Below are 72,089 nucleotides of genomic sequence, written 5' to 3' on the forward strand. Positions count from 1 at the left end.
TGAGGAGACCATGTCAACTGCCTAGGAACCACTACACGACACCATATCAGCTGCCAGAAATATCATAGCAGTCACCTTGCAACATCTAGCAACACCACAGTGACAACCTAGTAACTCAGCAACATCATAGCAACCACCTTGAATACCACAACAAACTGCAATAATAATACCAACACCAAAAGCACCCACCTGGGATATCATAGCCATCACCTAGCAACCACTTAGCAACACCATAGCAACTGTTCAGCAATCGATATGCAATGCTTCTGAGTTACACCGTTTTTGTCTGAATTTTATCCCATAGGAAAGAATGTGTGCAAAAGTGCAAAAGTTTGTATGCCTTTCCTTGGTCACAAATACACTAGTAATGCCCAAGTTACCGCATGGGGTACCACAGCAGCCACATGGCAACACTTAAACACCCACCTGAGACACCATAACAACCACCTAGAAACACAACGGCAACCATTCAGCAACCACTCAACAACACCCTTGCAACCATGTAGCACTTATTTAGCAAGCACCTAGAAACCACCTGGGATACCATAGCAACCCCCTAGCAACCACTTAGAAACACCACAGCAACTAGCTAGAAACACAACAGAAACCACCTAGAATACCATAACAACCACATAGCTACTCTCTGGTTGTGGAAACCACTGTTACACTAATCTGCATGTCCTTTTGGAAATTGCTCTTTTCCAGTGTATTTCTACTGTTACGTTACTCCTAAAGGTAAAGAGGTGGGTTGAACTGTAGAAATGAAAAGAGGCTGTCTTGCCAGAGGGAATTCCTCCCTGCTTCTCTTTATTCATTTCCTGTTTGGTTCGCGTTCCTATTTTTGATTCATAATGAAACCCCCATGTGTGTAGGAGGCTGGGAGAGCATCACCGGCCCACGTACAGAGAGGATGCTGCTAGGACAAAACGTATTGGCCGGACCTTTCCCCCTCATTCAGGATAGGATGCTGCTGCTGGGTTCACACACTAGAGTGTGCTAAACTGAGCTAAGCCTCTTGGTCATGAATATACATTTGGGATTATGTAATGAAAGGGTTATGCAATGACTGAGAGATTGAGAGAGAGAGAGAGAGAGAGAGAGAGAGAGTCTGCTGGGGATGAAATTGTGTTTCATGTGAGGATTAGGTGGCTTTTCCCTCTCTGGCATGTCTTCTCTCTCTCTCACTCCATCTCTCTCTCTTTCAGCAAGGGGAGAAGGCTACAGTTTAACCTTCATGAGGCAGAAAGCCGCACCAGCCTCACAAACACTCTCAGACATGCTGCTCTGTGCTCTATTCTTGCACGACACCCATTTGTGTGTATCTGTTTGTGGTCAGGGATACTTATGGCCCACTTAAACACGCTCACGGCCCAGCATCTTCAAACATAATCCCCCCTCCAAATTTAGATGGCTTCATTCTGCACCCAATATAAACACATCTGCTGATCCCAAAGTATGTCACATGGCTGAAATCAGCAGCAGGCAAGCAGCCATTTTGAAGCATCTGTCTGTATGTTTGTTTATGTTCATAGATAGATAACAGTATTCCATAGTGTCAGAAAGTTTATTTAAGATTTACACAATGCTAATTGGTGAAGCTATACAATAACACTGACAAATCCATAACAAATCTTAGACTGTGAGTAGACAGAGTCTGAATCAAGCCTAAACTAGTCTTTGACTGCTTTCAGTCCAGATTTTAAGGCCTTTCCACATTGTTGGGTGGAGTCACCTAAAGTGAACTATAGCTATATAGTTGAATATTGGACCTGATCAGAGACTAAATTTGACAGTTACTTTTAAGTACCTATGATTTAAAAAGGAACAATAAATGAGCATATATACAGTGGAGGAAATAAGTATTTGACCCCCCCCCCCCCCACTGACTTTAAAAGTTTTAATACAAAAAAAATTATGAAACGTCTCAATTTTATGCCAGCTTTATTTTAACAGTGACACATAGAATATCAAAAGAAAAACTAAGAAAATTACATGAAATGAGTAATAAAAATTAACTAGAATTTTATTGAAGGAAATAAGTATAGCAGTCATGTACAATATGTTTCTTGTAGTTTTTAAATATATATATATTTAATATTATTTATTATTAAAGCAAGACCAAGACAGGGCCAGAGGACATTTGAATCCAAAGTTGAATTATTTGGACACAGTAACAGAGCACATGTTTGCTATAAATGAAACAAAGGCCCACATTAACTGTGAAGCATGGAGGTGGAAGTGCCTTAGTTTGGGGCAGTTTTCTGCAATAGGGCCTGCAGAGCTCTTCAACGTAGAATCCACTAGGAATTATTTAGTGTATCAGAGAGCACTCGGAAAAAATGTGAGATCATCTGTCTAAAAACTACAGCTGAAACGTCACACAGCTGAAAGAATTTTGCATGGAGGAGTGGGAACAACCTTCTCCCAGTTGGTATCAGAGACTGGTAGATCATTGTAGGACATGTCTAACTGAAGTTATTTTAAGTAAAGGGGGAAATGCCAGCTATTAGGGGATGCCGCATGTTCATTTGCTTCACAAGAAAAGTGCATTTCTATTAATTACATATTATTTGTAATTTTATCAAGGTTTTTAAAATACATTTCTTTGGTTCTGTTGGTTTACTTATATTATCTTCATCTCTTAATGTTGTTTAAATGAAGAACAAATGTCCAGATGTTTAAAATATTGACAAATACAAAGATTTTCACATGACTAAATCTCACCATAAAACATCAGGTCAAAAAGCGAAAGGGAAAGACTTTTTAAGTGATACAATAACTATTGGCTGCAACACTGGACGTTTGACTCATGACTACTCTTTTAGTCCTGTTCAATGGTTGCATAAAACATGGACATGGGTTCCATTCCCTTCCATTTTACAGAAATGAAGCCAAACTCCAGAGATGAAGACCTGCCCCTTCTCCCAGACCAAACGTGTCTCAGACTGCTTTCATTGAGCTTCCAGCGCAGACGCAAAGTGGATTTTTCATCTAGAGACCCAATTTGTCCAGTATGTGTCATGTGTTAATGCAGGTCCTGTCCCAATGTAGCAGAATAACAAGTTAAAGCTGATTTCTGTGGGAGAAAATGTGCTAATATCAGCACAGGGAAAACTAACTGTCAGAACTACCACTGGAGGTGTTTGAAAGACAGATGCTGAAACACAGTTTAGAGGAGAAAAATATAATGGAAATTGGGCTGTTGAAAAGAATCGGCTAGGCGGAGCTACACACTATATTGCAATCAACCAGCAGAGGCACTAGACCCGTGGTTGCTTCACTTTTAAGAGACGTTGCGCTGTCAATGTTTTCTACACTCGTTGTCCCATTCATATCAATTTGCCACATTCAACAGCAACCCATTTCACTGTAATGACAAGTCTGAGTATAAATACTGTTGAACCCAAGAAAAGTCTGAGTTTAAATAAAATGGACACATTGTCACTGAAGTATCACTACCCCAATCATGCTTTGGACAGCTTATTTAGAGCTGTTCTCTGACTACTGTGCTTACTTTGTTCTCCAGCAAGTAAACAACAACAGCAAAAACAAGCAAACAAACAAACAAAACCCCTCAAAAATAAAACAGTTGGCTACAGTCAGATCCCAGTGTGTTTTGTCTGTGGAACATATGTATGAAGCTGCACTGAACTCCTCGGGTCTCCTAAGTGCACTGTTTGTGCTGCATGCTTTAGTGATTACTGCTTAAGTGGAAGCTCTTTGGAGGAAAGCTCAGAGAGCGATGACGCTTGCGAGAATATGGGAAAACAGCGCAGAGAGAGGGAGAAAGATCACATAGAGCCTGATCTGTACTCTGTATATCTCTCCTTTTACTATCGCTGTCTGCTCAACTGCTCAGACGCCTTATTGCTGTGACCATATTAAAAATGTAATCACATTAAAGCATTTCAATTTGTATATCAGACAAGCAGGCCACAAACATGATATACACACACAGAGGAAACCTGCACACATTTCTAAATATTTCATCAAACCCATTGCACATACATAAGGTTCTTAAGTATTTGGACAGTGATTTGTTTTGTAATATGCCACCACTCCAGTAGATCTGGAATGAAGCAATCGAGATGCTTACTTACTTTAATTCAAGGGGTCTAACCAAAATACTGTCTTAACCATTTAGAATCACATAATAAAAATATTCAGATCACTGATTGACAAGCAATTTCCCTTCCCTCATTACTCCATGACAGATTGAGGAGATAAAAGGTCTGGAGTTGGTAGCTCATGAGGTAATGGGAGCTCTAAACATGCGGTCTACGGTCTAAGTGAAGTAACCATCCTATCAGAGAGATACCAGAAACATTTGCAAAAGGAAGGGATGCACTGGTGAGCTCAGCAACACCCAGAGGCCTGAAGACCACAGGAGTCAGTGTAGGTGATCCCACAAACTCAATTAAGTCAAGAACACTCTTTTAGAACCCGTTTACACCTGGCATTAACATGCGTTTTTGCTGATCGGGTCACATTTGGATTTCACTTGTCCGCATGAAAAGCTAGGACGCTTGTGATTGGATTGTGATCATATCACTTAAGATGGATCTCATTCAAATTGAATACAAGTGTAAACAAAAACGTTTTCTGGGATCGGATTCAGTCAAGCAAGCCGGAACATGTCTGACGAAGATTAATAAATGGCTTCTCTCTCTCTCTCTCTCTCTCTCTTTTGCTCTCTCTACCTCTCTCTCTCTCTCTCTCTCTCTCTCTCTCTCGGGTGTATGTGTTTATGTGTGTGTTTGCGCTTGTGCTTACTTACTGGTAGATGACAGCAGTCAGCAGACACCAGTTCCTTCCCTTGGGGTTTAAATAGTCTGTAGCATTTTCTGATGGAGCTTTTTAGAACCCCCACCATTATTCTAGAACGTTCGCACCGTATCCTGGAGTAGAGAAACCATTGTTTACAGGAAGTAAAACAGACATATGTGTTGATGTGATTTTTATGTGGGAAAGTAAAATCGGATCTCATCTGTTCGCGCTGGGGACGAGTTTTAATGACAAGTGTAAACAAAATCCGGGCAAAGGAAATCCAGATACTAAATGCAGATTAATGCCAGGTGTAAACAGACCCTGAGAGGTAGAAGTAGCTTTGTCAAAGCCTACATTTAATAGACGCCTTCATGAATGTAAATACACAAGCTTTACGTCAAGCTGCAAACCACTGGTGACACTTGAGAACAAAAAGTCCAGATTAGACTTCTAGAAAACATTTTAAAAAAACAACACAGATTTGTCCAGACGAGATACTTCAAATAAATTCAAAGATTAACTTGGCACGGAAAAGGGAAAGGAAAGCTGAAGCAGTAAAAGCTGTCAAACATGGTGGAGGCACTGTTATTGCATGGACATGTATGGTTGCCGACTGGCTCACTAGTGTTTATTAATGATGGGACGGTTGGACTGGAGATAGCAGGATGAGGTTCAATGTGTATAGAGCCATCCTTATAAGGCTGTGAAAATGAAAGGACTATGTAAAAATGGAAAATCCTTTGGACAGTGACACAAAGATTTTGTCACTGTCTAAATACTTATGGGCCTTACTCTATGTTTGTTAAATTAAAAAAATATTGCAGACACTATTTTATCAATGTTAATAGCTATACAATTGTCCTAGATATACTCTCTCTCTTTCTCTCACCACTGCTCTCAGTCTGTGCGTCATAGGCCATTCTCAGGGGAGCCTCTGTACTGTATGCTTCTGGGTCAGCGTTTGTGCTTCTTCAGGTGAGTGCAGATCAGCAGAAGATTGAATAAGTGGATGATGGAGTATAAGATGGAACTGTTCAAGGCTTTTTCTCCATGCTTTTCACCAATTCTGTTACAGATCCTCCAGCTGCCTTGCTTCCAGGCCTATAGCATGCGTCTGGATCACTTGTTTAACCAGCTTTGGAGGTTCGTTTGCATTGCTTCTGTTGGGCAGTGTGAGTGAGGCCTGAGTGCTAGGGTTATGGGCAGTGTGAGCCGGAGTGAGGATCAGGGTTATGGACAGTGTAAGCAGGCCTGAGTGCTAGGGTTATGGGCAGTGTGTGCTGGGCTGAGGATCAAGGTTATGGGCAGTGTGTGCTGGGCTGAGGATCAGGGTTATGGGCAGTGTGAGCAGGCCTGAATGTTGGGGTTATGGGCAGTGTGTGCTGGGCTGAGCATCAAGGTTATGGGCAGTGTGAGCAGGCCTGAGTGCTAGGGTTGTGGGCAGTGTGTGCTGGGCTGAGGATCAAGGTTATGGGCAGTGTGTGCTGGGCTGAGGACCAAGGTCATGGGCAGTATAAGTGGTACTAATGTTCAGAGTTACAGGCAGTGTGAGCCAGACTGAGGCTCAGGGTATTGAGCATTGTGAGCTGGACTGAAGATTGGGGTTATGGGCAGTGTAAGTGGTACTGATGTTCAGGGTTGTAGGCCGTGTGAGCTGGACTGAAGCTCAGGATAGGGAACAGTGTGAGTTCTACAGAGGCTCAGGGTTATGGGCAGTGTGAGTTGGACTGAAGCTCAGGGTTATGGGCAATGTGAGCAATGTGAGCTGGCTCAGGGTTATGGCCAGTGTAAGTGGCACTGAGGGTCTGAGACTCTATCCTGCAGCCTGAGCACCCAACACTAATCTTTATTTAGCACATGCAGCCTGTAGGGGTTGCCTAGTAACAGTAGAAAAGCAGCTCCAGGAGGGGAGGAGGTGTGGACGACTCTGTCTCTCTTCTTTTTTTTGCTCTTCTCCCTTTCTTCTTCTTATCTGCCCCCTTCGCCTCTGCCCCCTATGCCCACTCCACAGTTCTTTCTCTCTCTCCACACTTCTATTTCGCTATGCCCCTCTATAGCCCTATATCTCTTTTTCTTTCTCCCTACATTTCTCTCTATACATCTCTCTCTCTCTGTCTCTCTCTCACTCTCTCTGTCTTTCTATGTCGATCTCTAAACCCCTTTCTCTTGTTCTATCTATGTCTGTCTCTATACCTCTTTCTCTCTTTCTCTCTCTCTATATCCATCTATATACCTCTTTCTCGCTAATTCTCTCTGTCTATGTTTGCCTCTATACCTCTCTCTATCTATTTCTCTCTCTCTATATCCGTCTCTATACCTCTCTCTTTCTCTCTCTCTATGTCCCATCTTAAATTCTCTTTTTGTTTTTTTTACCTCTTCCTGTGCTGTACATTTCCCTCTTTCTCTTTTCTATCTTTCCTTATGTCCTTTCCTATACCCCCCCCCCTCTCTCTCAACAACCCTATAGGAGTCTCCAGTCTCATTTGACCCAGAAAAAAAACGGCAGAGTAAGGAGTGAAAAACGTATTAATTGTCATTGATAATGAAGGCCATTATCTTAGGCAATAAAGAGGCCTCACCACAGGGTCCTTGTTCAATGACACACAGAGAGAGAGAGAGAGAGAGAGAGAGAGAGAGAGAGAGAGAGAGAGACGGATTCCTCCATTTTAAATAGAGCTAAGAGGCTGAGTGTTGCCATGGTGTTCTCTCTTACCTTCTGCTCTTCTCCTTGTACAAGTGAATGTGCTGGCATGTTGCCTCATGTGTGTTTATACATTAAAATACTGTTACAGAGAGGCAAGAAGGGTGTAGCACTTCACTTCACACACACTGTACGTGGAGTAAAGTTAAAGTTCTCTCTGTCTGTCTGTCTGTCTGTCTATCTATTTATTTGACGCTATCAGGGAACACATCTAAACTGCTACTATGGTCTAGGTTTAATCCTCGATATTCTGTAGCATCACAAAGACGTCCAGGCTTTTGTAGGAGACTCTCCATGGAAACTTGAGTGAGTGTGTATACAGTAGCTTTGCAGCTCACTGGTTAGTTCTATTAAAAATGTAACAGGTCACAGCTCAGGCGTAACTGAGACGTTCACTGTCCCAAAAAGACTGGAGCTAACCTTACCTACATGCTTATACATAAAGCTTTACAGAGATGCCATATTTGATCTACTGTGTCTTTTAATAGAGTATTCCTTGCGCATGTAAACAATGTTCTTAGCCTAAAGAACCATAATGTAAATGTTCTGTGCAAATGAATGGCTCCTCATAGAACCTAGAGCCAAGGGCCATTTTGGAGTGTTTATTTTTATAAGTGTATCGCCACTCTTACATGAGGGTAGATCTGACACTGCGCATCATGAATGGAGTCGGCCATGGTGTTGGCTGGTAGCATGTTCTGATTGACTTTGCTCACTTCTTTCCTTCAACAGCAAAAGTTTTTGGAAAATTCTATAAATATTCATGAGTCTTGTTGACTTCCAGACGTCCTCCTGACCCTGTTTTCCATGTTTTGGCTACCAGAACGAGCTCAGCATATGGAAACTGGCTCTGAATGTACTCGTAGTGACAAGAGCATGGCATATATACTCTCTCTCTCTCTCTCTCTCTCTCTCTCTTATTGTTTATTAGCACAAATGTTATTTTGCTTTTGAAATCAAGATTAATAATAGGGAGTTTGTTTTCCCATTTGCTGCAGTACCAGCCTCTACTCTTTTGCAAATGGCCTTTTAGTAGATTTTGGAACATGGCTGTGAGGATTTGATGGCATTCGGCCATGAAAGCATTAGTGAGGTAAGATACTTAAAATGGATGATCAGTTATAGATCATATATGGCTGTGGAGCAGTTTCGGTACTGGTACTCTGTAGAAGTCTGTTCAACTTCTCCACAGCTCTATGCTTTGGGAGTGTGGTAACTTTAGACTCATATGTGGCTGCTCCAGGGCATCCTGTTACATCGGCAATGCTTTTCTATGTCGATTAAACATTAATCATCAAACACTAAACAACTAAACACCTGTGTTAGTAGTCAGTAATGGGCACACCATAAAGTAGCTCTTTAAAAGGAGTGTCTGGATACTATTGTGTACATATAGTGTATTTCTTTCAGACTCTGCATTTTGGAGAGTCTGTCTGTCCACATAAGTACACAGAATGGTCCTGAAATGCTCATGTGAGTATGCCAGCCCATTAGGGGGAGCTAACACCTCACAAGCTAACACCTCACAAATGTCAATGTTAAATTCCTAAAGAGCAAGTGTAATGGCCAAAACAGACCTAAATACAGTGCAACGCTGAAGCAAAGTTTCTAACAGAGATTTTCTCACTATGTGTTGCTCAAAACCTGATTCACACCAGAAAAGAAATTCTTCCATGGGACTGTTTACCCTGTAAAATTATTTATTAAATATAAAAAAAAAATTAATAAGATAATTAGACAGTGAAGTACCACATAGTTGAGCCTTAGTGGACAATATTCAACCTATTCTCTCTCTATTATCTACATAGAGCCTTCAGATTGGCCCTGTGATGTGTAAGACCTTCAGGTCACCACCTGAAAGCCTAACCAGTGGAAGCGCTGCTTGGCTGTGTAAGTCTAAACACCACGGTAAGTTGTACAATTAAAAGTTAATGGAATAAGAGTATTACTACAATACTTGATAATACCTGATGATTCTATTAAATAAGAAATTAATTAAAAAAATTAGACAAGGATTACTTAGTTCCTTTACATTTCTGCCATCTCTGAAGGACCAGAAGGCTCTAAGAGTTCTCCACCAGTGGACGATGACCTCTGATACAAACTTGCAAGTTCAACCATGTCATTAGATATAATGAATCCAGACACAGCCAGAACAAAGCAACTCATTCCACAGAGATTTAATTACAGTGTCTACCCATGTCACATTACTTAGAGGAATCATTTGGGATTTTCCACTGGTCACTGCTCACTGGACTCTCATATTAGAGCTATTAATTATTGCTAGTTCATATTGTAAAAGGCATTTTCTACAGATTCTGAGTCCATGATAAACAATATAGAGCTCTGAGCAGCCTGACTATATTCTGTCTCAGACCGATGAGCACATAGCTTTTAAAGACTTGACCACAGTAAGGGTATTATATTTTAATAAAAAGCCTTTTTATGTTATTTTTATTTAATATAGCCCAGAGCCTAACCCTCATACAAGCCACAATTTCTAATAAAAACAGACCACTGTAGTATAAAAGTGGTCTGTAAGCAAACAGATGTTATTTTAATGTCCAGTAAGTTTATCTTCAGGGATATGATTTGTGTATGTTTTGTATTTTGCATTTCATGAACCCTTTCTGACCACAACCTCTTCATTAGAAAAAGAACTACTCAGGAGAAGTGAATGAGATCCCTCAGGGGTTACCGCCACTTTACTGTTGATGTTAGCTATTCTCTAGGCCTTCCTCGGTGGTCAGTTTCTGTCCACACAGCCACTCTTGGCTGAATATTATCTCAACCTAGCAGTGTCACTGATGTGTGTCAAGATTCCAGCAGCACCACACCTTCCACTTTATTAGAAACAATTGTAGGCCCATCACCTGAGCAATATCTGATCAGTGGTGGTCCAGTTAAAAAGGTGTCACTGTACTATGTTCTGTGAAATGTGTCCTCTGCATTTTACCCATTTGTAGTGAACACACACACACACTAGTGAACTAGGGGTAGTGAGCACGCACACACACCCAGAACAGTAGGCAGCCAACTCCAGCTCCCAAGAAACAGAGAGGGTGAAGGGCCTTGCTTAAAGGGCATACAGTGGCAGCTTGCCCAGCCATAGGTACCGGACCCACAACCCTGTCATCAGTAGCCTGGAGCTTTAACCTCTGAGCCACCCATTCACCACATTCAGTGGTGAATGGGGGAAGAGAAAGGTTGATCAATTGTGCATGAACAGGTGAGCTACATTCTGTAATTATACACTGACATAGTGGAGCTATATGGTAAGCGAAGTTCATGAAGTTGCCAGTGAGTGGAAAAACAAGGCAAGTGTGCACAGCAACACCACCAATGTAAGTTGAATTATCTGCAGTGAAAAAGTATATTTCAAAAGGCCCATCTCCTTAATTTTTCTTCTATTTAATTGTAATAATCTTTGAGGTTCACTTGTGACATGAATAGGCAAGGCAAGGCAATGCAAGACAAGTTTATTTGTATAGCAACCTTCAAACACAATGGCAACTCAAAGTGCTTTACTTAAACAGAAACATACATACATTTAAAAAGTAAAAGTATTCAAAAAGCATAACAAATGATAAAAAATAAGTAAATAAATAAATAATGATAGTTCCCGCATTCCCATTGGATAGCAGCCGTAACTGAGCAAAATTTAACTTCAAAAGTAAGACCAGCCTTTAAGCTGTTAATACTTGGGATACCCATCATTTTGAAACCTCCAGGGGTATATATTTGGTATTTCCATGCTAGCAAAACATTCTAACCTCTTTGGTCCTCAAGTCATTTCCAGCATCCTGAAAGAAAAGCAACAAATCTCTAAGCTGTGGTTTTATGTACCAATAAGTCATAATTCCTTTTCTTGTTTTTACATTAACATTTCAGTATTACAGTACCTTTAAGACCGATATATGTAAATGCCTATGGAAATAGGTATATGTAAATACACTGTGTCTCATTTAGAAAGTAGGCCAGGCCTTATAACTTCAATGTAAATGGGTGTGGCCAAACTGCAGTAGGCTGAATAAGTGGTTGTACAGTGGCATGTAAAACTTTGTGCACCCCTGATCAAGATTTCTGTTCCTGTGAATAGCTAAGCGAGTAAAAGTTGACCTGATTTCCAAAAGGTATAAAGTTAAAGACGATACATTTTGTTTTTAATTTTAAGCAAGTCTTTTACAGGAAAAAAAGGTTGTAAACACATTTTGTAGCCCAGCAAAGAGTCTTTCAATGGTTGTTGGAGGATTGTAACTCGTTCTTCCCTCCAAAATCCTTCTAGTTCTGTGAGATTATTGGGTTGTTTTGTGTGCATTGCTCTTTTCAGGTCTACCCACCATAATGTGTAGATCAGGGAACTGTGTAGGGTACTGTGTGTTTAGAACCTTTATCATCTAGATTTCTTACAGACAGTGTGATGTTTGCTTCCAGAATTTGCTGTTATTCCATTGAATCCATTCTTCCTTCTTGTGCCACTGGCTGCAACACAAACCCAAAGCATGTTGTAGGGTGGTTAGCAGTTTTAGAGGTGTTCCTTACATTAAATTCTGCACCCTTTTGTTTCCAAACATACCTTTCCTCAAAAGGTTCTAAACTGTATGTCCAAATGTAGGTGGACACCCCTGCTAATAAATGCATTCATCAACTTTAAGTCGCACCCATTGCTGATACAGATGTGCAATTGCATACCTTGTCTAGTCCATGTAGAGGATAAACATGAACCTATTGGCACATGGGCTAGAGGGGTATAAGGCCTCTCGTCATTTAGCTGTGGAGCAGTAAAACTGTGTTCTCTGGAATGATGGATGGTGCTCCATCCAATACTTATGGGACTTGACTTCTACCATTCTACTTCCATTTCCTTTTGAGTCCTCTCAAGGGAGTTTTTCCTTGCCACTGTTGCCACTAGCTTGCTCAAAAGATGTTTGGACCTGGATCTCTGTAAAGCTGCTTTGTGACAACATTTGTAAAAAGCGCTATGTAAATACAATTGAATGGAATTGAATTGAATTGAAGATTCCATTTTCCGTGGCATTCGCCCTCTGAAGTGTAATGAGTTGATGCAAATACATCATGATGCTTCAGAATAACGTCATCCTAATGCTGTGACATCACTGCGTCTACTGTGTCCCGCAGCACGGGGGGAAAAAATAAACAGATGGTGGTATAGATGTGCATACGCATACTATTAACACTTCTCATCCTCTAACTCTATCAGGTCATACCCTCTGCTCTGTAGCGAACGCATGCTCCTGATGGGTAATTCCCTCACCTCCCTCTCTCCCTCTCTCTCTCCCTTGCTCACTCTGCTCTGTCCTTTCCCCTCTAAAAATGAACCATTACATAAATCACTCCATGCCTCATTCCTGAGGGAGAGAGAAAACAGAGGAATCACCTTCAGTACCATCACCCAGGACAATGAGTTCACAGCGGAGAAAGGAGCAGAGAGCGAGAAAGAGAGAAAGAGAGGGAAGAGGAAGAACGAGACTTAGAGCGAGACAGACCAGGAGAGAGAGAGAGAGAGAGAGAGAGAGAGAGAGTGAAAGGGAGGAGAGTTTGAGAATATATTCCCGGCCTTATACTGAGCTATCAAAAAGGGGGTCTAAAAATACATCTTTCCCCCACGTGCGCTGTGCCATAAAACATTTATAGTCAGCCACAATCTGCTGTAGTCTGGCCGTTGATGCAACAGCCTTGAAATATTCATGAGACTGACTGCAAGGTTGGCTGGGAGAGAGAACTCTGGCAAAATAGAGCAGGGCCCTGTTGCCTAAAGGGAGGGAGGGAGGGAGAGAGAGAGAGAGAGAGAGAGAGAGAGAGAGAGAGACTTACGTAATCAGCCAGCCACAGACCGAGGCCACATCTTTAGACACATGTCTCCATGGACAACATCCATGCTCTCTCTCTCTCTCTCCCTCTCTATCTCACTTTCTCTTTTTGATCATTCATCTTTGTTTCTATGTGTCTAATAATAATATTATTAAACATGCTCAAACAAACACACAGCCAGTAATATGATAAATACAACATTACAACTTTTTAATTATTAACAAAGCTACAAATACAACAAAAATGTAATAAAAACATTTTAATTTAATTAATTTCAGTGTAAATTAAGTACGAACTCAGAGAGCACCAGATGTCAATTTGACATCAGATTTTTTTTTTTTGGGTATGACTGGAAACCAACAGCATATTAACATCAATGGTAATGGTTTTGGTCAACGTCACAACTAAATGTTGGTATTTTACGTCAGTAACATTGGCATGTTCTGGTTCCATACCATCACAACTTTCTATTAAACCTATAGAAGTGAGCAATTGTCACTTTTCTACACCCGGAGTGAGCAGAATTGTCTGTCCTCTATCCCAGTGGGTAGATGGTGCTCTCTCCCCTCATCTGTTAGCTGGTGTAGCTGCAGACCTGCTGCTTTCCTCTGAGTGGAGGCAATGCCGCAAGGGCAGCGGTTTGAAAAGAACGGATAGCTGGCTTTGCATGTATTGGAGGAGATGTGTTAAGTACTTACCATGCTAGTGTTGGGAGCATTGGCAGTACCAAAATGGGAGAAAAAGGGAAAAAATCGACAAAGAAACAATAAAAAAAGAAAATTTGAAGTAGGTTATAAATACAGATATTACATTTATAGAAAACATAAACAATTGCACCTGTAACACCACAACCTCTTTAAAATGTCAACTTTACAGAAGAATAAACCCCCCTTTTTAATATTCAATGAAAGTCAGGTCATTGTGGAGCATTTCTATTGGTCCAGGCACTGTTTATTTCTGACACAATGCAACGAACAACTGCCCGATTCACATTATGTCAAAAAGTGAAAAATGATAAAAATGGAGAAACAAGATTTTTGCCTGACAGCAAATGATATGTAGCTTCCTCCCTACTCATTACTGTTGATAACATTAGCGTACATATGGCTACTGTCCTTCGTACGGCACGTACCCTGCCTCTCCATATGTTGTGTTGTGCCACAATATATGTAATATTACAACCTAGATTTACTCTCCTTCTCCTTTCTGATATCCGATCCTGCACTGTCTGCTGGTTTCCACCCAGTACTGATACTATGTATTGGATTGGTGCCATCTCCACTACAAACGTGTGTGTTTGTGTGTGTGTGATATCAAATGTGGTCTGTCTATGCAACTTACACCCCCATCCAACAGCACTTTATTGATTATTGAGCACAGCCATACCCTCTTTTGTTTCGCTCTCATGTCAGCTGTCACTTCCAACAGCCGCTTCCTGCTCCTGCGGCTTTGTCTCCGTCTCTCCAGTGGCCTCGAGGCTGTGCTTTCATATCCAGCAGAAAGCTGTGAGGCTGTGTTTCTTATCGTGATTAGGAAGCCTCTGTGTTTCCCCTCTCTGTAGAAAACAAGGTGAATTCCCAGCGCCTCTATCACAGACAGACAGTGCTGCTGGGATTGTTATATGAAAGCTATTATTAAGGAGTTTTATTATTTTTGACAGAAGGTGCTTGATACAGTGCTCGTGCTTTTAGCTCCAGTCAATACTCTCTGCTCCTTAATGAGATACAATGAAATAAATCCAGCGGGTAAATAGCAGGCTGGTATATAGCAGGAGGGTGAATAGCAGGTTTTTACATTCACTTACATTCACATGAAAGGATGTTGCTTTATTCAACGTGTGCGGAATATATTAATATTCTATTATATATAATATAATAAGTTATTTTTTTGGGCGGTATATAAATATTAGATGATGTATTACAGGTATTAACTTGTTCATACCATCAAACCTATGCAGACATGTGTAAAGTACTAGAGACCCAGACTTGAGTAAAAGTACAAGTGCTGTATCAAACAAAAGGGACTTGAGTAGAAGTAGAAGTGTCTTTAAGCTTCATACGTACGTGAAAATACTAAGGGATTCAACATTTATGTACCTAAGTATTGCAAGTAGTTTATTCTAAAATGTAATACCTAAGTACTGAAATAAAAGTACAAGTATTGTGTTTTGTAGTTGTTACAGTCAAAAAGCAGTCAAAAGTCTGAATATCATTGTTTATATTAATTAAAATGCTCAGACCTAAGGACTGTCTCAATTCCTCTGGCTTTGGTACAAGGACAGGGATGTAGAAGACAGAGTACATGAACACGGAGTCTTCAATTAACTCTCTAAACAAACTCGCCCAAAAGAAAGGCTGAACAGAACTGACTCAACCTGCCACATACAAGTGTTTCCTATGTAAAAACCAGTGAGGAGAGCACCTTAAAACACTGAGCTTCACTCTCTGTAAACAATACAGCTAAAAGATCTCAGGCCATTATGGACATATTGACATATGAGTATTTGAAGGTGGTGAAGATGGTGTTTGTTCTGGTGGTTCTTCCATCTCAGAATAAACTAACAAAGCTCTAGCGTTAGTGGCCTCACTGCAGCAGTGGAGTGAGAGGAAGAACAGCAGCATGCACATTCACGGCTCGACCGCTTGTTCTGCTTAATGTTAAGATGGCTTTATCAAACCCAGTGACAGCGCCATCTACCACTCTGGCGTGATGATAATGTGGGTTTGAAATGCTTCGTACCATTTTTATAATTGTAACGAGTAACAATGCAGCACATAAACAATGTAACGGAGTAAAAGTATTAAACTCATCCAAACAATGTAGTGAAATAAAAGTGGAAGTAGGAGAAAAAATAATACTCCAGTAGAGTTAATAGCAATTTAGTGCTTAAGTACAGCAGTAGTGAAGTAGTTCTACTTCGTTACTATACATCTCTGAACCTATCATACACACACAGTGACAGTGAGCACACATGTCCAGAGCGGTGGGCAAACATGGCTGTAGCACCCAGAGAGCAGGTGAGGGTGAGGAACCTGTCTCACCGAGCCTGGGTATCTGGCCCAGTGCTCTAAATGCTGAGCCACCTCAGTACAGCGTCACTCAACATTGTTCTTTTGCTTCGGATGCCAGTTCTGTATCTCTCTAGCTTGTGAACAAATGCACGTGCACAGCGGTCCAAAGTGTGATTTGTATTTACAGCAGTGGGGTAAAAATGATATTACTAGACTGGCTTTTTCAGCAGGGACTTAACATATTTGGGAATTCTTGCATTCAGACACCAATAAGATAGCAGAGGAGGAGTTCATTTTTTAGCCCAATGGTTTGCATCTCGTTCTTATACAATCACATTCACAAACAGTGGCATCTAAATGGTTAAAGAGCTGCTGGCTGGTTATCTCAGTTCAGTACAAAGTTCCAATTTGATTTCATTTCCATTTGTGTATCATTTCAGAAAGTGTTAAAAGAGTAAACATGGCATGTAGCAGCAGTCAAAACCCCTTTTTCCAAAAAGAACTTAAATCTGCTTGGGAAAAAAAGTGAATTCAAACGGGACTAAAATGATCAGACCACCGACTTCACTGAAAAAAAACAACAAAGAAAAACAGCAGGTAATCTGGCCTGTAATTTTCTCAGAGGATGAGGTAGAAAAACACAGACATCTGTCTGGAAAAAAAATCACATAGCAGCCCTTGTGAAAGAGAGATTAACCCCTGGAAACCTTGTAAACCTAATCCCATCCGAAGAGGGCGTATGATGATGGACTAAAATGACAGACATGTATATTTTAGTTGCCATTAGGTCTTTCCTGAAAACCTAGAAGGCATTGAGGGTTCTCAACATCACAGATTCAAGGTTTTCTTATGACAGCATTGTCAATTTTTCATGATTCACGAATCTGAAGTCATAGTGCACTTTCCTTTCGTATTGTGGCATTTCTCAGAGTGAAATGTGGTATTAGCTATGTGGTGTCTCAGTGATAGATGGGGCTGGTGGGAGGGGAGAGGTGAAACACGATATTATCGGCCCATGTTATTTCATGTTATTTCTCCCTGCCTGCTGGTGCAGGGTGATGCAATCACAAAATCAGAGGCGAAAGCAAAAGTCATTACGATTTGATGAAAGACGGGAATTCAGAGTAACATTCTGAACTATGAATCATTCTTAAAATAAGCAGGAACTTTAACTAACACACATTTTGACTTCTGATTGACTTTTTCAGAATGTTAAATTTCATTTGTACTTTTTTAACAACAGGGTAAACCATAACCAGAATAAATTATGGACTCACCATGTCATGCCACATCAAATATGGATGACTCTTTCCATTTCTGCGGTGTGTTCACATTTTTTGGTTGGAGGTATATTAATAATTGAACAGGAATGCCCACAGTGGCAGTGATGTCTGGGTTTTTGACTGAAAGGCCCTGTTGCTGTTGATGAGGAGGGTGATTCGGCTGTGGCTGGATGCAGTGGAGGTGTATGAATATGTATCAGGAAGGAGGATGCCGTGTATTTCAGCTGGCTGGGATGAAGCCGGTCCCACTGCTCTTGTCAGGCATGACGCCCCTTCGCCACGGCTCAAAGGTCAGGCGGAAATCAAATCTGCGCTTTGCCAGCTATTTGGGATGCACACCAACACCACAAATCAAATCAGCCCCGCCCAGGGCCATTCAAATGAAAATAAGCCCGCCGCCTTATCAGCTCTGGGTTTTGTTTGGCTTCACGTCCTGTTTTGTTTTGTCTGGTCCGAGTAGAAATAACCTTCAGAGGACTAGCAGATAGGAGAGAAGAGTATTATTTACTGCCAGCCTGGCATTTGCTGTCCAGCCGAGTTTGTTTACTGCTTTCACTTGATGCTTCTTGGCATGATGTCTGCAGCTGTGTCTCAGACAGAGCTAGGCCGCCCGGACGATTGCTTCTAATCCTGAGCCACAAAACTTCTCTTTATCGACCACGATAAACATGGGTTTTCATCTCCAAAGCTGAAATGACGGTTTTATTGCCTGTTTTCCTGGGATGGCAGTAAACCAACAGAGCTGTGTGTGCGGAGTGAAAGCTCTGCTTCTTTATCACATTGGTGTGATTATCTACTGCATTACTTGCTTTAGCTGCTATTGCTGTCTAGGATTTGAACCGTGTGGCTCTGAATCTTCAACAAATACAGAAAGCTTGACGTTGAAAGTCATGATGCTGTCTGAAGTTGACGCACCACTGTCCACTAAATCATTTTTCAGCATTTTCATTTTCAGTGCACATCATCATTTGTTTGGTGGCTGGTGAGTTGTTCAAACGTAATTACACCTCTCTTTTCAAATGTCTTAGTTGAGATGTGAACAAAGTCATTCACACTAGTGCTAAATGGTCAATTCTAGAGAAACTGTACAGTGGTAGTGATAAAAACCAGGGGTTGCCTTTGCTACTGCACAAATGTTATTCTTATTTTATTTACTATCCAAAACTCCAGTCAACCTGTACTTCTTCTTTTATGTGTAATGTTGATGATAGTAAAATGCAAAGATAGATTCAATGACTTCTCATCATTGCAAAAAAGAAAGAAATAAAGTCAGTGGAGATTCCCTTTTAATGTCCACCTCCAACTCCTCTCCTCATGGACTATGAAAGCAAAGCCTCTATACAAAGAGACTGGTGCTCTGGGATCAATTAGAGGTGCTTGTGCCACGAGATTGGCCATGACCAGATCATACTATGTGTAAAAAAAAACACTACAGAGGGATACCAGTGAGGATTTGGCCTGCTTATTCGAGACATACTGTAACTGTGTGTTTGTGCGCCCCTCATGACCTGTTCATAAGAATGCATTGCAAGGAACTTCAATCCAGAACAGAAGGAAGAAACTGTCTTTGCCTCTCTGCCTAGTAGACATGTGATCCTCCGGCCTTCAAATCACACCAGGTGTCTGTTTCGTTGGGATTTAACATTAATATAGCTAAAAAAACATTCTCCTCCAAGTTTCTCCCCGATTTAGTCCTAGCCAATTCCACCCACTGTCTACTCCATCATACACAATGTCACCAAGCAGGGAGGCTGAAGGCTAGCATGTTCTTCCTCAGGGTCATGTAAAGCTGCATCTTTTTGTGTCACATTTGTGTCTTTGGAGCTCAACACGCTTGTAGGAGAACAATAACTTTTGTTGGCTAGCATTGTGCTGAGTAGAGAGGGGGAGGGGGGCTTTTTCGTACAGAGGGAGAGAGTGGGCCCAGTTATACTCTCCTTAACTACAGGCCACAGAGGGCTGTGGCATTCCCATGAGAGTCAAAACTGTAGAGCGTTGGTCTTAATTGTTACTCATTCATAATTTAACACACCTGATGGAGTTGATGAAGCCTTCAAGAGAATGGTGGAATTCTGTGTAAACATAAACATAATGTATAAACATATTACAATTCATTATTTTTAGACAGTAAAGGTCTTATGATTATTTTTTTCCAAGCTTTTGGACTGAAGTGCACTACACAGAAAGTTACAGAGACTTTAACAGAAAAGCTTTTGGTAAATTAGAGAACCCTGACTAACATGCCAGGGCAGAATGACATGAAGTCTGAATTCTCTAATGGATACTACTATTGCTTTAAAATAAGTGCTGGGAATCTGAGTGGACAATCTGTGTGATACCGAATGAACACAGAAGGTTCACTTACATTCTTTATACAGAGGGAAAGTGCTTAATGAGCTAAACACAGTAACCTAAGTAGCTGGAATAATGGCAGTTTGGCAGTTAGCATCATGGGACAGCAGAACAATGAGCCAAAAGCAGCCTCAACAAATAAATTAAAGGAGAATTTTACGATTTTTAAATTTTTTAAAACTGAGACCAGTTTGGGCAGAAATATTTAATTAATTGCAGATAAATTGTAGAATTGATACTTATCAAATCCAAAATCCAAAAATAATTTTTTGTGCACACATACAGGATTACAAATACAGAACCGAATGGGGGGTAGGAAACAGTTACAAAACAAAATTAACAACGTACGAACAACAGACAGGGGGTGTCATTGTGGTAATGTATTGAGCAGGCATTGTGAAGGAGAAAAAAGTATATAATTAATTAATTAATAATTGAATTTAATGGAGGGATCAGCTCTGGATAAATTGCAAGAATGGTGACCAGATGATGTTGTAGTTATTGATATTATCTTTTATGGTAAATGTAAGTTATTATCACATTAAATATTCAAGTAGCAAATTGATGATGAATGTTTGCAGATGATTTGGTGTTGATAGAGAGGAAAGGTCACCAAGCAGGGCTACTGTGGGGGAGAGTGGGCTTGGATCTTGGATAGCTCTCCCATAACCTCCGACCAAAACTGTCTGACAGGGGTGCAGTTCCAGAATGCATGATAGTGGATATCTATTGTAGTTGGACAGTTTGTACATATGTGGTAAGGCTCGGCAGGTGCATTTTATGGATAGTGATTTGTGTTCTATAAAATATTTATTATTTATTTAGTATATAAATAAGCTGTATGTTAGAATTGGATGACATTCATCCAACTCTAGTCATTTTATATTTGAGTCTGAAGGTCTGAAATCCATTTGTCTGTTGGTAGTGGAGTGGTGTTGTCATGATGTGAGAGGAGTTTACAGATTTGAGAGAGTAGTTTCTTGGGTTTGAGTGAATTTATTTTTAGTAATATAGTATACATATACAATAATGTACCTATTGTATTATATTTGAAGCATTTGTCGGTTCTGATTGTTTTGTCTATAAAAATAAGGTCTCGGATGGTCAAGTCTTTGCAGATGTCTTTGTTTTATATCTAGCCATGCACGGTTTGTATTGTTGGTCCAATGACGAATATACTGTAATTGATGAGAGAGAAAGTAATGGTAAAAGGTTGGGGCATCCAGGCTGCTGTAGTGTTGGTTTTTGAAGGGTGCTTAATTTGATCCTGTTTTTTTGCCTTTCCAGTAGAATGAATAGAAAGAATAATATAGCCACAATATTCAACTATTCAAAATGGGCAGTTAAAGCAACATTATGTAGCAAGTTTACCTTAGAATAACAGCATTAACATCATGTTTAAACTCTACTGACCTCTACTACAGAGAGCAGTGTTTCTAGCATTGGTTTTCTAGGTTCCAAACACTAACGCTAACTGCCCTATGCAATTTTGCTGAAGCGGGCAGGACACTGCTCTTCAGGACTATTGTCATATTGAGACCCTGAGTCATATTCCTGAACAACACTGTAATATTACTCCACCGCCTCAGTCCACATGCTTCTTTCACTTCAGATGCCGGTTCTCTATCTCTCAGCCTGATCAGAAAATTCATGTGCAAAGCGTGCCCTTAAGGGGTATGATGCTTTAATGCATGTGGTAAAATAGTGGTAGGTCTTTTTGTTTGGTGTAGGGTAGTGTGTGGTGAACCAGACAAGGGTTCCATTTCTCCAGCTGGGCAAACACACCATGCAGTCCTTGGGCAAGACACTTAACATGACATTCACATACCTGTTTAACATGATTCAGATACAAGTCTGGATAAGAGTGTCAGTCAAATGGCATGAAAAGATTTTAATCTGGGGGAAAAGGCCAGGCTGGCAGTTTTCTTTCAGTTCTGTCCTTAGTGTTAAAAATGTATTGGAAAAAATATTCTCAATCTTAAAACAACATTAAACACTGTTTTACAATTCAGGCAATGTATTCCTAACTATTTCATATAATAACTTTCTGTAATGTGTCTTTTTTTAACAACATTAAAAGATTTCAGTGTCTGGTTAAACCTTCTGAAGATTCTCTATGATGAACCATTTCACACCAGATCACTCTGAACGGCTTTGTTTACACTGTGTCGGCTGAATTATGAAGACGCCTTGGAAAGTGTCTGGAGTTCCTTCTTTAAGTAAGAAATACAGGTTCTGTTGGTGAATTGAGGTTCGCTCAAGTAAGCAAATAACATGGCTTAATAGCCAGGAACACTGGTGTGATTATCTGTCTGAAATGTGAACTATGTGGCTCGCAGAGTAATGGAGGACAAACATATTTACAACCTTTGATGTTCGAAAAAATAATGAACCTAGGTCCAAGGACAGTTATCTTTCTCCTTCTCCTCGAGCCTTTTTTCGTGCAGCTTTGGGACATCAAACCCACAGCCCAGTCATGTAATGAGGCCGAGGACCTCTCGAAGTGTAGCCTCTTGCAAAATGGGCAAAATGAAGCATTTTGTCATCATTTTGTCTTCAGCACTATGTTCTGAGGTCCGAACAAGAACGCACTGTTCCGATGAGATGATAACACTCTGCTCATGCCTGAGCAGAACACATGTTCTTTGCTGTGCTAAAAGCAATTATGAGAACGGGAAAAAGCAAGAGCTGACTGCGTTTTTTATGACTACAGGACCAGCTATTAGAAGACTTTTAATGAAATGTGTCCATTAACAAAATGGTCATGTTTGATTTATTAAATACAGTGACTTTAAACATCGCTTTCCCTTCCTTTTTCATTTGTGGCCTGACCTGCTGGCACGGAATCACAATTTTAGTCTGTTAGGCATTCGATCGTAGTGAACGTCTTTTGTAGGAACTTCATGACAGTACAAAATGCACCACATTTTATGCCACTCTTCTCAAAATTCATCTTGTATCTGTGTGCAGATTCACCAAAATACATCTACTAGGGCTGTCAATCTCTATACTAGTTATTGAAGAATTTTCTGCTTATCTGATAATTTCATTAAAGTTAATGAAATTAAAAGGTATTTAAATTAGATAAACAATACATTGGATCTGAAATGAACAACAGCAAACCTTACTTAGCTTTTCAGACTCTAGAAAACAAAGCAACCTTTAAAAAGACTACATAAAAAAGCCTTAGGCCTAATACGTTGCACTGGGTGGAGCTACTCCACATAAATTATGGATTTGAAATGTTTATCTATTTTTTTTAATTTTAGATCATTTCCATACATCTAAAAGGTGTTTAAATTGTTCTTTGAGCAATGGCAGGTAATAGAGATGCATGTGTGAAGAACCTTTTAAAAAACTTCACTTGATGTAAAGGTTCTTTCCTGATTAAAAGGTTCTACTTACTCAAATCTCTTCTACAAACATGGTTCTTTATGTAACCAAAAGTGTTATTTCTCAAGTGGTTCTACGCACACAACCCTTTTAAAGGTTGTTAGAGATTATGTTTGGATAGATTTCACATGTTTTTATTATTTTAACCATAATAGTGTCTTGATACCATACTAAATACTAAAAGCATAATGACAAAAAATAATTAATTAAGATGTGCTCTGCACCATCTAGCTTCTAGCCTTACACTAAAATGCTAATCACAATACAATGCTACAATATGATACACTGTTAATTCCACACCACCAGTAGCAGTATATTTAATAGTATAGTGTGTACAGTACAGTAGTATGTGGTTTTGGAGACAGCCATATAGGTAATGACTTGACAAACACAATATTTTCAGCAAATTTCAGCACACATACTTTGACTTTCATGTCATACAAAATAGACGTGGCCTGTGAACTGTAAATATATCCATAAATTGTCTATGACGTTTACATCGGGGGACTGTGAGGCTCATTCCAAAAGCTTCAGTTTGATTCCCTTATGGTAGTCCATGGTGGTTTTGTGGTGTTATTAAAGCCTTCGTCCTTACAGCTTTAACCATTGCATTTGGAATTTTCCTGCCATTTGTACAATACTGTCAATGCCACTGGCAGCAGCGCAACCCCCCAAACATGATAGATCCACCCCCATGCTTTACAGTTGGCAATGTCCCCCCCCCAACGTACCTTTGCTAAATGAGGCTTTGCGAATGCGGACCACGCTAGCTGAGGAAAGGAGAACTCGAGAAATGTGGGCTGGAGTTCTGGGGGGCTTTGAGCTGATGGGACCTGAAGCCAGAGCCCCCTTGCCAGGTAGAGGTTGAGTATGATTGGATGATCAGGAGGAGTAGGGGCGGTGGTGGGGTGCAAGTTTTTGTCACGGGAATGAGAAGGGAGAGGAACAGTTTTACAGTGTTTAGAAATGGAGGGGAGGAGTTTGGGCCTGGTACTTCTCCCAAACTTTCAGTTATTACATAACTCCATTAAAGGGTTCAATTTTGCGATCGAATGGTGCTCCACCCTCTTGACTCAGCTACACTCTCATGCAGGTTCTTGGCAGTCATTATGGGGTTTCGATTGGCATGTCTCATGAGCAGATATGAGCAGATCTCTTTAGAGTTTTCTGGGTCTTCCAGATCTCATCCTCGATCCCCTTCCTTTACCTCCACATTTCCCCTAAACCACCATTTCTAAATAATAGTCTGCATGGTTAACGCTTAGTTATCTTATCTTATAACCTGCCCCTGCCCTGCTATCGATTACCTGCGTTTTGAGATCTGCAGACAGTTGCTTAGAGTATCCTATGTTTGACTCCTCTACAGCCCACATTTGCATAAGACTGTAAATATGCTAATTATGTGTCATTGAATAATTGTGATATCTCTGTTACATTTATGATCAGGTAAAACACAGATCACCATTTTGCCGGACATGGGCCAGAGCCAAATCATTAACAACGAAGAGAAAGACAAGGAAAACGGACACAGGCGGGTCTGCAGGGTTGAATAAGCCTACAACTTTTATTGCACATTCCTGTTTGGTTTTGCTCTGACCGTGTCCTGTGATGTTGCTTTGTGTAGTCTGGAAAATACGCTTCGTCTTGTCATTTATTCCTTAACAGCTCCGGAGTCTGTGATCCCTATACACCAGACCGAAGTCGATCCAAGTACATATCATTCTGCTTTATGTTGTTGTTGTTGATTTTTTTTCTTCTTTTCCATTTTTTTTCTTTAATCAGTGACAATACCTGCAACATGCTTCAAAATCTTCATTTTGGCAAACCACAAATAAATTAAAACACAAACATTCATAAAACACAATCTGACATTTAAGACATTAATGAAAGAAAAATGACATGAACAGAAAAAAAAACAACAACAAAAAAAAACAAAACAAAGATTTTCTTTTTCTGATCTTTTTTTTCCCCCTGGATAGTTTTCCTGCTTTTCTTTGAAAAATAAAAATCGAAAGCTACCCAACAATTACAGACCACATGCAGATATAATACAATAGAATCATCTCACTTTTGTTTGGACAATGAACTCAGTTAGTGTCTGAAATCTACCAATCTAAACTATCACAAAATTATGCTCTTAAAGCCAGCAAACATCCAATTTTGAGATAACTTGGACCGGTTATAATTAGTCGATGTTATAGTATCTCCTCTTGCTACGTCCATACGAATACACACACAACCACTTTTCAAATGACTGTCCAAACAGAGACTGTGGAGAAGACCAAGAGCATGTTTATCAGCGATGAGATCTTTTTTCTACCAGGTGCAAAAAAATAAAAATAAAAAAAAGGTACGGAACAGGCCACTCACTCATAACACTATAAGCATAATAATGCGGTTTCAGCTGCTGCTGTGATCCAAACATCATCAAGTAAAAAAAACATGAAGTCAACAACCGTCATCTGACATTTGTTTCTAAGGACTGGGACAAGCCACCGGTTATTTAGGCTGGAGTGTAGTAATGCTTTCATACACACTGCCTTGAAGCCCTCCCGGTTCCACATAACTACATGGTGAAAACACACAGAAGAAAAGCTGTGAATCTGTGACAGAAATAGATAGTCGTATCTACAACGGAGTCGTTTTCCTTTCATTTGCCTCAGGCCAGGCAAACACAGCCTGGATGTACTCGATCTTCGCCCTCTACCAGTCTCAAAAGAGCGTCCTCAACGGAATACGGTTATAGCCTAGCTTTGTAGTGGGTGGAACCACGCCTTAGAGGAATATTCCAGTGATCGTTCAACCTGATCTCCATTTGCTCTATATGTAGAACACAGTCAATTACCACAGAGAATAAATTCCATCATGTTGTCCAGAGCTTACTGAAGAACTGAAAACCCACTCACTGGAAATTCACTAATAATAAAAGGCTCCTATAAATCTTTTTTTCCAGTCAGCTGTTTTTTGGGGTTTTTTTTGCTGACCTAATAATGCTGCTCTGGTTTATTTCTGGAAAGTAAATTTTACTCTTTAAACATACTCTTCAAGTATGAACATGAAAATACACGCCCTATTAATAAAAGGGAGGGGTGGGGTGAATAGGGAGCTTGTAATGACACGAAATAGCAGGACTGCGGAATTAAACACAGTTAAATACAGTACTCAGTAGTGAAATGCTGTCACGTAAACACTTCCCTGGCATTTCTATACGCTTACTATAGTCACATAGTGGCCACGTATCTTCCTGATCGAAACAGCACCAGCACCAGCACCAGCACCACAAACGTACGTTTACCATTTATTCATTTGTGTTCTTCTTCTTTGCTTTTTTTTGTTGTTAATTAGCAGCTTCCCTTATGACATTTAAAGTAGGCCTGAAGCACCAGAGGATATAATCAGGCTTTCTGCTACTGACTGTGCAGTCACGTAAAGCGAGGCGAACTGCACACCAGGGGACTGCACGGAAAGACGGAAGCACGGGCTAGCGGGAGATATGCGTCGAGCCGTAAAGACGTGAAGCCGTTTCAGATCTGCAGCACGCAGATTCCTCTTCTCCAGGCGACAATCTAATAACATATTTATACTGGAGCAGCTTTAGAGCGGGCTCAGGCTCGTGTGCTTTCTGCAGTCACGCGGTGGCTCGAGCCATTTCGGGTCCATGCTGACATTTGGAGAGGCAGTCGATAACACTGAGGTGTGTCTCCCAGCATCAGTTGGGTCACTGAATGAGCTGCCAGCATTCCACGCGGCTACCGGACAATAAACACACACTGAACTGCTCCTTTCGGGCTGTCTTAATTCACCTCTTATCAGCAGCAGCGTTAGCGGACACACTGTGATTGCTAACGGTCATCCTGAGGCCCAGTCTGGAGTCATTAAGGAGCCAAAGATTTAGCGTTTTAGCCTTTTTAAGATTAAGGGCCTGTATATCCGAGTTCCTCGTACCCATAACTACCAAACTGAGATACTAGGGATGTGTATGGGTACTTAAGTATTCCGTCAAACATTCAAGGTGCCAGTATTTAAATACTAGACACCACTATTGGGCAGTCATCACATTCCATCATAACAAGTTTTGGTTCAATTTGCGAGTATGTAGTAAACTATTTGTTGCTACTACCGAACACAAGTGCCTTAAAGATGACTTAAAGATAGTGCTGCCAGTTCTGGCACGGCATTACTCTAGCTGGTGTTAGCTAGATGTTGACTAGTCTAGCTGATATTCGCTACATCCAGATATAGTAAACATATATTCCTCTGACAAGCCAACGGCACATCATCCACTGAGGGAAAAAAATCCCATTAGTACTTAGAATGAGCTCGTTTGGGGAACCCTTTCACTTGGCTGCTAGTAACCATTTATAAACACTTGAACATAGTTGAAGCACACCCACACATCCCTAGTAGTTACCAAAGAATTCACAGTAGTTACGGATTAACAGGTCGGCTGTACAAATAGCAACTGAGACCTCTTAAGCTCCCGACCACTGTCCTTCCCCCCCCCCTTGCGAGCCCTCTCTGCCAGAGACACCAACCATTTTGCTGCCTCGGCACAGAGTTAGTACTTTAGCATGACGAGGACCCGGAAACAACAGTCACCAGAAGAAGAACTGGGCACCAAATCAAAGCTCGGCCACGGCGCAAGGATAAACAACCCGAGCAGGTCAACGCGTTCAATCTCATATCAGAAAAACATCTTTTGTTTGGCTTGCGGGGAAATAACAGCTGTAACAGTGCCAAAACCAAGCACCGTCCTTCTGGTGGTGCGGACGTAGGCCGTTAGGCTCTGCTGCAGCAGTTACGTCATGTTATACTGACGCTCGCTTCATCGAAAAGACCAGTTTCATAACCAGCGTTCGAGCACGTAAAAAAAGCCTCACGTAGGGCACGTCACCACAGCGCTTAGCACATGCAACCCCTTCCCTGCACTCGGTATGCCCTGCGCTCACACTCATACACACGCTGGGACTCTGACATTCGGTGCTGCCATCTGGTATCAAGATCATCAGAATTATAGGCTTTTGGTCTTCTCCAAAAAAGAAAAAAAAAAATGATAATGACTAGCAAGAATGGCTCACTACCACTCTTTTTGTTTAATCTTTACTGAACCTCTGCATAAGCAACGAGTGTTTTTATTTTTTTCTCCATTAGAAATCAATCACCATCTACGCAACACAGTGATGATGATGACTAAATTTAGCCACGCGCATAAAGAGAGAGAGAGGGAGAGAGAGAGAGAGAGAGAGGGAGAGAGAGCGAGAAGAGCACAGCTCCACATAAATTACAATCTTCATGTTGCATTGAACTGTGAAAAATAGCACAGCCGAAGAAGAAAAAAGGGGAAAAGTGAACCTCAAATGTACTGTACTGTACTAATCTGCCTATCTATTAAATATTAACAGAGTCATTTGCATGGAAATGAAGGAAAGGCTGATGCTGTTCAGTGCAATGCTTTGTCAGCTCTAAAAAGAAAAAAGGGGAATAGAACCTGAAGGAAAAAGAAGAAGAAGAAGAGGAGGAGAAGGAGGAGGAGAAGGAGGACAAACCACGAGCACACTGATGATCAGAGAGAGGTATAGGGCAATAGAGAGGTATAGTAGAGTGTAGAAGTAGACGTGAGGGTTGGGGCATGTCTTGTCCCAATAGAAGGGCATTACATTCCTCAGGGCCTCATTCGTTTCCACAGTCCTTCAGCAACAGAGCGTCTTTCAGCGCAGTCGTATCCACATTGCCCATAAACGCAAGCGTCACAGCGGGTGTCTGGTCCATGGCACCTGGGTGAGGAATGAGCGATGAACGGGCAGGCGTTGTGGACGTGAGCTTTTAAAGAGTCAGCAACATTTGTAGGGTGTGACACGATAGCTTTTTTTTTGTTGCGCTTAATTTTAGGTTTTCTTCTTTTTTTTCAAGAAAGTTTGTTGGTGAGGGAAAAAAAAACAAAAAAACAAAACCAAAACCTACGAACGAAAAACCCAACTCAAGAAAGCCACGAGAGGGGGAAGGGAAGGGGCTGCCACACCACTGGTTAAACTCATCAACCGTCAGACACTGGAGGAGAAACCCAGCCGTACTTCTCGTGGGTTTTCACAAGGCTCTTGAAGGTGGCTTCAGCTTCCTTACGGCTGAAGGCTTTCTTAGACTTCCCTGCTTTCCTGCAGATCCGGCCCTAGGAAGGAAAGAACAACAGGAAAATACGGTTAAAAAAATTCAAATATAATAATACAAACTAGATGATATACTGGCTAAATGCTTTTTTTGCTCATGGTCTCCCCATACATGTGAGGAGTGTAATTCACCTTCATTCCTGCAGTAAATTTTTAATTTTCAAATTGCGCTTTGAGACACTCCTCAGGGACATGCTTTACACATGCATTTCTGGACAATCTGAGAGAAACAGAACCAGCATTGCAAGTGAATGCAGCATGTGGACTGACACGGTAGAGTACTATTACAGGACTCTATACAAAAAGTTACATAGTGCAGTAGTAGCATCCCGAGCCCGGAGTGGCAAGGCCAGGTGCCATTCTCCTTATAATAAGCTAGTATACCATCAAAATGATACTGAAGCCATTATTTTACAGTAAATTGCTACATAGAATGTTCCTTTAAAATGTAAATTTTCAAAACAATGGGCAAAATTCAGGCTTGAAGGTGCCTGGTGAGTTTCTTAGGGCTGCACTGTAATGTAGTGATGCAATCTTGTCCATGTTTGTATATAAAAGGTGTCTTATATATTGTCAGAAACCACATAAGCAAGTCTATTAGAGATTAGGTATGTCATGAGACCTGATACTTCGGCACCAGGACAATGCCAAAATTCTAAAAACGGGACGGTACTAGATTTCTAAGGTAATGAAAGGAACTGAAACTATGATGTCATCATAGATATGAGACTTTGTATCCATGATTTTTCCTGAACCAATGGGTGCAGCATAGTAAGCCTACATGTGTAGTGGGAAGAATAAGAAGAAGGAAGGTAACCATAAGTGGAATGGCATCGGGGGTTTTATTTCCTCGCCTTCTACAGTCCTGCACTTTTTACTCCCACTCTCAACTCGTGTTCTCAACTGTTGTCTTGTTGTTGTTCTTGTAACAAGACTTGCTTGTTGTTGTGCTATCCAGGGTCAACCAGAAGGCAACAGCCTTCCTTCTGAGTCTTAGTTCTTGGCAGGATTTCTTCCTCTTGTTTGAAGGGACTTTTCCCCTTGCCACTGTCACCATTCAACAAGATCTCCTAAAATTCATAAGTATACGACTAAAGTGTAAACCAAGAAATCTGCAACATTTACACAAGTTACTGCACAATCTTTCGTACATATTCTGCAATTCAAACAGAGCTTCAGTCCACAGGTGCTGCTGTTTTGCCAGATACACGCAACACAGCCTGCCATGTACTCAAAGAAGAATTGAGAAAACAGTGGCACTACAGCATTCTGCTTTGCTCGGTTATGGAGTTTCTACTACTAGGATTGATGAATGGAAAGTCAGAAATGGTAAGAATATCACACTCTGCTATGGTTATGTTTTGGGTTAGGGTAAATTTAGGGTTAGGAGAAGTTTAAGTTTTGATAAAGTTGTAGGTTCAGGTTCAGGTAATAAAATTTCACTTTAAATATTGCTTTGTGTCACTCTCTGTTTAAATCATGTCTGGGTTACGTGCATATGTAGCTACAACTGAACTACATTCAGCACACATTGTACAAATTCTGAAATGGTCTTTTAGCTACAAACAACCTAATGGTCCTGCCTGCACCATTAGCTTGTTTACATAAGGCTTGGACTGCTTTGTGAATTGAATTGAACCTCAGTACCACTGTTAATTATTAAAGCGCATTCTGTTTTATTAACCAAATGTTCATAGAAGCAAACTTAAGAAACCAAATGTATAAGACATAAGACGTATATAAGAAGTTTTAGTTGGAAACCAATATGAACCGGGTTTTAAAAACTGACTTTGGACTGATGTTGCTGATGTTGTAACAGGTGATCAGTAAAAAGGATTTTGGTTAATTCTAACATTACTTACATGTTCCTAATGGAATCGGCATTTGTAATATTTTATTGTGATTTCTTTATTTTTTTTATATTCCTTTAAAGTGGTCAGCTTCAGTGCTGTTGGGAAGGTGTAAGTAATGTCACAGAAGCTGCAGTGCTGCAGGAAAGATGCCGTGTCCCCAGTTCCAAAACGGTAAACCTCATTACATAAGTAGACTGCTGCATGAATGATAGTTGTGCTTCTACAGTGAACCGTTTAGGAGATGCCAGGGTTTCTTTTAGAAAGCAATGGCATGTTTCCAAAACCAGTCAGATCATGACTGTCTGATCCCAGTTTCAGCAGGGTAGAAGAGTAGCAGTGGAAAATCGGACCCTGCTCCTCAGTTGTTATTATATTGAAAGGTAACATAATGGAGAATATATTTATTTCACCTGATAATGGTAAGACGGTTCTCGTACATTCCTGCACCAGCTGGTGTATAAACAACTAATACAGTTCTTCTACACAATATAAAAGCACAACCTTTTCACATTATGTCAAAAAAACAACAACAAAAATGGACCTACATGGTTTTGTTTCTGACTGCGATGAAGCTGAAGGTCTGTAAGCCAATCTCACATTGGCCATCCTGGTAACATACCCATATACATATAGGGATTGATGATATGGCAATGTACGTCCTCATTTAACACTGCAGGAAGTGCTGCTTTATATCCAATTAAACATAATTATTTATACTCTTATATATACTTTTTAATGAAACATGCAGTTGGTCAGTGTTCGTATCCTCTTCCCACAGACGTTCTAATGACTATTCCGCCAGATTAAAACCAGCAGTTTTTACTGGTAGACTGTAAAAAAAGGTCATCATGTATAAGCAGCACATTGTGTACTGCTTCTACATTGTATCTTGTTGTTATTGCGTATGGAAGATGTCCGACGCCTTTGTTCTTGTTGGATGCGCTGTGTTTTTCCCCCCTCAACTGAGCATACGAGATCATACAGAGTACAGTCTCAATGGGCAAGTGTTTACTACTGTTTTATTCAGAGTAATGATTTTCAGATACTAACAACATTTTGGGCTTTGATCAATCCCATTCATTACGTATTAAGTAAAAGTATGAACATCAGCGAGATATCAGGTTATTAGATTTAGAATTTGATTTGACTGCACAAAAGGCAGCCGCTTGGGGCCTTGTGTAAAGCCAATAAGTACTGGTGAGATAAAGGATATGCTCAGAAAAGCATGTTGTGGAGATTTTATCACAACAACAATACGGTCATATCCTCCACAGCTTTGCTGAGACTTACGGGAAATTTAAGTCAGACTTATAGACTTTTGAAACGATCAATCACCTAGATCATTTGGCCCTGAACACTGTTGTGCATTCTGTCAATCTGAGAAGTGCAGGAGGGCAGTCAATGTGCTGTGGTTTAATTTGCACAAAATGGCTGCTGACCGCTAGCCATAATTTTAAAAGATGAGGTCACTTAAAAGGTGCCTTGCGTTTGAGCCTTCCTGGGGTAATGCCTGCCTTATTTTTCAATTTCCTTACATTTGTTTTTAGAGTCACTATTCTTTCTTGCCTCTGTGTTTGTTTTCATTTTTCTTTATTATTTTAAATATCAAGGAAATGTGCTTTATGGACATAAATTAGCCAGCATAGTAGGTAAGAACATCATCAGTCTCCAAAACACAAGAGCTCTCTATATTAGTTTAAGAATGCTGTCATTTAGGTCCCAGAGGTTTTTTTTTAAGATGAACTGTAACCTGCTTGCACCTCAATCCATGGGGCCTGCAGGCTGTGTGGGAGATACTTGAGCTGTTTTGTCTGGTTTCTCTGTCTCTCTCTCTCACACACACACTCACACACACCCCATCCTATGCAAATGTATGGTTAAAATTTGCAATACGAATTTGGATGCAAAACCCCTAAAGCCAGTGCTATTTTTTATATTTTGCTATTGAAATCATACCACCTAAAATTACATTTCATGATTTTACCCAAATTTGACACTTTTGGGAAGTACATCAGCTGAATTTCTAAAAAACATTTTATTTGTCTATTCATTGACACTTCTATTAGGAGTCCCCCGATCAAGCTGTTCTGCCCCCCTCAGTACCCTAATGCTGACTGTCAGCTAACACTGATAGAATATATGTGTCTATACAAATGATACAGCCCCACCACTTAGGTAAGACATGCTGTTAATAAACATTGGTAAAAATACTGCATTTTTAGTGAACAGCTACCTGACCATTTAGCTCCCAGATCTCTTAACACAGCCAAATCACATTTGGCTATTACATATGTGTAGCACATGATTTATGGTGTGGTGATTTTATTTAACCACACAGATTAATCCATTTTTCAAGCAAGCCCTGACTAGTACATAATGACCTGCGATGAACTTTTCTAGCATGTGTGAATGAAAGAGAAAAACGGAAGGGCGTTTTAAACCATCCTTTTCTGATTGTATTACTGATTGAATTTCTGATTGTATTGATTAACTAATGATTTGACTGCTTACAACGCTGTTGTTGCTGCATTAAATTTACAACAAGACTTTGGAGCTAAATGCAATTCAACTGTACTCTTTAACTTTCTTTACTTAGTGTTTTTCTTTTACTTAGCGTTACTTTAGTGTACTTATATATATATATATATATATATACATACACACACACTAAGTACACTAAAGTAATGCTAAGTATATATATGAAACAAGGCTTCGAATCCACCTTAAATAGTGCAGCAGTCATCGTGTACATTTCAAGTTACCATACTTTTCAGTTCAAAGTAGTTTTCTAGTTTCCATGTTTGTTAATACAACAAAACCAAGGGTCGGAAGTGGATCAGCCTTTAAAAACAGATACCTGAACCATCTAAAAATGTCTGAATCGATTCGAATTTATATTCAAAGCTACCCAAATATACTTCATTACATAGGACTGTGAGAGTCTATTGTGTGTTTATTTGAGTTAATATAAAAATATTAATGAAATGATATCAGCTGATATCATCACTTTTCAGAATTGTTAGCCCTTTAAAATCAGTGACAGACTCAACATATTCATATTGGTTTAGAGCACTCATTTGCATACTGCAGTCTTCAACAGTATCATTGTTGTGAATGCCAATATATTGATAGCAATTAGCCAATGATATATTGACATGGCCTTAAACAAACACAAACACACACACACACACACACACACCACTTTGCTCAGCGTGTGAATGCGGGGTGGCTCTGGATGCTCAAACAGTGGGGTCATACCAGTGCCACTGCTGATGTAAGACAGTGGGGACGCAGAGACAGAAATAGCTGTGCTCTTGCCACAGGCTCTCTCCGGGCGGGCAGCGGTGTAATGGCCCGGTAGTAATGCAGTGCACTCACTTGAGAGGAGAGTGTCCTACATGTACTCACAAAAGCCTGTGATTTTTGGATTAACGATGGCAAACGAAACCTTAATTAAACCCCAACGTGCTCTGGCCTTGCTGGAGAAGGAGTGGTGGGAGAACAAGCTGAGAGTTTGGCTGGTGCTGCATGATTCCCTGCAGCACCAGCAGTGTTTCAGAACACTCTGTTTTAGTGTAGCCCGTATCGAGCGCCACACTGGGGCCGTGTAAGGTGCCAGATGGGTAATCTTCTGAATGGGGATCAGTCAGTGTACGTATCTGGCCTTTGCGCGTTGTGGGTGAACCCAAGCCGGTATTACATAACCCACGTGGGCAAGCAGGGATTTAAATGACACCGCGCTAGACATCATCGAGGCATCATGGGTTTGTCCTGCTGGTGACCTCACACTGACAAATCTGAAGGTGAAGTGACTATCACTACAATATCACAGGCATTTCAAAAATAGCTCACTCATAACTCAGTTTTTTTTTTTTTTTTACACCATTTCAAAGTTATGTTAAATTCATGAATGTTATGAACATTTCATACTGAATTAAAAAACTTAGGGACCAATCGGTAATTCATTTGACTGATAATATTGGCAGATGTTGAAAACTCATGAATTAAGCGGCATCGGTAATATGCCAATAATGCACCAACAATTAGCACCCAATGCTGGCTTATTTTATAGTAATACAGGCTGAACTGGTGTATCTGAACACAAAATACAATCAGGACTAATAAATAAACACATTAAATGTGTCCAAATATAAGAATGAGGCGATAAAAAATGTGAAAAATTAAACAGTTAACTAATTAATTTTGTTTATTAAATTAGTTAAAAGTTGATTCAATAGAAATGTTTTTTTTAAAAGTTAAAAAAAAAGTCAAACACCAAGAAACAGATGGTCACTGTCGTGCAAAAACCTCGTATTTTCCATCTTTAGTGTGTTCCACTTTTCAAAATAATTTGAATCTTGCAGGGTTTTATTTTTTTACATTTGTATTAAAAATCACGATGAATGGACCAACAGAAAAGCTCCAAAACTACTTGAATAAAATATGAATAAAATGTTGCCTTCTATTGAAAGTTAAAGTTCTTTCTTTAAATTTGCCATTTTGGAGATACAAGGGTTTAAGTGACAGTGACCATATGTATCCCACCGCCAGTAAAGCAATGCTGCTATTATTAAAACATGTGAGTCTATATTGTTTATCAGAGACTAAGAAGCTTAGTAGAATCAAAACATTAATAGCAGTATATTGGATGGATATTTTTTTGAATTTTAGCCCCATAAAATATCTGTAGTCTGACTCCAATTGTTCAAATTGTTCAGGCCCTAAAAGAAGTGTTCAGATTTCTGTTAAATTTAGTCACATGGTCTGCATTGTGGCTTTAAGTCCTTACTTCTAATTACACAACTCACACCTTAGTTCAGTAGTAGTCTATATAATAATAAGCCTGAAGACTAGAAGCTGAATAAGGTTAAGATGTTCCCCTTTTTAACCTATAAAATCCCTATTTCACAAAAACAAGTCTGACGCTGCAGTAACGTCATGAATCAAATGACACAGAAAAGAATAAAAAGAAAAGATTTCTCAATCCATCAATAATTAAGACCTGGTAAAATAGCAGCAGATCTTTCTAATGGAAGCATAATTTCAATAATGAAGCATAAATTCACCCTAAATCCATTTTCCACGCGTAAGGCCTGGATTGGAAGACGACGTCCCTTGGCTTTTCCACTCGAAATTACATTTGACAACATTTCATCAACCTTGAAATTTTGGGTCAGCTCAGGATCTAGACAAAGGCAGTGAAAACAGCAGCCATTACAGGCCGAGTCCATGACGTTGTTTCTCTTCTGACTGGTTCTCTCTCTGAGCGCTAAGGGAGATCATTTCTGCAGCGCATCCACGCTGTTAAGGAGATTCATAACCCTCAGCTAGTAGTAGATACAGCAGACACATTACATTAATTACAATTACACAAACGTCTCAATGCTGCAGAGGACAGCAGCCTACTTAGGTTGCATCATGGGGTTGCATAAAAATCCCCCCACCCTCTACAACAGCAGCCGTTCGACAACAGTTCCTGGAATGATCAGAAGAGAAGGTTGCAAAATAATAAAGTGTTCACAGGCTAGTTCTAATGAAGTATTATAGTAAGTATGACTGAATAATGTCTCCAGCAAAATGGCAGTATAAGAAAGCTCATTACGAACCATCTCTTTAACTGTGGTTAAAATGCCACATTTCTATGCACCGGATCATTGTTTTAGCTCCTCGGGGAGTCTCTCGTGCTAGCAGTAGTCTAGATTGGTAATTGCCCCTGAATGCTTCCGGCAATTTAATGAAAATGTTCTCCTGAAGGCGAGAGGCCAAGAAGATTGGCACACGGAAGCATTTTCAGTCACCTCGAAGGATAGACAAATAGAATTATCACCTCAAGAATGACATTGAGGTGAGCTACGTTCGTCAGCTTTGTTTGCCTGATGTTCGTTTTTTTAAATGCATTTCCCAGCCTAATGACTACAGCCCCTGCAAACATCATTACAACACAACCCTCCATCTGCATGTCTATCATATTAGCAGTTTGCTCCCATCTTTGCTCCTGTGCTTTTGCAGACTGTGCTGCAAAACCAGAGCATACGAAGGCTGCTTATAATGCAGTGTGATGAAGCAAACAACAAGGCCTATAAGAATGTAAAATATATATATATCTGCTTTCCATAGAAAGACGAAACGCACACACTCAGCTTACAATAGACGCATTATTTTTTCTTCTGGGTAATGAATTTTCTTCAGCCTACCTCCTACCCACGGAGTCAAAAAAAAAAGGGGGGGGGGGGGGCTTGTGTAAGACAGATAGCATAAACCAGTGTACACAAGCTCCAACCTTAATGCACACCTAATACAGCTTATGTCTTTAGAAGGTCTAGCTTTTATCTGGACTTAGACCTCCAACCAAAACCATACCTATCTGATCCTGCTAACCACTCAACAAAGCACTCAGAGCTGTTTACGTCCAGTTAGAAGCAAATAAAGAGGCCTGTACAAGTGTTGCATTGTAGCACACTGTATTGCAGCATATGATATAGTGTCACTATACTAGCTTGGGGATAGTGCGTTAGCTTGGGGTTAATATATCTGTTATATGTGGTTAATATATGCAGCTAAAGCGCAACATGGGGACACAATATATGGGGACACAATATTTTTATTGAATTAAAAATGTATTGTTACCATTATTGGTTATTATTAAGTCTGTACTGTCTGTACACATTAACATTGGCTCTGTAAAGTGCTTAAAAGGGTTCTGTGAAATACTTTCTGGTGCTACACAGAATCATTTTTAAAATACTCTTTAATAAACCGTGTGCAAGTAGGTTTCCATTATAAAGATGAACCACTGAGATTGAGATCAGTAGTTCTTTGAGTTGTTATGGTTCTATTTAGCGCCACAGAACCCTTGGGATATCCTTTTTAGGAGTGTAGTCATTTTTAAAAGCCTCTTTACAAAAAGTTGTTTACAAACAATAGACTGTTTCCCACCATAGAGAAGCAGCATATAGCCAGCAACCCAAAAATAAAGACACTTAAATGGTTCTTTGAGTATAGAACCATTGCCTTCACTAAAGGACCCTTGCAGAGCCCTTTTTATAAGCATGCCCCACATGTGTATTCAATGCTGTAGCTATCAGTGCAACACCACATGAGCCAATTCAACACCACAGATATTCAGATGTTTAGCACTGTAAGAGTCAAATGTTCAGGACAGTCAAAAGTGATTTAATTCAGTACTGTGTTGCTCTGCTGCCCTGTGACCAATGGAATCAGCTGTTTTTAAGGCTTGGGTTGGAGCTGAGGAAATGTTCTCCAGGATCAGCCATGGTTAATTCAATTAGAGTTCGTTCAACACAGCAGATGTTAATTTAATAACATGGGTGTCACTCCAGCACTGTGGGTTTTACTCCAGTAATTCAACACAGTGAAGTTGAGAGTTAAATCAGCTCCTTAGGTCTTCTTTAAACCTCACTGGATCAGGCGTGTGAAAAGCTTTAGCTGGGGTTCACTGCAGTGGTGGCAGAATAGAAGAACCGATCTCAGATCAGATTCATTCTGTGTTTATGACATACATGCTAAAAACACTTGATCTCAGATCAGCACTCCTACCCTTGATTTGGTTTGTAAACACCGATCCAGCCTTTTTTTTTTTTTTTAAAGCACCTAGGAAATAGAAATGCTGATCTAGGAACTGCCAATCCAATCTGAGATCAGCCCTTTGGCTTCAAACATCTCCCTGACCAGGCCATTCTTGGAATACTACAGTAAAATATTTGCAGTTTATTCGTTTTTCTGCATTTCTAACCCATTCTCTGCCATTCAGGAAGATTTAGTTCTAATTTCCACATTTCATCAACATACTGCATCGACAGATAAGAAAATTAAATTATTGCACATGGGCTTTAAGCCACAATTCCTATATGTATTTTGTTTGGTTTGTTATTGACCGATATTCAAGATTTCAATGTTATCAAGTGGTATTGGAGCCATTGGAGTACATGTCTAATCTCAAGCACAGTAAAAGTAAAATCCAAAATTTTATCAATGTTTTTTATATATATATATATATATATATATACACACACACACATATATATACACACACACACACACATACATACATACATATATATATATATATATATATATGCGTGTGTGTATATATATTATATATATATGTGTGTGTGTGTGTGTGTTACCTTTATCCTTTACCTTTGTGTGTGTGTATATATATATATAAATGAAACTTTAAGAAAACAATGGCTTGTTATTGACCAATACTCAAAACTTCATTATCGATAAAGGGTCTCATGTCATCTCTAACCTCATGCGCTGTTCTAGACTCAGTCAAAAACATAAAGCACAGAAATCTGGAGCAATCTGATCTGAGATCAGCATAAGCTCTAAACTAGTCCTTTGACTTGCCATGGCTCTATAAACACCCTGCAGTTTACTAAGGAACCTCTCTGGTGGCATCCCTGGCACAGGAATGCTGATCAGCCAGCAACACATACATACATAAGCAGAGAAACCTGGAGGCACCTGATCTGAGATCTGCCCTCTGACTCAAATCCCTTCACCAAACCACCTCACAATCTACCCACACGCACCACGCACCTACCCTCAACTCCCCTCCCCTCCCCTTCCCACTCGTCTCCCGGCACCTCACCTGCCCTTTGACGAGGCTGGCGGCGAACTGCCTCATCACGGCCTCCACGGTGTAGGCGCTGCTCCATCCCCGGGGCGTGAGCAGCTCCATGCAGATGGCTCCACCGTCCAGCACGTAGCCGTTCTCCAGGCGCGGCGCCAGCACGCGCATGAAGGGCGGCGCGAAGGGGAAATTGTCCGGGAAGGTGACGTTGAGCAAGATGTACTCGGTGTTGGTCTCCTTCATGTCCTGCCACAGCGCCGAGTCCTTGTCCACCTGGTGCAGCTTCACGTTCCAGTCGTACAGGTTGTCGTCGGCCAGCTCCACTGTGATAAAGTTGTCGCCCAGGCGCCGGATCTCCTGCAGCTCCTTCATGAGCCGGCGCGTGCGGACCTGCGTGCAGTGCTGCCGGTTAGGCGCGGGGGGCTGCTGCTGCTGCTGCTGCTGTTGTTGCTGCTGCTGCTGCTGCTGATGCAGCTGCTGTTTCTCCAGCTGCTGCTGCTGCTGCTGTTGCTGCTTGTCTTTGCCCTCCTTGCTCGGCGCCTTCTTCTCCCGGACGTCCGAGGCCCTTTTGGCCTTAATTTCAGGCGTCCCCAGGATGCTGGTGTCTCCCCCCGCGCCGCAGTGCTTGGTGCCTCCTTTTTGGCTCTGGCTGGCCGGCTTGGCCGCCTTGCGCGAGCCCTGCTGGTGCTTGGGGTCCTCCGTGTCTCTGTCGTGCAGCCGGATCAGGCCGATCTTCCGCAGGAGAGTCGCCATGAGTTGTACTCAAAGGGGGGTTAAGGGGGGGTGGGGGGTAGGATGGGAAGGGGGGTGAGGTGAGGAGAGGAGAGGAAAGGAAAGGAGGGGTGGGGAGGGGGGGGCTGTGGAAGCACGGGATGGGGGGCAAAGCGCTGCAGGACGGGGGAGGGGGAGGTGAGACTAGCTCGGATGTGTGCGAGCAGCCCCCCTACTTTTTTTGGAGCTGTATCAACGAAGCATCGTTCCTCACGAACTGCAATGCAAAAGAAGACGTGTTTCAGGTCGGCACGACTGTGTGTGCGCGCGCGCGTATGTATGTGTGTGTGTGTGTGTGTGTGTGTGTGTAACAAAAAGAAATGCAACCCAACGCAAATGGCTCAAATGTATCGATGCAGTTCAGAAGTTGTCATTGCATGCAGCTGAAATGCAATACAAGCCCAATCATGTCGTTGCACGACGCATGTGAGCATTTAAGGTCGAGTGAGTGTGTATTCTGCTGCAGCTCACACACACATACACACACACACACACATACACACAAGCTAGCGACAAACAAGAACACCAACACCACACTAGCATCACTAAAAGTCCCATGCATCCCACGAGCATTCGAGCTATTCCTCCTTTAATGACTCACCCTTGTTGATATATTGGTGTTGGTCCTTCAGAACGAACAGACGGATGAATGGACGGACGGATAAAGGTCCGGGGCTGCGGAGCTCTCTCTCCCTCCTCCTCCTCCTCCTCCTCCTCCTCCTCACCCCCAGCTCTTTGCTCTGCTCTGGCCGAGCTAAACCCCTTTGCTCAAAGGCAGCAGCTGCAGCAGCGCTCGTGGTCCTAACGTCGCCTCGGAACGAAGCAATCCAATAATCCTCTACCCGGAGAGACCCACACGTATCACACACATACAGCCGAACCGAAAACAGCCGCGTCGGATTCAGAGGGCAGTTCGGCTGGTTCGGCTGCTCGCTCGGTTTCCGCTGTACCTGCACAGAATGAATAATCAACTGTGTGCTGCTGGGAATGTGAGGTTGAGGAAAGGGGCGGGTCTCGCAGTGCATCAGCTGGCGCGCGCCAATGAGTTACAGCCCTAAACTCCGCCCACACGCTCCTACGCTCCTACGAATCGTTCTTCTGAACCGAGTCACTAATGCCAGAATCAGGCTGCATTGGACATTTGCCCATACAAGGAATCTGTGTATCTGTATATTCACGAGCGATGTGTGAGTGGGTGGATGGATGGAAATATAGTTTATTCACCAGAATCAAACAGAAGTACAATATTGCAAAGGTGAACAAAGCGAGCAAAGTGTAATGTCCTTATGTATGTATATTTTATGTATAATTCATGTATAATATAAATATCCAATGGTATGTGATCAAAAGCAATTTCCAATCCTGAGCTATGTCCAAAACTTTGCCCTATACACTAAGCAGGGTTTTTTGGTTTGAAGATTTGTGTGGACTTCTTATGCAACACAATCTGCTGTCACACAGCAATGAGCTCATACACATAATGTGTGGCCAGAATTGTTCACTACAATATCTCTATATAGAGATCTAGCTTTTCCGCATGTAGGGGATAGTGAATAGGGAACAGTTTCAAACACAGCTTTAGATTAGGGTGGCGCAATCGTCAAACAGGACCCACCTGCTCCCCCCATGCAAAAATGTCCCACATTACTTAATTTACCCTGGTATGAGTAGTGAGCTTATACATAATAATAGACTAATAAATATGGGTGGATACTACAGAGTTATTAGATGTGTATTAGATATGTATAACAAAACGTAGCAGTATAAATCATAGCACGCTGAGGGTTGAATTACCAAACAGCTTTTATGCCTAGTTGTGGACTGAAAAGAAAACTGTAGTCTAGGATTAAGCTTCATACCTGTCTGAAAAAGCAGCCCTGAATATATATATATATATATATATATATGGCAAGGGGGTTTAACGCAGATATAATGAATGTCTGAAAATATGCCTTACATTAATGTGTAGTTTTTCCACTGTGTTTATTAGAGCATTCAGAATGATAAAAGTACACGGTCTCAATGCCTTGCTGTCTATGTTGTCTCATAAATCAAATACTCTCAAATACTCTTACAATTGTATACACACTGTCTTAAACACAGAAATTGGTATCACCCCCCCCCCCACACACACACACGCAAACTATCACTGTCACTTAGAAATCCTATATATCAACTATTATTTATTATATATTATATAATGCTTCATAACCTCATAAACACGTGATGTGTTACTTGATGTGTTCATTGATGTGATGCTTCATTACCACATTAACACATCAAGAGCAATGTTTTTGAGCAAACTGAGTCGAATCTTCGAAACTCTCCAATGAGAAGTACGATTCAGTTCACACAACCGATTCTTTCAAACGGCCCGTGTCAATGATTTACAAACTCAAGGATCCTGTTGCAGCCCACCAAAAAATAAATTCGAAGCACTGGCTATATGTTGTGATGTTGTGTTTTCATGAGGTTGAATTGTGAACGAGTATTATCTGACGTTATCATGAGTCGCTCGCCCATAACGTAGACGTAAACATTGCTACAAATAAGTTCGATTCAGATGAAATGAAACGACTCGGCTCCGAATCCACAGAACGGACCTCACGTTTCTCCCTAGCTAGCTAGCTACATAAAAACAAACTCACCTCGGTGCTGCCGATTATCCGATTTCAGGATCACAAAAGCAACACAACCAAACACTACAAATGGCTACATAGTAATTCTGTACGGCTCCGTCGTTGATTCTTATGGCTCCTGTGTGTTTAGCTGTTTAGTCATGTATGTTATTGTGCAGCGCGCAACTCCACGACACTTTTGCAGCAGCCCAATACGCCTTACGTTAGATCTGTGAAGACAGTTACTAAGACAACCCGCTAATCCTCGTCTGCGATTGGTTCTCGATCTGCCGGAAAGAAAGTGTGGCTTTAGCCAGTAGCCTTTTTAGCTTAGCGTTGCTATGAGGTTGGTTTTTGGTCGATATTTTACAGTTTTAGTTCTTGATCTATAACCAGTTTCTCAACATGGCCGAGAAGTTTGATAATCTGGAAGAACACCTTGAGAAATTTATCGAGAACATTCGACAAATGGGGATTATAGTGAGCGACTTTCAGCCCAGCAGTCAAACAGGACTCAACCAGAAACTGTGAGTCTCTCCGCTGCTTGAGTTTTCACGCTTGTATCACAACTGATCTGCTTAGAACCTGAACTATAAGACGTTTCGCTATCAGTGAACATAAATGTGTTTAATCTAGTGTTAATCTACGACTGTAGAAGTTCTAAGTCTCAGGTGTGTTCAGAGTTGTATGGGATCTGGGTTTCTTTCCGGTCGGTTCTCCAGTGATGAGAAGCTTACAGTAACTAACGTTAAGAGCTGAGGTCAGTCAGCTACATTCCTCTAAAAGACTACCCAGGAACTGACTGTAACCATTTTACACCTGTACAGTAACGCAGACATCCATAGCTGACTGTTATCAAGTCAAGGTTTACTTGTCATAAGCACAACATGGCATGAAAAATCCAGCCCAGGTGGTAGTAGCTGGTTTCAGATAGTTTAGGCTGGTCCTTAATGGTCATGGTGGTCATCCAGGTAAAATTATAGCCTATGATGTAATATAGGAAATCAGGTTGTTGTCTTGCTTGGTCAGGTTGTCCACGCTGACCAACTAATCCATCAAACTCCAACGAACGTGCCAGGCTGTTTTTCAGCAAGGTTAACATACACAGACTTTACAAGTGAAGGAAATATCTACTATGTAGAAATGGATACAGAACAAAAATGAAATCAATTTTGTTGTTCATTTATCAATTGCAGTCAGCATGAATATCCTTTTCTGTTGTCCATTGATGGAAAATAAATCTGTCTTGTTGCTTTTGCAGGAACTTCATGATCACTGGACTGCAGGACATCGAGAAATGCCGGCAACAGCTTAATGATATCCACGTACCTTTGGAGGCTTTTGAGTGAGTTACCGGTTTTGAAGATTTCCATCTTTAATGATTTTCTGAAACTGGTACACCAAGTAGTGTCAGGGGTATACAGTTGGTCCTACATATGACACACATAGGTGTTATGAGAATGAACAATTAGTAAAAGAGGGGTTCTGAGGGGAAGCCTAGAAAAAATTTAATTTCTCTTCTGCAGCCAATTCGACATCAGATTATTTTCCCTGACTGCAAAACTTTGCTCAGGACTACATGTTTCATTAACAAGTGCATAATTAGTGATGTTTGAATAGAAATCAATAATGGCACTTTTTCGCTTGTGCATTTTGTCTGTGTTTCAACATTGTGATGTATATCATATTGAAGTGTCAGAATTATATTTTTGCCATATTGCCCAACCCTAGTCTGTATACTGCATACAATATTTGAATGGAATAATAGATGCATTAAACATGTATTCTAATTGCTAACAATAAGTCATTTTTCAGTGTGAAGTATGTGTTATAGATAAGTGTCAAAGTTGATTATACTCAAATATCCAAGATGCATACTCTGCAAAATGGAGAGGTAGGAACAATTATTTAGATGTCTGGAACAATTACTTAGAAAGAAATGATGGATAACAATGCAATTGCAGTGTGCATGTGCTCACTGCATATGGTGGCATAGCAGCACTTCATCACTTCATCACTTCCGGTTAGTAAAAAAAAAAAAAAGAAAAGATTAGTACATTAAGACTTTGTGTACTAATCTGCCAAACTCCCACTATTAAGATTAGTATGTAGTGTATACCTTATAGTATTAGTATGTGGTATACAAATGGGATTCAGCTTTAGTTAAAATGTACATTTACCAGTATTTGTTTGTTATGGATCAGTTTCACTAACCAGTGGTCACACAGATGCCACTGTGCCTTTAGAGATACTAACTGCCAGTTATCTTATAAAGCAATAGTTTGAAGTCGAGCATCATTTTTGGACTTTGCTTTTCCTCAGTTCATGAGTATTGGTTTAAACTTTCTCCACAGATACATTGATCAAGGTCGCAACCCTCAACTCTACACTAAAGAGTGCTTAGAAAGAGCCTTGGCAAAAAATGAGCAAGTGAAGGGGAAAATTGACACCATGACAGTGAGTTAACATTGTTCTCTCATACTCAAATTCTTTTCTCATTTTTTGGACCTTGGTAGAAAATTCAATGCTGCATAGATTAGTATTAACCCAGGATTCCATATACAGAATAATCTGCACCGTGAAACTGTGAACTGTTTTATTTATTTATTTATTTATTTATTTATTTATTGGAAGACAGAACATGGACAGTTGTAGTTATACTCTTTCTCTCAGGCAGGAGTGCCCTACCTTCCTCCTGTTTATCTCTATTCCGTTCAGATTTCAGAATACATTGGGTCCCCCTAATCAAAGAGCTTGATCGTGTGGTTAGTGTCTGGATCATATATGGAAATACGTTGACTTGATTCGGTTTAGAAGTTTCAGTAAATTGCATCCCAAGTTGTCTGGCTAAACTGAGAAATCCTGCTTTGTGAAACACCCTATGCGGGGATGGGTGTTTAAGCCTAAAGTCAAGCCTGTCTAGTAGGAGAACATCTGATTGTACATCAACCCATATGCTGGTTCAGTTTGACTTCCAGTGACCTTCTGTAAACATGGTTAAAACAAGGAAATAAACATTTCCTTTGGTGGACAGTTATCTTCTCACCTGCTGGTCAGCACTTGGAAGATGTATTTCCACTCACACATTCCATTTACTCTAGTGTTGAATGTAGTCCATTAATGTCTGTGATCACCTCTTTATGTGCTTTGAATGATCCAATTAAAGCCTGAACAGTGTGTGGATCCTGGGGGTGTTCACACCTGGCTTTTCATCTGAATGTGAGCTGATCACTGAAAGTCTATGTTGACTAAAGGTGTAAAGAGCCTAAAAGTGGTGGTGGAGTACATGTGAAAATTGGATGGAGGGAGGTGATGTTTAAGTTGGAGGGTAGATCTTCAGGAAAACAACTGGTCAGACCTCTTCATGGGTTACCAAGTCTCTAATCGTTCCTCAAACAACAAATTGTTTAAATTAATATTCACTTCTTTTCATTTTGCAGAAATTTAAAAGTCTCCTCATCACTGAGCTGGGGAAGGTTTTTCCAGAAGAAATGGCCAAGTATAAAGCCATCCATGGAGATGACCCTCCTTCATAGTCGCATGAACCATTTTAGCAGCATTATTAAAGCCAGGTTGTACATATGCTGATATTCACGTTTTTATAAAACTCAAGGCGTCCATCATGTTTAGCATTTTTACAGGTTTTTCAGTGTTTGTATTTGCTTTTGTATTTCATGAATATATTCCTTGTACTCCGAAAGGTGAGGTGTTTTCTAACCTCAAAAAAAAAAAAAAAAAAAAAAAAAAGTTTGTTTTCATCATTAAGTATCTGAACTTCCTTCTGTTGGCTGTTTTTTTCCCCTTTTTTTTTTAAATAAATAATTATTTAAAGTTCAGCATTAGCTGTGAAGTTGTGTATGGTGAATATCAAACAAGGCTGTTTGTATCAGACCACTCTATTAGATGGTTTGTGATGAAGCGGAGTCATATGGTTCTCTGTTCTCCATGTGTGGCTACCAGACATCCTGTATTTCAGGTGTGTGTTGGGCATTTTAAGCTTTTCACCAAAGCTTAAGTAGGCAACATTAGTAGTAGCCTACATGCAGCAGTATATATGTAAACGTTGGTGAATAATTATTACCAGTCTCATGTTATCTAATACTATGTAGGAAAAAGAAATCAATGATGAAGTTGTTAAAAAAAAAAAGTAAAAGTAACCAGGTTCTCGAGTGGTGCAGCTGTCAAAGCTTTGGCCTTATCATCAGACTTTGCCAGTTTGATCCCTGATGATGCCAGCGCCATCTATGACCTGGTGTCTAAGTCAGCATAATTACACTAGTACTGGTGCAATTACAGAAAAGAGACACAACCAAATTGGCTAGCTCAATGCTATGACCATGGACTTGCTTTTCTATAGAGATTCTAAAAAAGGTTTTTGTGTGTGTTTGCGGTTGAATCCCTGTGTCAGGTTTAACTTATATTAGAACTCACAATTGTATTGTGGGGTATCTGTACAGTGGATATGAATATGTTAGTTATGTAGTGATATAAATGGCTTTCTAACCATATATATATATATATATATATATATATATATAAAACATCTGGTTATCTTGCCTCCAACTGGTCGATTGTCCATAATTAGCCAGTCATAGGTTCCGGAAGAGGGCAGATGTAACTATATAATCAGACTAAGCAAAACCAGTGTTGTTGGTGCAGCTCTGGTTTACTTCCTCATGTAATTCAATTAAACATTTTATCAGCATTTTAAAATGAATGCAGGAAAGGGGAAAAGCTTTGCTGAGCTTACTGAGCCTCAGCCTTCTGTTCTTGGCTGACGGAAGCAGCACCCAACTTGGTCTGCTGTTGTAGCCCAGTCCCAGTCTCAGTTGAACCAGTCCGGCCTTTCTCTTTTAACGTCTTACCCCAACAAGACATTTTCATCCGCTGAACTGCTGATCACTAGATGTCTTTATTGTGTCATTCTGAGTAAATTCTAGAGACTGTAATACCCCAGACTCCCAGACGACACCAACAATAATACCACATTCAAAGTCATTGAGATTTATTTCCCATCCTGATGGTTGATGTGAATGCATTACCTGATCTTTTTGGCCCGTATTTGAATTATTTCATACGTTTTATACTTCTGCATCACCATTGGTTGATTAGATAATGACATACATCAGTTTGTGTAGGTGATTTTTGCAAGTCAGCAAACTAGCATGTCTGCTTAAACATGCTGCTGAAAGTTAGTAAATCAGTATAGTATATAATTAGCATATTATACAAATGTCTTGAATGTATTTTTTGAGGTTAAATTCTAACGCTTGTGCAGGTTTAAGTATCAAAAATTATTCATTTTAATATGCCCACATTCAAATCTCTCTTGCCTTTACTAGGTTTGTACCCTGTATTGTGCCTTGTTCAGAAAGCAACTATAATATAACAAATAAAACAAACAAATACATAAATTATAAATTAATGAATAGCAACAAAAAATAATAACTTCAGTTTGAATGGGTGGGGCTAAACTGCTCTAGGCTGAATAGGCTGTAAATATAAATGTGTTATTTATTCATATCACAACAGTTAATTCTTTCAGCTTGGTTTTCATACACTGTAAGAAAAAGGTGCTCTACAGGTTTGCTAAAGTACATAACAGGTAAATATATCCATGGGCTTTTATGGCCAATTGTGTATCTTAAAGCTATACTACATTCACTCAGTCTCCCGGGAGACATGGTGTATGGTCAATGCAACTTACAAAATGTACAAAATGAATATAGTACAATTATATGACCTAGCTAAAGTTTTATCCATTATATGACCTCTTTTCCTTTTCAGCTTCATTAAGTACTAGCTGCTTACATCTTTAAGCTCTTCACTCATTTGATGTTGGAAGTGCTTAGTCATTACCTTTGACAGCTAGGCTCCTCACAGATGCAGGAACATCTTAAGTGGATGAGTACTCCTATAGACAAGCCTTAAACACTGCAGCAGGTTATCAGAGGGGGAAAAAAACCTTCTCGCTGTTATTTCTTATAATTTTACTTAATGTTCCGTTTATCCACGCTGAAATGCGTAGTTAGAGAACAGGTGTTAAACTGGCGGGCAGGGGTCAAGGGCATGTTGTTGTGAGATGATTGGCACTATTAACAAGTTTTGATTCACCTGGTTAAAAGTAGCATTTAAGAGCCAACCTTCTGTACCTGAACTTTCGGAATTTAAGCAGGATGTTCATTAAAGTTTGAGAATTTCATCATGGTAATTCCGTTCATTGCAAAAGCCCATTGTGTTCTGATTCCTGTTGCTTATTATCAAAGACATGTTTTAATTTTGCTTCGAAGACCTGTGACCACTTACACTCTCATAAAGTTTAGCATTACGCATTTATCTAGACATTCCTTTACCTTATTTGATCTTAACCCTAAGATCATGTCAATTAAATACTTTCAGTGAAAAGTGGAAAAAAATAATCCTTAAGAACAAAATTTGAGTTTATGAGTTCAAGGCTCATCACTGAATGGTGCTGTTAAACACATAGAGGATCCATATCACAGAAACTAATTCCACATACTATCTGAGGAGTATTATATTTAGATAGATAGTCAGGTAGAGATAACTAGATAGACAGACAGATATAGATAAACAGATAGAGATAGACAAACAGGCAGGCATATAGACAGAAATATAGACAACACTAAAGGCAACATTTATAGATGACACTGCAAGAAAGTCAGACACGCAGAAACATAAATATACATATAAATAGATAGATAGACAGATAGCTAGCCAGACAGACAGAGATAGATAGATAGATTCAGATAGATAGATAGACAGATAGACAGACAGACATAGAGATACATAGACAGACAGACAGAGATAGATAGATAGATAGATATAGCTAGATAGAGAGACAGACAGACATATAAATAAATAGATAGATGGATAGATAGAGAGACAGACAGACATATAGATGGATAGATAGATATATAGACAGACATATAGATAGACAGACAGAGATAGATAGATAGACAAATATACATATAGATAGATAGACAGACAGACAGACAGACAGAGAGATACATGGACAGACAGACAGAGATAGATAGGTAGATAGATAGATAGACAAACAGACAGACAGACAGACAGAGATAGATAGATTTAGATAGATAGACAGACAGACATAGAGATACGTAGACAGACAGACAGAGATAGATAGATAGATAGATAGATAGATAGATAGATAGATATAGATAGATATAGATAGAGAAAGATGGAGAGAGAGATCTGAAATCCATCGTGTCCATAATACAATTTGGACAATTTAAAGGGCAACTGCCAGATTCACATTATGTCAAAAAGTTAAAAAATGACAAATTTAAAGATACAAGGTTTTTGCATCGACTGTGATGCTATAATAAATACACATCAACACACATATTTACACACATTTCACATAGTGCAGCACAGCGCACAAACATGACACAGTGCAGAAGTGGGCACTGACTGAAACAAGGTGCATGTAGAAGATGTATTTGTCTGGCTGCATGTCGCAGAACTGGGTGTACTGCAGATGCCCTCGCAGCAAACAGATTAGTTAAGCTTGTCTTTGAAGCGGAACACTGCCAGTGATACACTCCTTTCTATTGCCTTTGATCCAGATTTTAAATGTGCAGCCAAATGCAGACGAGTCCGTGTGTGTGTGTGTGCAGCCGTCTCTTGTGAGCTAGTGGGCTGCATAATGCTGCCTTTTATTTTATTAGCATAATGGCTTTGTAATGCTAATGGAAGGTGCTTGAAGCTGACCGTGCTTGTGTGTGTGTTCACACAATACAGAGGAGCTGCATTTTATTTACTTATTTAGTGGTGATTTAACACTTTCCGTGGACAGAAGAGGGGCTGTGCGTTTCAGCAACGGTCACCCTCTCTGTGAAGGTCACAAGGCAGTGAAACCCCTCAGCCTTCTGTTGCTGCAGTCGCTACGGCAACGCCTCCGCCTTCCCCTGAGAAAGACAAAGGCTCATGCTAAAGGGGGGAGGAGGAGGAGGAGGATGGAGAGGAGGAAGAGGAGGAAAAGGAGGGGTGTGTGTGGGAAACGCTTTAAGACTGATGCATAATCACTGGGCACACACGCAGGCATGTCAATACACGTGCAGGGTCTGGACACAGTCAACCCAAAGCCACACTTGACATTTGTTTTTCAGCACCAAGGACAGAAATGGTTTAAACAAAGCCTGAAATAGCCTTTAATGAATCGAGCCCAGTGATCTTTCACTCACATCCAGGAGTTATGAGCCTGATATTACAAAGGCACCACTCAACAATCATCATCACAAATCTGCTAATGATTTCCTGTGAGTCAGAGTCCAGTACTAGCTCTGCTGTGATCCCTTGTATGACTGTTTTATCTGGTGAAGCGTACACTTTGTGTCAGGAGGTTAGGACCAAATGAATGGCTTTAACTTGGATTCACTGTTTATATCTGAACAGACATACCAATTTTAGAGCTTACTAAGATTATGGTCAGTGTAAACTGGAAATTATAATGCAATGTCATTTTCCTTCATAACAGGGTGATTCTTCAATTAGGGACTTTTATATCCCCTATTATAGAAATTAATGCTAGAAAAACTTTAGTATAAAAAAAAACAACTTAGGTATTAAATACATTATTCATTTCAACGTCAAAAACAAGCTGCTTCAAAATTACGAGGATTTCCAAGTTTTAAAATGTTTTAAACATCACTACATCACATCACTTTTCAGAACTGCTGCTTTGGATTAACTTCATATCTATACAACTTTTGCATATTTTTGAACAATTCATTACTGCAACCATCCAAGGTAACACCTTTTTATGTTGTAACCATGGAAACTAAGATTGACAGAGGAGCACATGTCAGCCATCAGAGATAAGTGACATTTTGATGTGTGGAAAAGTGAGTAAATGCAATATTTTAGGATTTATTTAGAATTAGTTTTTCATAAAAAAAAGGTACATGTATTTGTCACTGTACAGCGAAATGTGTCCTCTGCATTTAACCCATCTGTGGTAGTGAACACACAGAGGTGGGCAGCCAACGCCAGCGCCCAGAGAGGGTAAAGGGCCTTGCTCAAGGGCAGTGGCAGCTTGCCATGCCCAGGAATCGAACCCACAACCCTATTATTGATAGCCTGGCACTCTAACCACTAAGCCACCACTGCCCCTAAATACATCTTACACTAGCTGTTAAGGCATGTTAAGAAATCTATGACCTGGGGTCTTTTACTTGGAATAATTGACAGTAATTAACATAACATGTCAATTACTTAAACATCTATATAAACATTGTGTTGACATAATTCAAACAAAATGATTGCTAATTTCATTCTCCAGAGTTAATATGGTAAAAAGCAGCCTCCAGTTGAAGAATCGCCCAACTGTGGTGTATTTCTGAGTGTAACACTTTTTTAGTTTATCGACGAAGGTTTTGAGCAAGCTGAGTGTTTTCTCTGACTATTAGGTGAGGGAGAGGAAGGTGATGATGAAACATCCTTTTTTTAATGAGACAAGTAATAAACATCAGTGTGGCCCATGCAGACATTTTGCAAAGGCTTTGCAAAAAATATTTTTCAACAAGGTCTCAGACCTTGATTAAGAAATCAGGCCTGAGGGATGTAGTCAATAATAATTAGGAACCGTCAGCTGCATCAAATATTCTAATTCTTCTTCTTTTCAAACCTTGTACTAACACTCTAAACAATTGAAATAGAAGTAGTTGCTCCAAAGGCCAGAGACAGCTGTGAGCTATGAGTGATTTCTGCACTGTAAAATGTGCTTTGTCCATTCAAAAAAAAAAAAGTGACATCATGTGTTAACAAGCAGTTGAACTTGAATAAAACCTTGGAACGAACCATTATTTTAGTTGCATAAATCCAGTTAAATTACTTGCTTAAATTATTTTTTAGGTTGAATGGACAAACCACTTTTACCACTGTTATGCCTCTGCATTTCACCCCTCCATAGCAGCGAACACATCCAGAGCAGTAGGCAGCCACCTCAGCTCCTGGGGGGCAGTTGGCAGTTAGGTGCCTTGCACATGGGCACTGCAGCCATTGTTGAGAGAGGAGAAAGAGCTGTTCCTTTTGTCCTCCTCCTGCCAGTCCAAGGGAACGAGCACACTTCTGTTACCTTTAGGCCACAGCTACCTTCAGATGCTTGAATGCTGGTAAGAAGGCACATCAAAACCCCCATATGACTGCCTGAAAGTTGAACCTACAGGAAAGTTTAGCTGAGTCAAGAATATTAGTGCATTTTTCTACTGTGCGCAAACATAATTGTCATAGAAGAGTCTAGACAGACCTCCTAGATAAACTAGACGAGACTTGGAAATGCTATGAACTTATTAGTAGGCATATTAAATTCAGAATAACAACATAGGACACATGTAATGGCTTTGTATTCAAAACAAACATGTGTATGTGTTGCAGGCTTTGCTTAAGGGCTAATGTGCACTTGTAAAGTGGTAGAACATGCAAGGTTCAGGGCTGCTCTGAGAGAGGCCAGTGCTGTGGATCTCATTGGTCTCCATGGAGATGGGTGTCTTGCTCCCTCCATCTTTTTCTCATTAAAGCAGACAAGGCAAAAAGCCACGGGCTCCAGACTCCTGCTCTCCAAAGACAAAGTGGAACCTGTGCGGTGGGAGGCACACTCCCCATAACCATAACACTGTGTAAGTTGGAGAAAGGTTTAGTGCACAGGATTAAAATACTTATTACTCTGTTTTACACCAAGGGGGAGACTACATGTGTACTGATGTTCGACCAGGTATCACACCACATCTCTTTCTTTTCCTCCCCCTGTGTTGTCCCTCTGCCCGAGGGGCCATCATTTTTAAATATACTGGGCCTAATGTGCTGATGTGTGTGTGTGTGTGTGTGTGTGTAGTAGGTGGCATTAAAGTCCAAAGTGAGAAAGTGTACATGGCTCTTTGAGTTCCCACAGGCTTAATTAACACTCTTTGTAGACCGCTTTTGAGTTTTATCCTTAGCTGTAATGATCAGATCAGGTTCTGGGTGGTTGCACCATTGTGTGTGTCATCTGTGTTGTTCGTCAGCGTATTATTTCAAGCTATTACTTGTCTAGTCAAAGCCATTAAGTACGAGCTATTCATTTTTTCAGTGTCAGAACGAGAAATCAAACGGAAAAAAAAATATTTAACAGACAATGATGCAGAAACATCAACAGCTAAATATAATGTTGCAGTATTTAGTGAGTCCACCCTTTACCTCCATTGCAGCTGTCTTTCTTTTCAGTTCTTCTGTAGATATCTGCAGAATGTTTTTTTTTCCCCACACCTCCAAAATGTAGAAGTCTGAAGATCAGAAGATCTTAAAAGATTGAGCATTTTCTGCTTCTCACCATCCCAAACACATTGAATGATTTGGAGGTTTTGACTCTGGAGAGGTCAGCCCATTGTTCTGAGAGCAGCAGCCTCAGCAGTTTGATTTAATCAGTTTGATTTTTTTCTCTCTGCTTGTCTCTGTAAGAGCTTCCTGATTGGCTCCACATCCTTTTAGAACCACAGAGATGGACATAAACACCTATGGTTGTTAAAAAAGACAAATCCCAATGTGAGTGCCAATAACCAGCAGGAAGGCCACTGTGCAGCATTCCTTGCAAAAATATAATCTTCATGTAAGATGATACACAACTATCTTTACATGACTACGGAGCATCTAGACAAGCCAATTGAGTGTTTGGAATATCTGAAGTGACAGTGGAGCTGAGCACTTGGACGGTGGAGCTCTTTGAAAGCTTGCTGTTCATCCAGTAAGCGGTTCCGATCGTCTACTACATCTTGCAGTTGTTAAAATGCTCTAATTGCGAGTTTTTTACTTTTTAGTTTTAAAAACATTCAGTTTGTTGATTATCTTACCTTGTATGTCTTTTGTGAAGTAATTTACATATTAAAAAGACTTTAAGACTTTGCTGTATACATAATGTATGGTATACGAGTAGATATACTCACATATGTATGAGAAGATTTATATTTAACATTATATTTAATCTTTATATTTTTAAACAAACCATTATTGCTAACCATCTTTTTTTTCCCTTGATATTCTGTGAACAGTAGCACAAAGGTCAAAGGGGTCAAATTTAGCATGCAAATCATCCCAGCTGATTAAAATGTTAATTTGTATCACCCATAATCCCGTTCTGTCATATGGGAGACAGGCGCTCTTTTGTGACCAGAGCGTCCGCCTTAAATGCAAACCTCTATACAAAACGTGGCATACGTCAAGGCCCATAAAACTGCCGGGCCCTGCCTTGTCTTTGTGTCGCCATTTGCTCTTAACTTCTGTCCTCTTTGTGGATGTGTGGACGGATGTCTGTGGCCTCCATTCACGGTACACTCCTCCCATCAGCCCACTGTGAATGAATGCAGACTGCAGGCTCATTACAGGATTCAATAGTAATGAGGTGCATCGTGCTTTAAGGCAAAACGACTCTACAGTCGGATGATTTTGGTCCCTTTGTTCTTTTTTTTTTATTTTTTTAAATGTCTATGACATTTGTAAGTATTTTAGAAATGTGTTTATTTTACTGTGTTTATTACATTTTACAGAAATTAACAACATCGATGGTCTTAGCTCAGCCACACTGTGCACTACCACAATGTATAAAATATCACTATAAGGCTTCTTTCTTGTAGAATCTAACTAGAATCTGTTTCCAAACATGGTACATTTCTGAGCCCTCATTGGATAATACAGTTCTGAAACCCATTCTTAAAGTAATTTTCTCAAAATCAACTTTAGTTTACCTTCAGATCCAAAAATGGAAATCTCTAGAATACTAGCATTTATTTACTTTAATGTTAACTGACTTTAATATTAATTTCGAACCCTGTTCTTAAAAATACTACAAAATGTATTAGAATTCAAAATGTCCCAAAAAACGAAAAAAAAAAAGAACATCACTAATCAACTTGTCTTGTCTTGCTAAGATTCGCTATGATATCAACATGATATTTGCTTGGCGAAAAAATAAACTTTGCACAGTTTTTCCTAAAGCATAGTAGCTCAGCAAAGACATGTCTGAAGAGATCCGAGGCTAGTGTTGCTAATCAGTAATAGGCTGTAAGTCATTATAAGCAGGATTATGTGAGAATTGGTATTTTTCCACTAGGCTCCCCCTATAGTTTGGGAGTGTAATTTACTTTCACATCACTGTCATAAATGCAAATCATGCTTTGAGCTCCCCCTCATAAACAGCTCAGCTGTAACATGTACATTTGATGACAAACTGAAAGGAAAATGAGTGACAGAACTATGCAGACTGACAAGGTTGAGTAAAATGACAGGATTTCACATAACTGTTACCTGGGTTGCGCAGTGTAGCACTGTTCTCTCGCGAGACGTCTCATGCAGCTCCACCAGAGTTACATTGTGCAGTAGCAGCATTCCAAGTTCGAAGTGGCAATGCCAGAGATGTCATTCTTCCTATTACAAGTTAGTGGAACATCAAACTGATTTTGAAACTGCTTTCTTTTGTAAAATTGCTGCACATTGTTCCCTGGTGGCTACAAGCTTGTGTTACTATTCTAATACTATTAGAAATGTATAGTTTCGCTTTAACTGGTCATTGCCATTTACATTTACGGCATTTAGCAGACGCTCTTATCCAGAGCGACTTACAAAAGTGCTTTGCTATTACCCAAAAAAAAACTTTAGCTAGTTAGAATAGACTAATAGTTCAAAGATACCTCTAAGCTTTAGACATTACCAAGCACAAGTCAATAAGGAGACCATAGTCCTCTGCTATTCGTCCAAGTATTTTGCCATCATGACAAATTTAAGGGAATAAAAATGTGCTTAAGTTTAAAGTGTGTGAATGCTAATTTATTTAAAATAATCAAAACAAACAAAAAAGGCAGAAACCACAGGCAAAGGATGTCTGTTTCTGTAACTGCTAGTTCGCTGCCCTTTAGAGATTTTACTTCTTCTGGTGTTCTCTGGGATGTTAGACATTTACATGATCACATAAAACCCTCCAGGATAGGTTAGATCTGCAGAGTGGTGCAGTTTTCTGGGGGGTTGGGGCCATTAGATGGGGTCTGGGGGTTTCAGGGGAGGATATGGTCATCCCCACTTAATAGTCTGAAACAGCCACATTGTTTCTGACTCGTGCTCCAGCTTCCTCAGAGGCAGCAGATGCTGAGTTACGCATGGCCATTCGAACATAATTAATCACTGTCTGCTCTGCTCTCTGCCCCAGGACCATCAGCACAGACTGTCCCTGCGTGTGTGCACGCTCATCCACATGTCCCCAAGGAAGGGTGTGTGTGGGGTGCAGGCTAATTCTAAGCAGATCTAGTACTCACTCCTTGTGTTATTTGTATTGTAAATATGTGCCATGTATGTACTACATTTGGAGCTGTCATTATTGGTGATGTTTGTAATTGAATCATCTACAGATTACTCTCATGATTGATGGGGGATTTAGGGGTTGAGCAATTCAAATTACACCTAACTGAACCGTGCAAAACTATGCTTGGTCCTACAGAAGGTATACACAAATACTAACTGGGAGACTTTTAAAAAGATGCTAAAAATAAATGTATAAAAAAGGATGTGAAAAAATGAGGCTGATAAAGAGGGCTAGGTAAAGAAAACATTCAACATTAACTCTGAAGCCAATGTGTTTATTTTAAGAATTAAAGAAGATTTTAAAAAGTTAATGTAAAGGTTCTTAGCCTTTATCTCTTTTACAAAAATACAGAAGCAAACATGGTTATTCTATGGCATTGCTCAGTGCAGCCATTTAATTTTAAGAGTCTGTTTATTCCTTTAAGTTACAATAACATGCACATGATATGATACTTGAGTTGTATATTATTATCATATTATCACTTATTATCATATATTATATTAGTTAACATAAAGCCTGCTGGAAGGTGGAGCTTCTCAGCATTTGTAGCAGTTTTGTTGGTTTATTTTATTTAGTTGACTTTACTTGAACTTCTTTTAGGTTATTACATTACATATTTTTTCATGATATTGAGCTATTTAAACCTATATATAGGACTTACAACATTATATATATATATATATATATATATATATATATATATATATATATATATTGAGCTTGAGTTGTAAATTCTTTAAAGAGTTTCAGAACACTGATGTAATTTTACTAACAGATGGGAGTACACTTTTTATGTTGCAACTAAATATATTTGGGCCATTTGGGCTCAATAATTCAACTTTTATGCAATTAAGGTACACAGATGTGCCATTTATGACATTTGGCTATTGCTCCTCTCCTGAGCAAATTACATTTGAATCATGTTATACATGCACATTATTAGCATGTAGCTAATAGGACTGACCAAGGACTATGAATAAGATTTTCTATAAAACGATTAACATTTGAACTTACATTATGGTTTGATTACTTATTAATATTTTAGTCTGTTCCTGCATTGGCAATTTCTTGGATTTCATAAGGGTGTATTTTGAAATGAAGAAAAATCCAAAAATGATTCCACACCCCAACTGGTTCACACTTTTAGGCAGTTGCCAGGCTGTTGCTACATGACTACTTGGGTAAAACCACTATTGCTATGCTAAATGGTTGCTATAGTGTTTCTATGTGGATGCTAGGTTGTTCCTATGGCATTGCTAGGTGGTTGCTGTGGTGCTGCTATAGGTTGTTGGAAAAGAAAAATAAGAATATAACCAGAAAACAATGCAGTTATGCATTGCTTGACAATAGGCAACCACAATTAAAAGCAAATCTTGCTTGTAATTGAATTTCCTGTCATTTCTAAAATGAATTTGCAAAAATAATTCCATCTTCACCTGCTCAGATCAGATTAATTTAGGATTGAAGATGGGAAGATTGTCATACAGCCCCTGTATGATAAATCCCTGATAAAACCCGACCCTTCCCATGCATATTACTCACCACACCTTAGTCTCACAGCACGGCATTCAGGGTGTTTTTAGTAATGTTGATCATTCTGAACTGTATAAAAGAAATCAAACTGAATTGTGGTAATGTTTAAAATGTCACAATACTGAATTCCAGACATTTTATACCTTTAGTGAGCACCAGTTTCAGAGACAAATTCCTCACACATGCATGTGTCCCTGTCCAATTCTGATTTACTCCTTACAAGCCAAAAAGGAGGATAACATCAACAGGATGTGTTCTGCTGTCTCCTTATTTAACAAGCTCCTTCTCACTTTTAGCACCTCACGCTCTGGCTTTGTTTAAAGAGCCTTCACAGCCTTGTGATATTGCTACTGGCGACGTTCTACTGAGATATGTAAGATAACACTGCGCATAACCTGTGATTGTTTGGAGTTTAAAAGCGAGCATGCCCACTACAAAGCCCACACACATGATTCACACCTGCACCTCTCCACCTCAAGGTCTTTCATCCACACAATCTAGCCTACACTGCTGGAGGTGTGCAGGGCAAATGCATTCTAACTTAATCAATGCGGCCTCAATTCTCTTCCGTGGCATTAAGTTTGATGTTCTTAATGGTGGACTTTTCTCTGTGTGTTTAATTAGCCCCCTATTGTCCCTGCCTGTTCCATTTTGCCTGAAGGGGGCCCATTCCTTTTTGTCTCACGCTATATTTTCTATAATTTGGTGCTCTATCTTGGAAGCTAAGTGAATGTCCCGCTGAGGGCATACTCGACTTAACCCTTCACTTAACAGCAAATCAAATGAAACGTTTGAGCTTGTTAAGTGGATGTTTCACTGCTGTCCTTGAGAAGAAAATATTCTATGGCCTGAGGGTTTTACTGTTTAATTATTGTGTGTACTTATCCACAGAAAGCCCCCCAACTATATTTCAACTTGTCCCTCGCTCTCCCTGTCAGTGACTAATTCTCCTCGACCGTTTTCTTTATTTTCTTCATGCTTGTCTATTTGCTTGTCCTGTTCAGGCCGCTAATTGCTGTGGATGATGACTCCAGCTCTGGTTTTGCTAATGAGTATTAATTCAGTTGTCAGGCAGGATTTCATTATGAGATTTTGCTCATTCTGGGCATGAAATTCCCAAGCGGCCAGAAATGCACATCTCCAGCAGCAGCAGCAGGGTGCTGGCTGAGCTTTCAATAAGTGGATTTCTGGTTGGCAGATGTTCACCACCTACTTCTGCTGACGTAGATCATGCTTAGAGCTGGACATATGGCAAGACTTTACTATGCGAAGCACAGAGGCATAAAACATTTCAAACAAACAAAAAAAAAGAAGAGATCAAATGGTACAGGTTTCACTTTATTGATCAAAAAAGGCATTTATTTATCACCATTTTACAACCTCTCCTTATTTCTTACAATCAAACAGGATGTTTTTGTTACTTTTATTTTTGTTTAAGACTAATGTAAGTAAATGAGTTCTGTTCTGATTGGCTGCCTTGTTCCATCTGTTTAGGGGTCAGCCATGGCATAGAGGTCAGAGAAGTGGGCTTGGGACCAGAAAGTTGCCAGTTTGCTTCCCAAGACCGGCAGGTAGTGAGGGGTGGTGGTGGGAGGAGTGAAGGAACAGTGCCTTTTCCTCCCTCAACATTTACAACTAACTTACAACTACATCTAACCCAATGGCTCCCCAGTTGCTTTGGTGTGTGTTCTCACTGCCCTACTCACTAGCGCCATGCATGGGTTAAATGTGGAGGTTGAATTCTGTTTTTCTGAACAGGGCATTTCTAATTTATCTCGTCCTGTATGGAAAAAAGCATTCCAGGCTGAAACAATCCTTGTAACTTTAACCTAATTGAGAGAACTACTCTGCTGCAGGCTGAATGGCCAGATGTATGCAAATGAGTTGGTTTTGTGGCCTGTGGCTGTTTTTGCTGCTTAGTTTTCATACATGGTATGTTTACAAACTTAACAATGTTTATACAGTACATAAAAGTATAGTTATGTACTGTCTGTGTGTCCGAAGCCTACCCAGCATCACTGGACGCAAGGCAGAAATACCCCTCTTGACAGGCCGTCAGTCCATCGTAGGGTGCCACACGACCATTCACCCACCCACTCATATCTTAGCAAAGACAATTCACCAACCACCTTTTGGGAGGTTGGAGGGAACCAGAGTTCTATCAATGTTTCCTCCAATAAAAACATCCATTAAAAAGATTTTTAGGAAACCAACAGTGGTTCTTCAATGGCATCACTCCAGAGAACCTTTTTTGGGCACCTTTATTTCTGAGTGTGTGATTAAAAGAGCCACGTGAAACAAAAAGGGTCAACCCCTGTTGCCTAACTTGCCTTTCAGTCAGTGCTGCACACTTTCACTACAAGTGAAATCTACCAAATATAGAACCAAATTAGCTGGAGCACTATTTCTGGACGTAACTGTGTGCCTTGGCTACCAGGAGGTCAGTGCGACTGTATGAGCCATTACGTAACATTATGTAACTACTAGCCCTGACTGCTGTGCGAGACCGAAATAGGATTTCCCCATGAAGACTTAATAATTTAGCACTTTCTGATTGAACTACAGTAATCCAATTAATCCCTATTAAGCTTTATGCATGTATGCACAGCCCAGTCTATTTGCATGCAGTCATTCATCCCACATCCGCATGAATGCAGGCTCAGCCCTGCTATTATTTTGATGCCATATTCAATTAAGGAAAGAGCCTGAAAAGAGTTAGCAACCAATAAACTGTGATGTATAGAAAAACTTAATTATCTGGAACCAGGACAGGAAAAAAAGACTATAGGGTATTCATACATAACTACCCTGAAATTAAATATGGATCTTTATTTTTTTTTTTGTGTGTGTGTAAGAGAGTCAATAGTAGCCAGCCATGAATAACTTACAGCACTGCAATGCAGAGGCCGAGGACTCAGTGAAAAGCAAAAGCAACGCATCAGAAATTTCCTCACTTTCAGAAAAGCGTGGCTGCACTTGTGAGAAAAGCGTCCCGAAGGCTTGGTGGATGTGATGACTGTAAATTATTGAGCAAGGCTGACTGAAACAACACCTGCTGAAAGTAATGAAGCATGGTATGCAACCTTGGATACGTATGGGAATCCTTCCGTCTGTAGTAGTAGAAATTTCTTTCTTTCATATGCATATGCAGTGCTGTGAAACAGCATTGGCCCTGCCCCCAGATTTCCTCAATAATGCTATTCAATAATACTAATTCTTGTTAGCCTTCCTATGGGATTCTAGGAGAATATTAGCACTAAGACAATGGCAGTGCACGTTTTTTGGTGATTCAAGATTAAACATTTAAAACTGGTAAAAGATATTCCATGTTTGAGTTAAAGTGCGTAACACATTGACATATTTTGTATCTCACATGTTGCAATGTAACCGTGTCTCTTTCAGTAAAGCGTAATGGTACAGAGCTGCTGCTGCTGCTGCTACTGCTGTTTTCTAAAAATGGACTAAATTGAGACTACAGCTTGTATTCACAGTCAGTGACATATGTAGGACTTCCAGATGGCATAAAGTGATGATTTCTTCAGACAAAAGGAATCCTGCCTATTGGAAATCAAAAGCTTATCGGTTGATTCCTCTGTCAGTTCCTAATTATGTCGGTGGTTAATCGGACTCATTAGGCCTTTCGTTCTGCTCGTGAAGTCCTAATCAATGGAAGAGCTTGTTGAACTGTATGTACTCAGATACCACTGAAATAAAAAAATATCTAACTGGACAATTATCTATTTAACATCAAACATGTGTTACCAACCAAAGCATAATAATGAAGTAAGACCAGAACTGTAGTACTTGCAGAGTTATAAAAGAAAACATGATTCTGTTAAATAAAGATGACTAAAATTAAAGGCGTGTATTTTTCGCAGTATTATTCTCCAAAAGAATCATTAAAGCCCTGATAATTCCTCAGTGCATGGATAGAACTTTTTCACCCAGTCCTTTCTCATAGTGGAATCATAAATGCTAGCAAGGCCTGCAGTTTCTTAGATGTTCAACTGGGATCTTCTGTGACTTCTTAGAGGACTTTGGTATACCAGCCACTTCCAGCCAGAATGCAGTTGTAGAATGAGAAGACTGTAGGAGTTGAGAGACCCCCATGTGATAGACCTGTGCCCAGTCCAGGGGACTTTCCTCCCTTGCGCCCAGTGATTTCAAGCAGGGTCTTGACCCACTGTGCCCCTGACCAGAAAGAAGTCACAAATACATTTGGTTTACAATGTATTCCCCTATTGTGCTAATTGTGTGTGTGTGTGGGGAGAGGGGAGGGTGGTGGAGCCAGGAATGGTAGTTAACAGGGCTCTAAGGGTAGTGGAGGGTTGTGTAGACCTGTGACTGTAGACATGTGAACAAGGTAGAGGTGGAATTCATAGGATGGTGTATTAGGGAAGCAAGGTTTCAGGCATGTTCCTTCTTCCAAAATTGAGTTATTTCATAACTCCACATTTCCAAATGCCAGCCCTACTGTATGGGGGAGAACATTTACTTTCAAATCTGTCACATCAGCTCACATACACCTGCATTGAGCTGAGTGATGAAGGACCAGAAGAACCATCCATATGACCCAGAGAGAATAAGGCCATAAGTGTTGACTCCTGACATTCAATTTTAACTTGACTATCTGCAATGACTAAGTGTGACAAATATGCCAAAACAGTAAAGACATCTTTTTTCACAGCACTGTGCAAAAACTTGCCATTCTGACATGAAGAGTTTCAGCACTGCTCAATAATCTTATTAAAAACCAAACGCATTGAAGCTTGATGAATAATTCACACACACATTACTACATACATTTTCATTAGTTTGCTCCACAAGACAGGACATGGAATTAATAAGCGTTCCCCTACTTGGCTGCCCCTGGAGAACGTGGTGTTTCTTTTTTTTTTTTGTAAATGCAGCGAAGCTAGCCAAATTTAGATTGGCCGAAAATGCTGACTTCGCCACAAATCTGGAGTCAGCGAATTGTCTTTTTTTCTGAACAGAGTGTGAAATGAGAGAGGGAATACACTGCAGCAGGATGCCTCTCATTGGCTCAGTTCATCCGCTCACACTAATGGACTGATCAGGCCCACAAAATAACAGTGAGGTCCACATGGAGCTGCAGCAGCATTTTAAAATAAATGTTCTGTTTGCCGTTATTGTACGATGTGAACCACAGACTGCACGTATGTGTCCATTACTGGCAAAGTGCCCTGTGCCTCGCACTGCAACTTCGTAAAAGATGTATGATGCCGCTTGCATGAAGCAAAGGCCCAAAAGCAATTCAGTGATGTAACTGTACGAGTCTCTCGGTCAGCACTCTTCATGCATGAGTGTTCCAGGATGAGTTCTAGTCCGAAAGTAAAACTGTACCAGTAAGTGTCTCCACTGTGACTCAGCTGCTTGCTGAGGCTGGAGGTCATTTGAAGCCTTTAAGGTTTAAAGGAACAGTTCAGCCAAAGTCAGATTTGCACAACTTTTCCCTTTAACCCAAACGTCGTCGGTCAGTCAAGATATATGTTTACTCTCTGAGGTTTCTTTAGTTTGGCACTGGAGCTATGAGGCAAACAAGTAATGGAAGTTAATGGCACATCAATAAGCAGTATGCAAACTGCATGCAGAACTCACCGCACACTCAGAAATCATGTGGAGTTGTTGGGTAATGTCTAATTGACTTTGACTGTGTAGTGATTGACACTCTGACACACTGTCATCTATAAAGAAGGACAAATGCCAGGCATTAGGGTGGTTACTACTACAGTTTTAGCTGTACTTTGTCTGTGTTTATAGATAACAGTATATATAGTACACAGAGTCAGAAACCATATTAGCAGCTCTGTTAAAGTTTACTTAACAACTCCAGATGGAAAAATGTGATGTTTCAGTACGTAGGCCCAATTCCAGAGCAAAGGCACTGTGAGTGCTTTAGAAATGAATGGGGGTGGACATTGATGCAGTGCACATTATACACAAAGAAAGAAGCTAAATAAATAAATAAATAGTAACATTGTACTGAAGGACAGTGCTCATAAGGCTAAACAACACCTACACAAGCTAAACCTTGGACATTCTATATGGAATATACAGTATTTCTCACATATGTTTTAGAATACATATATTTGAAATTGGTCCAATTAATGTCTCTCAAATATATACATACATATATTGCCTAATATAAGCCCTAAAATACAGTCTGGTCCATTTGGACAAAGTCTTTGTAATTTTGTCTCTGTACGACTCTTTAAATGAAACCGTCAAGATGTGATTAAATTGTAGACGTTTAGCTTTAAATCAATAGGTTTAACAAAAATCCTGCATCTACCATTCATGAATTACATCTCTTTATTTTTACATAGTCCCTTTGTTTTCAGTGGTTCAGAGGTAATTGGACTATTAACTGATAAGCCGTTTAATGGCTGGGTGTGGTCTGTTCAATATTTTTTTCATGACAAAGATAACAGGTCTGGAGTTGATTATAAGTTAAATTAGCATTTGAATGTGTTGAATTTGCATTTGGTAGCCGTCCATTGGAACTCTCTGTATGTGGTCCAAAGAGATATCAGTGCAAGTGAAGGAGGCCATCACTAGGCCAAACCTATAAAAAAAAAAGCAGAAATGTCAAGAGGGCCAGTATAGAAGGTTTAGTTTAACCCTCTTCTAACCTCTGGTAACATAAAAAAAAGTCAGGAGGGTCAAACTAGACCCGTAAAAACCACCAAAAAAGGCTGCCTACTTCTGGAAAAATTAGTTTTGGACAGATGTAAGCAATATGTAAGATGTTTGAGTATGGAGAGGGAAAGAAAGGGTTCATGATACCACATTATCTGTCAAACATGACGGAGGCACTGTTAAGACATGGGCATGTATGACTGCCAAGCATGTAAGCTGGCCTTTATTGATGCTATGATGTGAATTGTAAAGTAATCTTCTGCTCAGATTCAGACAAATGCTGCAAAACGTATAAGATAAATAATGACCCACAACATAATGTGAAATCAGCCCAATAGCTTCTTAAAGCAAAGAAGTAGATGTTCTTAAACAGTAGAGTCAGTCATCTGACCTCAACACAATGGAGCAGAATGGGGCAGAAGGATCTACAAACAAGCAGCAACTGTAGTTCAGACCTGGAAAAGTATCTCAAAAGAGGAAACTCCGCTTTTTGTGATGTCCATGGTTTCCAGACTCTAAAACCCATTAACTGCAAAGGATTTGCAGCCAGGGATTGAATTGTGTTAGTTTGTCCAATTACTTTTAAACTAGTAGGAAAAAAGGGAGGGACTATGTAAAAAACGTCACCAGTTCCTAAATGGTTAATGTAATTTCTTTGCTAAACCACCCAATTTAAAGCTAAAAGTCTACACTGCTTGTTTCATTGGAAATCCATTGAGGTGGTATACAGAAGCAAAATTACAATATAATATGTCACTGCCCAAATACTTATGGACCTGACTATATAGTTTAGATGTGAAAATATACTTCAATATTATTAATGTATTTAGATATTACTGTGAAGATATTACCATGCATTTGGCATATAAATTAAAACTTTATAGGTCAAAAAATGTGTACCTACTGACATGGATGTGACCAAACACACACACTTCCTTTGACTGCTCTGATATAAAGCAGGCAGCGGCTGGGTGTTTTAGGGTTAAGCTGACATGACTCCATTATGGCGAAAAAGGGAGGGGGGCTAATCTCAATCCTTTGAAGATCTGAAGAGCTTAGCATTTCATTTTTTTGCCATGTGTTTGCATTGCATTTCCTCTTGTCTTTCCTTGTTGAATGTGCTGCTGGTGAATTTAGTGTGAGGAGAGACATATGTCAGCTGTAACAGGCTGGGGGCTGACAGGCCCCTCTCCACTCGTCTTTCACTTTCCAGCATTAATAGAGCTGCAGTGCCCCAGTGTCCTTCCAGCCCAGCCTGCGGGATCAGTTTGATGGAGCAGCAGCTGAACCCCGGCCTGGTGAGTTAGTGGGCCCAGTTTAGATCAGATGACCACTTTTATTGGTTTCTCATGGGTGGAATTACATTTTCCTTTACAGGTTTAACCCTTAGAGGCCTTAGAGTTATTGTCATTGTCGAGCTCTACATCAATTCATGTTATTACATTACGTATAGTGATCAGCTGTCTCCATTTATCCCCACTAATTTCACCTGAACAAAGCATTGTTTTCCACTCACTTAGCAACAGTACAGCACATGGAAACACTCCTGAAGTCGTTGTTACACAGTATTTTGAATTTCATGTGGAATTAATGTGGCTTTAATGTAGATTTAGGTAAGCCTAAGAAGCCACACCTGCTATGAATGCCGGTATTTGCTCTGATGGTAAAGACAGATGAAATGTGCAGCAGTGACAGTAATATAATAATTGAGTATGTCTCTATGGGAAATGACTTAATAAGCTAACAGTTCCAAAGTCCTGGTGGATTAGTGCTCACATCACTGTTCAAGTCACATGGACTGACGTGATAATGCCACAAAGTGGACCACAACAGTCTCTCACTCTCTGCTGGTAACCATTACACCTAACAGTGCCCTGGGGAGGCCGCTGAATGCAGGACAAATTGGATTAGTGTGTGTATGTGTATCTGTGTGTGATACACTGTGTGTGTGTGTGTGAATCATTTATGGTGAAGTATATCTGATGGCCCAGAATTTTGAGTTAACACCTTTAGCATGGCACATGACAATATCAAGATCATATGCAGTTTATGGGCATATTTATATTTTATGTGTTGTTATTTTCCAATATGTTAAATCTAATATGGAATTGTTATTTTTTGTTCTGCAAAATATGCAGAAAATGCCATTTTATTTATGTCTCCTGTTTGCTGGATTTATTAACATTTATACAAAAAAAGCATACAATTATACCTGGTTTGTCCAAACTGTTCAGACTGACTGTATTAATGAAAATCTTATAATCTTATAATTACAATGTATCCTGTATGTATTTGTGTACGTTGTAATATACACTGATCAGCCATAACATTATTATTAAGACCTAATACTGTGTGGGCCCTATTTGTGTTGCCATAATAGCTCTAACCCATCGAGGTATGGGCTCCACAGGACACGTCCTGTCCCGTATGTTGAGATGAGATGAGCATGACCCATGTCAGTTCACTGGTTGTCCTTCTAAAGGTAAAGGTGCACGTATTTGTCACTGTACTATGTACAAATGTCCTCCGCATTTAACCCATCTATGGTAGTGAACACACACACTAGTGAACTAGGAGCAGTGAGTACACACACACACACACACACACACACACACAGAGCACAGGGAGCAGAGAGGGTAAAGGGCCTTGCGGAAGGGCCCAACAGTGGCAGCTTGCCAAGCCTGGGAATCAAACCCACAACCCTGTTATCAATAGCCCGGCGCTCTAACCGCCAAGCCACCACTGCCCTTTCTTGTTCTATTTATGGTAAATACTGACCAGTGCATACCAAGAAAACCCCACAAGACCTGCCTGATGTTCTGCTAACTGATAGTCTGCTGTTCTGACCCAGTTGACTAGCCATTACAATTTGGTCCTTGTGAAAATGGCTTAGATCCTTATTCTAGCATTTGTCCTGCTTTTAACACATCATCTTCAAGATCAATCTATCTATATACACAGAGTAAAGTTTACTAAACCTAATCCTAGACCAAGTCTTAACTTCAGTAACCAACATGAATTATTGTGCCCATTCAGTTAAACGAATAACAATGAAATCCTTTACAAGTCAGGAGCAAAACTGTGGATTTGCTACAGGACACACACATACACGTACATGCTGTCTCCGTGTCTCTCCGCTCCCAGAAAGCAGATCAATTTGGCTTACCAGTGTGAGGATAATGCTCATTAAAATAGGAACACACAGGAGCCAGCAATGGGCACAGCAAATCGGATGACTCCATTCAGAAAGCAGAACGAGTTCAGTTCAATTTAGCCAAGCCAAATCCGGCTACAGTAACGTCAACAGCAGTTTTTATTGACTGCACTTACACACACACACAGTCTATAACAGATTCCAGTATTCTTAAAGAACAAAGGATAAAAAAATAAAAAAACACAACAGCAACAGCAGAACAGTTTCAGTGGATTGTCAGTAATAACACGACACAACAGTTTTTTCTTTGTCTTTTGAAAAGGATGGGAAAATGTCTGCGATTTCATTGGCTTGACTATTGACTATTAAATGTGAACAAAGACTTTGTGTGCTTTTATTTGTGTGTGTCCTATTATAGCCTTGACAAAACACTGTAGAACAAAGAGTTGTGTGTGTGTGTGTGTGTGTGTGTGTGTGTGTGTGTGGATGTGCATGCATGCGCGTGTGTCCATGCTCGTTTTTGTGTATGTGTGTAAAGCCTCATGTACTATGCAGTAAGACAGTGAAAGAAGTGGGCGCCTTTGAAATGCACAAAAACAGGTGACTCACTCACTCCTATCTTTTCAACTGTACGCACTGAACTCTGTGCTGCCCAGTGCAACAGAAGCCTCCCCATAAACAAATTCTAATAGGAATTCAACTGGTCACCATGATTGTCTTCCTCTAGAATGAAGCGTGTCTGAAAATTGTGTCACCAATATGATGAGAAATGAGATCAGATAAAAAATACAGCTAAAAATGATGATAACTGGATTGGCCCTGTGGTGTCCAATGTTGTGCATGTGCTTCACAGCTCCTCACAGCTGGGTTTGGTCCTCGCTCCTATCTTTGCATGTGAGGAGTTTGGTGTGTTCTCACTGTCCCCCCTCAACTCCCAAAAACATATATGCTAGGCGAATTGGATATGCTAACTTGCCCCTAAATATAAATATATGAGTGTGTGTAGTACCCTGCAATGCCCAATGATTCCAGGTAGGCTCCAGACCCACCCTGGCCAGGAAAAATGGATAAGAAGATGGATGAATAAATTCTAATAACCAATAATTGATTCTCAGTCTGGTCGAGTCTGTGCTGATTGGTTCAGGTTTGCAGTTTTTTGCCCATCAGAGTCGACAGTTGAAAGGGAACAAGTAGTGTGTGAGGGACCCATTTCTGCATTTGCATTTCAGATCACTCAGAGAGAGTCTTTCGACCCGACTCTGAGAGTAGTCTAGAAGTGCATACTGGTCAGTGACTCTGAATGGGTTTTGTCAATAGCCAATGAAAATTGAGCATGAACAGTTGCAGCATTTGCAGCATTTGCAGCTACATTCTGGCTCTAGTTCAAGGTGTAACTGGAAATTCATATAAAAGGCCAACATCTGCATGTAGATGTCTGTACAGACAATGCTGAACTTACTGTGGGTCAGCACAACTGATGGTGCTAATCTGCGTCGTTAAGGAACTGTGAGGCATGTATGTTCTAGGGAATGTTTACTTCGGTTCAGCGACAGGTTGAAGTTGTGTCGTGTATGAGTGTGAAATGAAAATACAACCTGAAAAATATTTACTTACTAATATCGACTGATGTTATTTACCAGCTAACATATTAGCTGAGCCCTTGCCTGACCATTCAATCTCAAAAGCTTCCTGGACTGGGAATGAGCATCAACCCCGTTTTGCATCTGCATTCTAACAAAAGCTGTTTACGGCGTGGAAAGCGTCATTCCTAGGCGAGAGTGAGGAACATCCCTGCAAGGACGTTTCTCCAGGAAAGGGTAATGAGGGGATAAAAGGGGGTTAGTGGATTTAGAAGGAGACAGACGGCAGCAGAGACCGCCTGAAGGTGTGTGAGGTGTTATGTGGTAATAGGCTGGCGGAGCATTAGGTCACAGGCATGGATCTTTAACTTCTCCATTGCCTGTGAGCTGAGAGATTAACCTCACTGTACACATCACTCAGCACCTAAATTAGACCCACTTACTTATAGACTGCTTTAGTGAATGGCACAGAGTTGTAGCACAGAGGACAGCTCTTTTCCATCTTGAGGCCTGAATTCTTTGTTGTCTATGTTTATGGATCCCAGCCTTCGAACTGAACAGCAATGGGCAGAACGATTCCACATGCTGTTCTGAGGTAAAAGTGGTTCCATTTACTAAAAGGGACCCTCCATTCAGCTCTCAGGAGAAGTATATTGTTGTGTTTATGGACTAAAGAAAATCATACTGTGTTCTAAACCACATCTATTTGTCTGCAACAGAGACATTTGAGAGACATTTTTTGAGCGTGCATTCACAGACTGAGAGTCTATGTCTATTGTTTGTTAGCAATGCTAGTCTATCATCTCTCACTGTAAGCTGTAGAAACACACATCAGATACCAAACATATTATCATCTGAATCTCGGATCATTATAAATCATGTTTTTTTTTTTTTTTACCAAGCTATTCTTCTAACAACTCATCACAGTGTGAGGAAAGTGTGCATACAGTTAGTCATCCAGGCTACGCAATGCTGATTGGTAGGGTGTAATCTTCTATTGCAGGTAGCGTTGTAGACCCAGTACCGAATTAAAGTAGACCAAGAGCCCTTCGAGCTTCAAGTTCAGCTCGGCTCGACCTGCCATCCCTTAAAATCCACGGAAGACAAGCGTCCAGGCTTTTTTCTGTCCTGGCACCAAAGTGGTGGAACGAGCTTCCCCTGGGTGTCCGAACGGCAGAGTCGCTCGCTGTCTTCAAACGCAGACTGAAGACCCACCTCTTCTGAGAATACTTGGGCGAATAGCAGAGTGGTCTCCTTACTGACTTGTGTTTAGTAGTGTCTCAACTTAGAGGTATCTTTGAATTTTTAGCCTATTCAAACTAGCTGAGGTTTTTCTTAAGTAAATAGCAAAGCGCTTTTGTAAGTCGCTCTGGATAAGAGCTTCTGCTAAATGCCGTAAATGTAAATGTAAAGAAGCAAATTTCACAACATCAAACCTCTACTTTGAAGTAACATG

General features: G+C 40.2%; 2 protein-coding genes across 2 annotated transcripts; one reads left to right on the forward strand and one right to left on the reverse strand.

Moving 5' to 3' along the window:
* Positions 1-24,877: 24,877 nt before the first annotated feature.
* Positions 24,878-43,525, reverse strand: ube2ql1 (ubiquitin conjugating enzyme E2 QL1). The gene is made up of 4 exons (XM_072675889.1): positions 43,375-43,525; positions 41,328-41,676; positions 39,974-40,943; positions 24,878-29,505 (listed from the first exon to the last, which is right to left on the reverse strand). The coding sequence occupies exons 3-4, from the start codon at positions 40,706-40,708 to the stop codon at positions 29,374-29,376; spliced, it is 867 nt and encodes a 288-aa protein (XP_072531990.1). The 5' UTR covers positions 40,709-40,943; positions 41,328-41,676; positions 43,375-43,525; the 3' UTR covers positions 24,878-29,373.
* Positions 43,323-47,180, forward strand: med10 (mediator complex subunit 10). The gene is made up of 4 exons (XM_072675890.1): positions 43,323-43,871; positions 44,606-44,689; positions 45,699-45,801; positions 46,785-47,180. Exons 1-4 carry the CDS (start codon positions 43,750-43,752, stop codon positions 46,878-46,880), a joined length of 405 nt encoding a protein of 134 aa, XP_072531991.1. The 5' UTR covers positions 43,323-43,749; the 3' UTR covers positions 46,881-47,180.
* The last annotated feature ends 24,909 nt before the right edge of the window (positions 47,181-72,089 follow it).

Source organism: Salminus brasiliensis, chromosome 3 (assembly GCF_030463535.1).
Source record: "Salminus brasiliensis chromosome 3, fSalBra1.hap2, whole genome shotgun sequence".
Lineage (NCBI taxonomy): Eukaryota > Metazoa > Chordata > Actinopteri > Characiformes > Bryconidae > Salminus > Salminus brasiliensis.

What these genes read in the sequence shown, in the direction of transcription:
- ube2ql1 (XM_072675889.1), bottom strand. Translation starts at nt 40,708, where the DNA reads ATGGCGACTCTCCTGCGGAAGATCGGCCTGATCCGGCTGCACGACAGA. An exon ending in CCAGCCTCGTCAAAGGGCAG is followed by an intron (nt 29,506 to 39,973) that starts GTGAGGTGCCGG and finishes TTTCCTTCCTAG; the next exon opens with GGCCGGATCTGCAGGAAAGC.
- med10 (XM_072675890.1), top strand. Translation starts at nt 43,750, where the DNA reads ATGGCCGAGAAGTTTGATAATCTGGAAGAACACCTTGAGAAATTTATC. An exon ending in ACAGGACTCAACCAGAAACT is followed by an intron (nt 43,872 to 44,605) that starts GTGAGTCTCTCC and finishes TTGCTTTTGCAG; the next exon opens with GAACTTCATGATCACTGGAC. An exon ending in GTACCTTTGGAGGCTTTTGA is followed by an intron (nt 44,690 to 45,698) that starts GTGAGTTACCGG and finishes CTTTCTCCACAG; the next exon opens with ATACATTGATCAAGGTCGCA.